The 71,808-nt window shown below is 39.2% G+C and overlaps 2 protein-coding genes across 5 annotated transcripts; one reads left to right on the top strand and one right to left on the bottom strand.

The window, feature by feature from the left end:
• Window positions 1-16,887: 16,887 nt before the first annotated feature.
• On the bottom strand, window positions 16,888-22,630 carry LOC133099160 (acrosomal protein SP-10-like). Of its 4 annotated transcripts, XM_061202643.1 has the most exons (6): window positions 22,579-22,630; window positions 20,214-20,402; window positions 19,936-20,108; window positions 19,824-19,905; window positions 17,784-17,903; window positions 16,888-17,012 (listed from the first exon to the last, which is right to left on the bottom strand). In XM_061202643.1, exons 1-6 carry the CDS (start codon window positions 22,628-22,630, stop codon window positions 16,888-16,890), a joined length of 741 nt encoding a protein of 246 aa, XP_061058626.1. The 4 variants fall into 4 exon arrangements, with proteins under 4 accessions (XP_061058626.1, XP_061058625.1, XP_061058627.1 ...); XM_061202642.1 differs by having other exon boundaries at window positions 19,782-20,108; XM_061202644.1 differs by having other exon boundaries at window positions 19,782-20,048; window positions 20,334-20,402.
• Window positions 22,631-31,935: 9,305 nt separating this feature from the next.
• Window positions 31,936-33,652, top strand: LOC133099113 (protein PIP-1-like). Its single transcript, XM_061202578.1, has 3 exons — window positions 31,936-32,002; window positions 32,708-32,821; window positions 33,528-33,652. The coding sequence occupies exons 1-3, from the start codon at window positions 31,936-31,938 to the stop codon at window positions 33,650-33,652; spliced, it is 306 nt and encodes a 101-aa protein (XP_061058561.1).
• The last annotated feature ends 38,156 nt before the right edge of the window (window positions 33,653-71,808 follow it).

Below are 71,808 nucleotides of genomic sequence, written 5' to 3'. Positions count from 1 at the left end.
TGCATGGGCTTCTCATTGTGGTGGCTTCTTTTGTTGAGGAGCACGGGCTCTAGGTGCGCGGGCTTCAGTAGTTGTGGCACGCAGGCTCAGTAGTTGTGGCTCACGGGCTCTAGAGTGCAGGCTCAGTAGTTGTGTTGCATGGGCTTAGTTGCTCCGTGGCATGTGGGGTCTTCCCGGACCAGGGATCAAACCCGTGTTCCCCGCATTGGCAGGTGGATTCTTAACCACTGTGCCACCAGGGAAGCCCTTAGGTGTAAATAAGTTTTAAATGTAAATGTGTGATTTTTTTAATCCTTTAAGTCATTATTGTTATTTTATCCATATAGTGTAGATTCAGCCATATATTTTTCTTTTAACTATTTTTTCCTATTCATTCCTTCTTAGGATCTTCTACCTGGGATCATTTTCCTTTCCTTTATCTTTTTAAATTTCCTTTTAGTGAGGATCTGCAGGTGCTTAGATTTTGCTTGTCTGAAAATGCCCTATTTGACCTTAATTCTTTTTTTTTAAATTAGTTTTATTTATTTATTTATTTTTGGCTGTGTTGGGTCTTTGTTGCTGTGTGCCGGCTTTCTCTAGTTGCGGCGAGTGGGGACTACTCTTTGTTGCAGTGGGCAGGCTTCTCATTGCGGTGGCTTCTCTTGTTGCGGAGCATGGGCTCTAGGCACGGGGGCTTCAGTAGTTGTGGCACGTGGGCTCAGTAGTTGTGGCTCGTGGGTTCTAGAGCACAGGCTCAGTAGTTGTGGTGTATGGGCTTAGTTGCTCTGCGGCATGTGGGATCTTCCTGGACCAAGGATCGAACCCATGTCCCCTGCATTGGTACGTGGATTCTTAACCACTGCACCACCAGGGAAGTCCTGACCTTAATTCTTAAAGAATATGCTTTGTCTGATAGAGAGTTCTATGCTGATAGTTATTTCAGTGATACTACCATTCCATCATTGTTGAGAAGTCAGCTGTAAGTTTAACCATTGTTCCTTTCTAGGGACTCTGTCTTTTCTCTCTGGTTGATGTGTTAGATTTTCTTTTTGTCTGAGGTGACTACAATTTCACTGTGCTATATATAGATGTAGATTTATTTTTATTTATCTTGCTTGGATTCATTGGGCATATTCAGTCTGTGAATTTTTGCCTTTAATTTATTCTGGAAAACTCTCAGTCATTATTTTATCAGATATTGCCTTTGGCCCATTTTTGTTCTCTTCTTTTCTTAAAATCCAGTTAAACTTGTTTAGATCTTCTGTCTTTCATGTCTCTTGATCTCTCACTTATTTTTGTTTCTGTGCTACATTCTAGTTGATTTCTTCTTCTTTTCTGGTTCTTGCACACAGTTTTGTGTGTTTGAAATTCCAATCTGAAGTCTTTGTGGATCTGTTTCTGTGTGTTGTTTCTACTGTTACTTGTGATTATTTCTTTGTCTGCTAGGTTATCTTTTAAAATGTGCTGCTCATTATCCTTAAATAATTATTCCTAGGAGTAAATTGAGCATGAAATGAAGAAAACTTCATCCAGAGAAGATGTGCATTTGCTTCTACTGGGCACTTTTGGGCACTAACACTTTGGAACCACTTTAAATAAAGTTCAATACTTGAGGTTTATTGTACTCTCCAGGAAATGGGAATTTGAGCTTCAGTTCTGAGAGGGCTGGTTTACTTCTGGTTCACCTCCACACTGGGGTATAGGCAGTAGAGGGTCTCTACCTTCTATGTGTGCTGTGGGTTTAAATTTCCTTCCCTTTGACCATCAAAATAAAAGTTCTAGTTCTAGAATTGTCAAATGCTCACAGGAAAAAAGTGGCTTCAGTTATTCACTTACTCTCTGGATTCTGTTTTCCGTTTAACTCTGCTGTGCTGGGAATTCCCTGGCGGTCCAGTGGTTAGGACTCTGTGCTCTCACTCACAAGGGCCTGGGTTCAACCCCTCTTCAGGGAACTAAGATCCTACAGGCCATTCATCATGCCCCCCCACCCCCACCACCCAAAAAAAACCCCAACCAAACCAAACCAAAACAAAACAAATAAACTCTGGTGTGTCAATTCCATACTATCTTGTTAGCCCTTTGGGTCTTTTAGGATATTTAAAATATTTTCCAGTTTTTTAGTTATTTTTTTCAATGTGAGTATTAGTCCAAATAATCTTTTCCACCATTAAGTCTCAGTTAGTGTTATTTTTTCCTTTGAATAATTTAATATGTATTTCCTAAAGATAAGGATTTTCTCATAGAAAACCTAGTTTAGTTTACATAAATCAGGAAATTTAACATTGTTCTAATACTAGCATACGGTTTACGGAGTATATTCAGATTTTGTCAATTGTCCCAATAATATTCTTTATAAAAATTTTTCCCCTTGAGTTATGTTTAAGTCAGGATCATCTATGGTTTTTATATCTCCTTATTCTACTTTAATTTGGAACAATTCTCTGTTTTTATGTTTCTTGACCTTGAGATTTTAAAAGATTATAGGCCAGTTATCTCATATAATTTGCCTAATTTCCTTTTTTAGGCATTTTGTTTTATTAAAAAAATTTTTTATTCCTTAATTTCTCTTTCAGATTTTTCATCATTAAGGTATAGGAATGCAAGAGATTTCAGTGCATTAATTTTGCATCCTGCAACTTTACCAAATTCATTGATTAACTCTAGTAGTTTTCTGGTGGCATCTTTAGGATTCTCTGTGTATAGCATCATGTCATCTGCAAACACTGACAGTTTTACTTCTTCTTTTCCAATTTGTATTCCTTTTATTTCTTTTTCTTCCCTGATTGCCATGGCTGGGACTTCCAAAACTATGTTGAATAATAGTGGTGAGAGTGGACATCCTTGTCTTGTTCCTAATCTTAGAGGAAATGCTTTCAGTTTTTCACCATTGAGAATGATGTTTGCTGTGGGTTTGTCATATATGGCCTTTATTATGTTGAGGTAGGTTCCGTCTATGCCCACTTTCTGGAGAGTTTTTATCATAAATGGGTGTTGAATTTTGTCAAAAGCTTTTTCTGCACCTACTGAGATGATCATATGGTTTTTATTCTTCAGTTTGTTAATATGGTGTATCACATTGATTGATTTGCGTATATTGAAGAATCCTTGCATCCCTGGGATAAATCCCACTTGATCATGGTGTATGATCCTCTCAATGTGCTGTTGGATTCTGTTTGCTAGTATTTTGTTGAGGATATTTGCATTTATATTCATCAGTGATATTTGTAATTTTCTTTTTTTGTAGTATCTTTGTCTGGTTTTTATATCAGGGTGATGGTGGCCTCATAGAATGAGTGTGGGAGTGTTCCTTCCTCTGCAATTGTTTGGAAGAGTAAGAAGGATGGGTGTTAGCTCCTCTCTAAATGTTTGATAGAATTCACCTGTGAAGCCATCTGGTCCTGGACTTTTGTTTGTTGGAAGATTTTTAATCACAGTTTCAATGTCATTACTTGTGATTGGTCTGTTCATATTTTCTACTTCTTCCTGGTTCAGTCTTGGAAGTTTATACCTTTCTAAGAATTTATCCATTTCTTCCAGGTTGTCCATTTTATTGGCATAGAGTTGCTTGTAGTAGTCTCTTAGGATGCTTTGTATTTCTGCAGTGTCTGTTGTAACTTCTCCTTTTTCATTTCTAATTTTATTGATTTGAGACCTCTCCCTCTTTTTCTTGATGAGTCTGGCTAATGGTTTATCAATTTTGTTTATCTTCTCAAAGAACCAGCTTTTAGTTTTATTGATCTTTGCTATTGTTTTCTTTGATTCTATTTCATTTATTTCTGCTCTGATCTTTATGATTTCTTTCCTTCTGCTAACTTTGGGTTTTCTTTGTTCTTGTTTCTCTAGTTCCTTTAGGTGTAAGGTTAAATTGTTTATTTGAGATTTTTCTTGTTTCTTGAGGTAGGCTTGTATAGCTATAAACTTCCCTCTTAGAACTGCTTTTGCTGCATCCCATAGGTTTTGAATCGTCATGTTTTCATTGTCATTTGTCTCTAGGTATTTTTTGATTTCCTCTTTGATTTCTTCAGTGATCTCTTGGTAATTTAGTAACGTATTGTTTAGCATCCATGTGTTTGTGTTTTTTACAATTTTTTCCCTGTAATTGATTTCTAATCTCATAGCGTTGTGGTCAGAAAAGATGCTTGATATGATTTCAATCTTCTTAAATTTACTGAGGCTTGATTTGTGACCCAAGATGTGATCTATCCTGGAGAATGTTCCGTGCGCACTTGAGAAGAAAGTGTAATCTGCAGTTTTCAGATGGAATGTCCTATAAATATCAATTAAATCTATCTGCTCTATTGTGTCATTTAAAGCTTCTGTTTCCTTATTAATTTTCTGTTTGGATGATCTGTCCATTGGTGTAATTGAGGTGTTAAAGTCCCCCACTATTATTGTGTTACTGTCGATTTCCTCTTTTAGAGCTGTTAGCAGTTGCCTTATGTATTGAGGTGCTCCTATGTTGGGTGCATATATATTTATAATTGTTATATCTTCTTCTTGGATTGATCCCTTGATCATTATGTATTGTCCTTCCTTGTCTCTTGTAACATTCTTTATTTTAAAGTCTATTTTATCTGATATGAGTATAGCTACTCCAGCTTTCTTTTGATTTCCATTTGCATGGAATATCTTTTTCCAACCCCTCACTTTCAGTCTGTATGTGTCCCTAGGTCTGAAGTGGGTCTCTTGTAGACAGCATATATACGGGTCTTGTTTTTGTATCCATTCAGCAAGCCTGTGTCTTTTGGTTGGAGCAATTAGTCCATTCATGTTTAAGGTAATTATTGATATGTATGTTCCTATTACCATTTTCTTAATTGTTTTGGGTTTGTTTTTGAAGGTCCTTTTCTTCTCTTGTGTTTCGCACTTAGAGAAGTTCCATTAGCATTTGTTGTAGAGCTGATTTGGTGGTGCTGAATTCTTTTAGCTTTTGCTTGTCTGCAAAGCTTTTGATTTCTCCATCGAATCTGAATGAGATCCTTGCTGGGTAGAGTAATCTTGGTTGTAGGTTCTTGCCTTTCATCACTTTAAGTATATCATGCCACTCCCTTCTGGCTTTTAGAGTTTCTGCTGCGAAATCAGCTGTTAACCTTTTGGGAGTTCCTTTGTATGTTATTTGTCGTTTTTCCCTTGCTGCTTTCAATAATTTTTCTTTGTCTAATTTTTACCAATTTGATTACTATGTGTCTCGGCATGTTTCTCCTTGGGTTTATCCTTTATGGGACTCTCTTCCTTTCCTGGACTTGGGTGGCTATTTCCTTTCCCATATTAGGGAAGTTTTCAATTATAATCTCTTCAAATATTTTCTCGTGTCCTTTCTCTCTTTCTTCTCCTTCTGAGACCCCTATAATGTGAACGTTGTTGCGTTCAATGTTGTCCCAGAGGTCTCTTAGGCTGTCTTCATTCCTTTCATTCTTTTTTCTTTATTCTGTTCCGCAGCAGTGAATTCCACTATTCTGTCTTCCAGGTCACTTATCCATTCTTCTGCCTCAGTTATTCTGCTATTGATTCCTTCTAGTGTAGCTTTCATTTCAGTTATTATATTGTTCATCTCTGTTTGTTTGTTCTTTAATTCTTCTAGATCTTTTTTAAACATTTCTTATGTCTTCTCGATCTTTGCCTCCATTCTTTTTTCAAGGTCCTGGATCATCTTCACTATCATTATTCTGAATTCTTTTTCTGGTAGTTTGCCTATCTCCATTTCATTTAGTTGTTTTTCTGGGGTTTTATCTTGTTCCTTCATCTGGTACATTGCCCTCTGCCTTTTCATCTTGTCTATTTTTCTGTGAATGTGGTTCTTGTACCACAGGCGGCAGGATTGTAGTTCTTCTTGCTTCTGCTGTCTGCCCTCTGGTGGATGAGGCTATCTAAGAGGATTGTATAAGTTTCCTGATGGGAGGGACTGGTGGTGGGTAGAGTTGACTGTTGCTCTGGTGGGCAGAGCTCAGTAAAACTTTAATCCACTTGTCTGCTGATGGGTGGGACTGGGTTCCCCCCCTGTTCGTTGTTTGGCCTGAGGCGACCCAACACTGGAGCCTACCTGGGCTCTTTGGTGAGGCTAATGGCGGACTCTGGGAGGACTCACGCCAAGGAGTACTTCCCAGAACTTCTGCTGCCAGTGTCCTTGTCCCTTGGTGAGCCACAGCTGCCCCCTGCTGCTGCAGGAGACCCTCCAACACTAGCAGATAAGTCTGGCTCAGTCTCCTATGGGGTCACTGCTCCTTCCCCTGGGTCCCGATGTACACACTACTTTGTGTGAGCCCTCCAAGAGTGGAGTCTCTGTTTCCCCCAGTCCTGCCAAAGTCCTGCAATCAAATCCCTCTAGCCTTCAAAGTCTGATTCTCTAGGAATTCCTCCTCCCATTGCCAGACCCCCAGGTTGGGAAGCCTGGCATGTGGCTCAGAACCTTCACTCCAGTTGGTGGACCTCTGTGGTATAAGTGTTCTCCAGTGTGTGAGTCACGCACCCAGCAGTTATAGGATTTGATTTTATTGTGATAGTGCCCCTCCTACCATCTCACTGTAGCTTCTTGTTTGTCTTTGCATGTGGGATATCTTTTTTGGTGAGTTCCAGTGTCTTTCTGTCGATGATTGTTCAGCAGTTAGCTGTGATTCCAGTGTTCTTGAAAGAGGGAGTCTAAAATTTTTTATTGAAGTATAGTTGCTTTACAATATTGTGTAAGTTTTAGGTGTACAGCACAGTGATCCAGTTATACATACCTAATTTCCTTTTGATAGGAAGACCACTGTAGTGATGATGTGTCCTTCTCGATTATTGATGTTTGGATTTTTATTTACAATTCGATACTTCTTTGTTTGTCTACCATTTTTCAATTTGACCCAACCAATTGTTGTTCTTTTGTTCTTCCTTTTCTGCCTTTATCTGAGTTAATCAAATATCTTAAATATTCCATTTTAATTTTCTATTGGCTTTTTAGCTGTACGTTTCTATATTTTTAAAATGATTTTTCTCTAAGGATTACTATATTTTATCACCGTTGAATTAACATTAATATTGAACTACTTCACTTAAAAATAAGAACTTTTGAAAAGCATTGTTCCAGTTACTTCCTCTGTTTTTTGTGCTGCTATTGTCAGATATATTAGATCTATTTACATTAAAAATAATTTTAGCTTTACTCAAGCATGGCTCTTAAAATTGGGAAAAGAAATAGTATGTATGTCTTAAATATTCCTACATATTTACTATGTCTGGTTCTCTACATTTCTTCTTTAGATCAAAGTTTCATCTGGTATCATTATCCTTTAGACTGAAGATAATTTGACTATGTTATGCCTGTTCTTCTTTATATTTATTCTACCTTCAGTTCACTGAGCTTCTTAGATGTGTAAGTTTATGTTTTTCACCCAGTTTGGGAAAATTTTGGCCATTATTTCTTTAAATGCTTCTTCTGTCTCATTATTTGTCTCCCATTCTGGGACTCCAGTTATTTATGTCTTATATTGATTGATATTGTCTCATATGTCATTGAGGTTTTGTTAATTTTCTTAGTATTTTTTTCTCTGTTTGGGATTGGGTAATTTCTATTGATCTCTCTTCAAATATGCTGGCTTTATGTGGTCTCCAATATGCTGTTAAAGACATGTAGTGATTTTTTTTTCAGTTATTGAACTTTTCAGTTCTAAAATTTCCATTTGGTTCTTTTGAATAGTTTCAGTTTCTATGTTGAGATTCCCTGTCTGTTTATTCGTATGACTCTACTTTCCTTTAGGTTCTTTTCCCCCCCTTTAATTAATTAATTTATTTATTTTAAAATTTTTAATTAATTTATCTTTAAGTATAATTGACTTGCTGTATTCTATTAGTTTCAGGTGTACAACATAGTGATTTGATATTTTTATACATTACAGAATGGTCACCACAATAAGTCTAGTTAACATCCATCACCATACAAAGTTATTAGAGTATTGTTTACTATATTTCCTATGCTGTACATTACATCCCCATGACTTCTTTGTCAGTGGAAGTTTGTACCTCTTAATTGTCTCCTTTAGGTTCTTGAACATACCTCAAATAGTTGTTTATTGCTTTTGTTCACTAATTTCAATGTCTGGTTCATCTTGGGGCCAATATCTTTTTTTTTTTTTTTTAATTTTATTGGCTGTGGGTTACATTTTCCTGTTATTTTCTATGTCTAATAATTTTTATTATATAGTGGATATAGTGAATGATGCATTTCAGAGATTCTGGACTCTGTATGTTCCTCTGAAGAATATTGACTTTTGTTCTAGTAGGTAGTTAACTTGGGTTGACTCGAACTCCAAACTCGGTCTTCTTTGAGGTAGACAACAGCTAAAATCTCTGCTCAGTTCTTTCTGCTTCCATGTGCTATTGCTGTTGAGCTTCTGGAGTCAGTGTCAGCCAAGAATTTGGTCACAGTTTATGCTCAAGGTTTGGAGTTTATCCCCTCTGTGGTTCCCTTCTTTCCAGGATTTCCCCCTAATTTTACAGCTGCTCTGCTAGCCCCAACCTATGTTCTTTGAACCCTCGAACCAGTAAACTGTGGATTTTTGCCACCCTATGATATGTGAATTGAGAAGTCCCCTGAGGCATAAAGCCACGGAACCGTCAATTTCACCCTGTCCTGGTCTTTTTAGAGGTGACTTCTCTCCAGTTCCTTTTGAGGAACTTTCCAATAGTTTTTAAATTTTTTATCCAGAGTTTATCATTGTTATCTGAAGGAAGGTTAGTTCAACCAAACAAATCCACCATTATTGGAAGCCAGAACTTCCCTACCCTTAAATTGTAACAACATACTTGAATTTATTTCCTCAACATATAATGCTAATAGATTTAGCTGTATTTAATATATTTAGTTAATATTTATCCCCCTCCCTCAAAAAAAGTGTCTACAATGTTAGTAGGATTTTATTTTTCTTCTTTTGTTTCTGGCACCAGGGATCCCCAACGTGCACTGATGTTGCTACCTTTTTAACATACAATCTGTCCATTCAGGTGTGTTATACACGATGTTTGCGGCCTCGGCTGACATGAAGCTGTTCTGGGAGGTTTGCTTATCAACTAATTTGACTTTGTGGTCAAACTGTGCAGTACTTTGTCCATTCTGGATTTTAAAATCTCTTAATTATGCATTATATCAAATTTACTGCTGTATGAGTGGAAATTAAGATGACGTAGTTTTTATATGTGGTAATATTTCTTCAAATAAATCTCTCCTATAAATCATAAAAAAAAAAACTTTGATTAAAAACCAGAGCAAAGGGCTTACCTGGTGGCGCAATGGTTGAGAATCTGCCTGCCAATGCAGGGGACACGGGTTCGGGCCCTGGTCTGGGAAGATCCCACATGCCGCAGAGCAACTGGGCCCGTGAGCCACAACTACTGAGCCTGCGCGTCTGGAACCTGTGCTCCGCAACAAGAGAGGCCGCGATAGTGAGAGGCCCACGCACCGCGATGAAGGGTGGCCCCCGCTTGCCACAACTAGAGAAAGCCCTCGCACAGAAACGAAGACCCAACACAGCCAAAAATAAATAAATTAAAAAAAAAAAAAAAGAATCTGGTGCTCTTTAAAAAAAAAAAAAAAAAAAACCAGAGCAAAAACATTGATAAATTGGATTTTATCACAATTAAAGACTTTTGCTCTGCAAAAGGCACCGTTAAGACTACCCAGTTGATTTCAAGGGCTTTTATCTATTTATTTTCTTCAGGGGCTTTTAAACAGAGGTGTGAAGAGCAACAGCTGATAGGAAATGGGCTTGTATAGGACAGAGGTTTGATTTTGGTCTTGAAAGAACCGTTTTGGCTAATATTCATAGTGTGGTGGAAACAGCTCAGATTGAGATCATGCAGATTTTTTTTTTGTTTTTTTGAAGACAAATTATGATGACGTTTTATAACACACAGAGGAATCTTCCTTTAAAATGTAAGATTTGCACAAACCCTTTAGAAAATCCATTGAAAAGGTCAACTTTTTGTAATCCAGTGATTTTCAGCTACAGAGCAGTGACAAATTGGTTGTGTTGTAATCAGTCATAGGGATGTGTTATAGGTAACTTGTTACAAACAATATTTAAGATATCACAGTTTGGGAATGATTCACTTTTTATGAATTACAGTCTGGTCAAGGTTATCCCCATAAATAACATCACTCTCCCTTAACATCTCAGACACCATCTACAGAAGGACTATGTCTTTCATGGGTATTTTATTCTTCATATGTGACATTGGGAAGGAATGTTAACGATAGAATTTTAGCACTGTTTAAAGATAAAAGATGTTAGGGAAGTAAGGAATCTAGTTTAAATGTTTTACTTTTTAGAAGTTAAAAGGGAGCAGAAATGTGCCAAAATGTGCCACTTTGTCCTGTGGATTATTTTGAGCTAAAGGCATTCAAAACCAAGCAGAATCAGGAAAAGCTTTCTACCTCCTCCTTAACTGCCTAAAAGAATTTAAAAAGGGGGTATATATCAGGAAGAGAACTATTACCAGAAATAATTTTCTGTATCTAGAAGACTTAGCAGATTTTTAAAAATAAATTTATTTTATTTTATTTATCTTATTTTTGGCTGCATTGGGTCTTTGTTGCTGCTCGCAGGCTTTCCTCTGGTTGCAGTGAGTGGGGACTACTCTTCATTGCGGTGCGCAGGCTTCTCATTGCAGTGACGTCTCTTGGTGGAGTACAGGCTATAGGCATGTGGGCTTCAGTAGTTGTGGCACACAGGCTCAGTAGTTGTGGCTCACGGGTTCTTGAGCACAGCCTCAGTAGTTGTGGTGCGTGGGCTTAGTTGCTCCGTGGCATGTGGGATCTTCCCGGATCAGGGCTTAAACCCATGTCCCCTGCATTGGCAGGCAGATTCTTAACCACTGTGCCACCAGGGAAGCCCCCAGATTTGGTTTTGAAATCTGGCCCTTACTCACTGTTGTTCTGTAAACATGGCAAGTTTGGAACAACATGGAGTATGAATAAATAAAACATTTCTATGTCAGACTTTCTTACTTATAAACTAAGGATGATGTTATCTTTCCTGACTACCTTTCTGGGCTCTTTTCTGCGGATCAGATGTGAAAACACTTTGAAGAACATAACACTAATACAAAGTGAGAGGGACTATTATACTATTTCCACCTGCCCCTCTATGCTGAGATGAACCAATAACACTGTGTGTGAGAAAAAGACTTTTATGATAATTATGACTTGTTCTGTTTATGAAGCAAATAAATTAAAAGGAGTCATTTTATTGTTATAATTATGTTAAGAGTAGACACTTCACTGAAAACTCTCAAGAGCCAAAGAAGGGGTGAGTTTTGAACACCGTGATAAGTAGAAGTGGGTATGGTTTCTACAGGGATGGAAAAGGTGGGGTCAGAGAGAAGGATCTGCAATATTGTTTTAAGCTCCTAAAAGCTTAACACCTACTTTGCATTCCTCTTCATGGTCCCTGCCCTGGGGAACCCCTTTACTTTGAGGAATATGGAATTGTTTAAAAATGCATCCATTTGATAGCCTCATTCACCAGAGGGCAGACAGCAGAAGCAAGAAGAACTACAATCCTGCAGCCTATGGAACAAAAACCACATTCACAACAAGATAGACAAGATGAAAAGGCAGAGGGCTATGTACCAGATGAAGGAACATGATAAAACCCCAGAAAAACAACTAAATGAAGTGGAGATAGACAACCTTCCAGAAAAATAATTCAGAGTAATGATAGTGAAGATGATCCAGGACCTCGGAAAAAGAATGGCGGCAAAGATCGAGAAGATGCAAGAAATGTTTAACAAAGACCTAGAAGAATTAAAGAACAAACAGAGATGAACAATACAATAACTGAAATGAAAACTACACTAGAAGGAATCAATAGCAGAATAACTGAGGCAGAACAATGGGTAAATGACCTGGAAGACAGAATAGTGGAATTCACTGCTGCAGAACAGAATAAAGAAAAAACAATGAAAAGAAAGGAGACAGCCTAATAGACCTCTGGGACAACACGAAACGCAACAACATTTGCATTATAGGGGTCCCAGAAGGAGAAGAGAGAAAGGACATGAGAAAATATTTTAAGAGATTATAGTCAAAAACTTCCCTAACATGGGAAAGGATATAGCCACCCAAGTCCAGGAAGCACAGAGAGTCCCATACAGGATAAACCCAAGATGAAGCACGCCAAGACACATAGTAATCAAATCGGCAAAAATTAAAGACAAAGAAAAATTATTGAAAGCAGCAAGGGAAAAATGACAACATACAAGGGAACTCCCATAAGGTTAACAGCTGATTTCTCAGCAGAAACTCTACAAGCCAGAAGGGAGTGGCATAATATACTTAAAGTGATGAAAGGGAAGAACCTACAGCCAAGATTACTCTACCCAGCAAGGATCTCATTCAGATTTGATGCAGAAATCAAAAGCTTCGCAGACAAGCAAAAGCTAAGAGAATTCAGCACCACCAAACCAGCTCTACAACAAATGCTAATGGAACTTCTCTAAGTGCGAAACACAAGAGAAGAAAAGGACCTTCAAAAACAAACCCAAAACAATTAAGAAAATGGTAATAGGAACATACATATCAATAATTACCTTAAACGTGAATGGACTAATTGCTCCAACCAAAAGACACAGGCTCGCTGAATGGATACAAAAACAAGACCCGTATATATGCTGTCTACAAGAGACCCACTTCAGACCTAGGGACACATACAGACTGAAAGTGAGGGGATGGAAAAAGATATTCCATGGAAATCAAAGAAAGCTGGAATAGCAATACCCATATCAGATAAAATAGACTTTAAAATAAAGAATGTTACAAGAGACAAGGAAGGACAATACATAATGATCAAGGGGTCAATCCAAGAAGAAGATATAACAATTATAAATATATATGCACCCAACATAGGAGCACCTCAATACATAAGGCAACTGCTAACAGCTCTAAAAGAGGAAATCGACAGTAACACAATAATAGTGGGGGACTTTAACACCTCACTTACACCAATGGACAGATCATCCAAAATGAAAATAAATAAGGAAACAGAAGCTTTAAATGACACAATAGACCAGATAGATTTAATTGATATTTATAGGACATTCCATCTGAAAACTGCAGATTACACTTTCTTCTCAAGTGTGCACGAAACATTCTCCAGGATAGATCACATCTTGGGTCACAAATCAAGCCTCAGTAAATTTAAGAAGATTGAAATCATATCAAGCATCTTTTCTGACCACATCGCTATGAGATTAGAAATCAATTGCAGGGAAAAAACCGTTAACAACACAAATACATGGAGGCTAAACAATACGTTACTAGATTACCAAGAGATCACTGAAGAAATCAAAGAGGAAATCAAAAAATACCTAGAGACAAATGACTATGAAAACACGATGATTCAACACCTATGGGATGCAGCAAAAGCAGTTCTAAGAGAGAAGTTTATAGCTATACAAGCCTACCTCAAGAAACAAGAAAAATCTCAAATAAACAATCTGACCTTACACCGAAAGGAACTAGAGAAAGAAGAACAAACAAAACCCAAAGTTTGCAGAAGGAAAGAAATCAACAAGATTAAAGCAGAAATAAATGAAATAGAAATAAAGGAAACAATATCAAAGATCAATAAAACTAAAAGCTGGTTCTCTGAGAAGATAAACAAACTTGATAAACCGTTAGCCAGACTCATCAAGAAAAAGAGAGAGAGATCTCAAATCAATAAAATTAGAAATGAAAAAGGAGAAGTTACAACAGACACCGCAGAAATACAAAGCATCCTCAGAGACTACTATAAGCAACTCTATGCCAATAAAATGGACAACCTGGAAGAAATGGATAAATTCTTAGAATGGTATAACCTTCCAAGACTGAATCAGGAAGAAATAGAAAATATGAACAGACAAGTCACAAGTAATGAAATTGAAACTGTGATTAAAAACCTTCCAACAAACAAAAGTCCAGGACCAGATGGCTTCACAGGTGAATTCTATCAAATATTTAGAGAAGAGCTAACACCCATCCTTCTCAAACTCCTCCAAAAAATTGCAGAGGAAGGAACACTCCCAAACTCATTCTATGAGGCCACCATCACCCCGATACCAAAACCAGACAAAGATATCACAAAAAAAGAAAACTACGGACCAATATCACTGATGAATATAGATGCAAAAGTCCTCAACAAAATACTAACAAACAGAATCCAACAACACATTAAAAGGATCATACACCACGATCAAGTGGGATTTATCCCAGGGATGCAAGGATTCTTCAATATACACAAATCAATCAATGTGATACACCATATTAACAAATTGAAGAATAAAAACCATATGATCATCTCAATAGATGCAGAAAAAAGCTTTTGACAAAATTCAACACCCATTTATGATAAAAACTCTCCAGAAAGTGGGCATGGAGGGTATCTACCTCAACATAATAAAGGCCATATACGACAAACCCACAGCAAACATCATTCTCAATGGTGAAAAACTGAAAGCATTTCCCTAAGATCAGGAACAAGACAAGCATGTCCACTCTCACCACTATTATTCAACATAGTTTTGTAAGTCCTAGCTGTGGCAATCAGAGAAGAAAAAGAAATAAAAGGAATACAAAGTGGAAAAGAAGAAGTAAAACTGTCAGTGTTTGCAGATGACATGATACTGTACATAGAGAATCCTAAAGATGCCACCAGAAAACTAGTAGAACTAATGAATGAATTTGGTAAAGTTGCAGGATACAAAATTAATACACAGAAATCTCTTGCATTCCTATACACTAATGATGAAAAATCTGAAAGAGAAATTAAGGAAACACTCCCATTTACCACTGCAACAAAAAGAATAAAATACCTAGGAATAAACCTACCTAAGGAGACAAAAGACCTGTATGCAGAAAACTATAAGACACTGATGAAAGAAATTAAAGATGATACCAACAGATGGAGAGATATACCATGTTCTTGGATTGGAAGAATCAGTATTGTGAAAAAGACTATACTACCCAAAGCAATCTACAGATTCAGTGCAATCCCTATCAAATTACCAATGGCATTTTTTACGGAGCTAGAACAAAAAATCTTAATATTTGTATGGAGACACAAAACAGCCCGAATAGCCAAAGCAGTCTTGAGGGGAAAAAACGGAGCTGGAGGAATCAGACTCCCTGACTTCAGACTATACTATGAAGCTACAGTAATCTAGAAAATATGGTACTGGCACAAAAACAGAAACATAGATCAATGGAACAAGTTAGAAACCCCAGAGATAAACCCACGCACCTATAGTCAAGTAATCTATGACAAAGGAGGCAAGGATATACAATGGAGAAAAAGTCTCTATAATAAGTGGTGTTGGGAAAACTGGACAGCTACATGTAAAAGAATGAAATTAGAACACTCCATAACACCATACAAAAAAATAAACTCAAAATGGATTAGAGACCTAAATGTAAGACTGGACACTATAAAACTCTTAGAGGAAAACATAGGAAGAACACTCTTTGACATAAGTCACAGCAAGATCTTTTTTGATCCACCTTCTAGAGTAATGGAAATAAAAACGAAAATAAACAAATGGGACCTAATGAAACTTCAAAGCTTTTGCACAGCAAAGGAAACCATAAACAAGACGAAAAGACAACCGTCAGAATGGGAGAAAATATTTGCAAACGAATCAACGGACAAAGGATTAATCTCCAAAATATATAAACAGCTCATGCAGCTCAATATTAAAAAAACAAGCAACCCAATCCAAAAATGGGCAGAAGACGTAAATAGACATTTCTCCAAAGAAGACTTACAGATGGCCAAGAAGCACATGAAAAGATGCTCAACATCACTAATTATTAGAGAAATGCAAATCGAAACTGCAATGAGGTATCACCTCACACCTGTTAGAATGGGCATCATCAGAAAATCTACAAACAGCAAATGCTGGAGAGGGTGTGGAGAAAAGGGAACCCTCTTGCACTGTTGGTGGGAATGTAAATTGATACAGCCACTATGGAGAACAGTATGGAGGTTCCTTAAAAAACTGAAAATAGAATTACCTTATGATCCAGCAATCCCACTAGTGGGCATATACCCAGAGAAAACCATAATTCAAAAAGACACATGCACCCCAATGTTCATTGCAGCACTGTTTATAATAGCCAGGTCATGGAAGCAACCTAAATGCCCATTGACAGACGAATTGTTAAAGAAGATGTGGTACATATATACAATGCAATATTACTCAGCCATAAAAAGGAATGAAATTGGGTCATTTGTTGAGATGTGAATGGATCTAGAGACTGTCATACAGAGTGAGTAAGTCAGAAAGAGAAGAACAAATATCATATATTAACGCATATATGTGGAACTTAGAAAAATGGTACAGATGCACTGGTTTGCAGGGCAGAAATTGAGACACAGATGTAGAGAACAAACATATGGACACCAAAGGGGGAAAGAGGCAGGGGGGGTGGTGGTGGTGGGATGAATTGGGCGATTGGGATTGACATGTATACACTGATGTGTATAAAATGGATGACTAATAAGAACCTGCTGTATAAAAAAATAAATAAAATAAAATTCAAAAAAAAAATGGATCTCCTTTACTGTGTGGAGCAGAAGGAAGCTCAGGGTGACCCTGCCCCTGGTTGATGGGAAAAGACTCTGTCTGGAGTCTATATTCTTTAATCATGTGGAATTTATTGAAAAAGAAAAGAATGTTGAGAGATGGGGTAAGGGGATAGGGAAGTTGGAGGCCAGAGAAGAAAGTGTAACAGGGCATGGATAGGAGAGGAAAGACATTTGAGCTTCCTGTCTGACACTCAGGCAGAGGAAGATGTGATTAGTTGTTGACTGGGGAAGAAACTAAATATAAATTGAGTCCAGTAGGGTGATGGAGGATTTTTGCTGCCTGAGTCAGAGCAGGAAGCAAGGGCACAGGCTTCTAGACCTTGTTGCAGAAAGGTTGATTCCGACAGCATATAATTTGCATCCTGGTTCCATGTGAGAAGAGGTTCATGGATGGGCACATGTTTTCACAGCCCTGCACGATGAATTGAAGTTTTCCACCTGAAAGAAGTAGAGACAGACTGTAATGAGCAGAAAGCTTCCTCCTCCAATCTTAGCTTTCATCCATGGTTCCTAGTGTCCCTATGTAGGCACGACCAAGTCCTCCAACTTGTATATTCTTTCTTTCCTCCCTTCCATCTGCTTCTTCTGGGCCCTTACCCCGATCAGTTGCCCACTCTCTCTAGTGAAGGACCAGACAAACCACAAGGGAAGTCAGGCAGTCAAGGGAAATTCATGGGATGGAAGTAACCAAGATCCCTTCCTTATTTTGGGGATGAGGACTGAGTGTAAGGGTAGAGAGGTGTAGGAAGACACACATACATGTCTGCCAACCTGTGAACACAGACTGGTGGACAACTGTTTATTACTTAACTCATTTATTCAATATTTACTAAATGCCTACCATGGGCTGGACATTGTGCTAAGTGCTAGGAATATATAGCCATGAACAAGATAGACACATTCCTGAGCTTACAGTCAATGTCTCATTGGCTCAAGGGGCAACCCACACATTTCTTTAATAGGAAGAGACAGCCAATCTCCCTGCCTCTTTTTAAGACATCGTAAGCCTGCTGGGAAGGGCCTCTCCATCAATAGCTGGAATTCTGCTCTTGATTCTTGAAAGGATAAGGTTCTCCTGAATCTCCAAGTTTCTGGGGAATCACAGCTTGTTCCCTCCTCAGGCCCCTGCCACCCTATCTCCTCCCCATCAGTACTCAAGCTGGTTGATGTGTTCTCTGGCAAAGACTGGCTCATGAAGTCCCCACATACCTTCAAAGATCTTCTTTAACATGCACTGCTGGGAATTCTGGGTGGAGCAGACTCCCTCTCCTCGAAGACATTTTCCTTGGTCATTCATATAAGAGCATGTGTGGCAATTTAATACTGGGCCTGAAAATTTAAGATCAGCCTGATGAAATAACCTTAGGATCCAGGTTGTGTAGCCTTGAGTCACACATCTGGAGAGGGATGATGGGCAACAAGTAGGTGGATACAACACATTTCATTTCCTGGTTCTTGTTGGGGATGTGAGGGCTCTGTGCCTGAAAGACCATATTTTCTCTTCTGTGCCAGAGGAAATGCCTTCATTCTTATTGCCTCATCTATGATTTTCATTGTTGATGAATCCCACATTTATCTCTCTAGTACTGACTTTTATTCTAATTCATCACCCAGTGGCTTCCCGGACATTTATCACTAGATGCCTTTCTGCCGCGTCTAACTTAATAGGAGCAATAGAACTCCTCATGTGACTGGCTCCCTTTCCTACTCCCCATCATACTCTCACTTATCCACAAGGTACAGACACTTGCAGTGAAATCTGACTGATTAATAAGCTGTGTTAGAATGCTGTAATGTTGCAAACATTACATCAATTCTCTATTCTCAAAGTGACCTTCAATCAGGTCAGTTTGTCACAAAGCGCAGTCTCTTTGAAGTGATTCCATATTGCCTCTCTACCTCCACTGCCAATTCCCTAATTAAGGAAGCATAAAGTGGAAAGAATATGGGCTTTGGAGTCAAACTTAAGTTTGAATCCAAGATTTGCTACTTTCTAGCCGGATGATGTAACTTCTCTCGTCTGAAAATTTGGAATACTGCTACTTATGTAATGGGGTGAGATATAAAGTGTCTATGTCTGGTAATAACTTGAGACATTAAACCTTGGATCCTGCTTTCCTTCCTTGAAGAACCCCTTTTGAGTAAGAGCCAAAGAATTGCAGTTGTCCTGGGAACTTATTTCTGGATCTAACAGACGAAAGTATCAGCATGCTTTACTTTCCATTGATGAAAGAAATGTTCACATATTGAGTGAGGTATGGAGAAGTCATTCTGGCTTATACATTAGTTAACTTGAATTTTATGCTAACTAAAACAGCCTCTTTATGGCCTATTGAACAACTGCTTTAATTATTAAAGAAAAGGTCACATTAACCAGAAGTAAAAAATGTCCATGTTAAAAATAAAGATTAAATATCCCTCTTCATGGGATGCCAGTTCCAGTACTCCACTGATGATAAAACTCCCTTCCCAGGTGCCAAGGCCATACTGTACATACTGTACATGTATGTGCTGGTCTTTTTTTTTTTTTTTTAAACCTTGAAGAAATGTATCCCTGACTTGTTTAATGTTCTTTGTTCTGACAAGATATAGAACTGTGCTGAAAACTCTGCTCCTCCAGAGCAGTTTCTCAGAGTAATCTGGGAAGCTGGCTTCCAGGCTATAGTCCTCACTTTGGCTCAAATAAAGCTCTTTTCTATTATTATTATTGATTGTTTATTATTTCCATTGACACCGTGTTCAAACATAAAAACCAAGAGCTACCAGCTCCACTGCTAGACATCTCTTTAGAGGGTTTGCAAAGCATTTTAACATAGTTTGTTAAGAGGCAGATTTAGCATGAAGCTCACCAAAGTTGTCTTCCATGAGTCCCTTCCAGGGGAGCTGTGGGCATCTGTATTCACAATTTCTTACATAGAGTGAAGTTGGAGGGACTGCTGGCACTTTTATATTTGTTTTGTTTTTCTTAAAGAGGGCCCTCTGAACGGTTTAACCTCCAAAGGGCCCCACAAAACCTGGATCTTGCCACCTGGGATTATTGTAAAGAAATGTAAGGAGATGTAAAATGTAAACAGCTCTCTTTGGGAGAGCTGTTTGTGAAGTGTATGAACTATTCTTTCTTCTAAACTCCTTAAAATTGGTTTTCTGTATGTGTTACCTACTTCCCACCTGAAGTCAAGGATGGGCACCCATCCAAATGTGGCTCACCTGAAATTGTGCTTGAAGGCGGGATGCCTGAAGGCTGTTCACCTGATGGCTGTTCGCCTGGTGATTTTTCACCTGAGACTTGTTCAGCTGAGACCTGTTCACCTGCAGGCTGTTCACCTGAAGGCTTCTCACTTGCAACCTCTTCACTTGCAACCTGTTCACCTGCAGGCTGTTCACCTGTAGGCTGTTCACCAGAAGGCTTTTCACCCGAAGGCTGTTCACCAGAAGGTTGTTCACTGGAAGCGTGCTCATCTGGAGCATGCTCACCTGCAGCGTGCTCACTTGATGCGTGTTCAACTGCAGCGTGCTCACTTGAAGCTTGTTCGACTGCAGCGTGCTCACTTGAAGCTTGTTCGACTGCAGCGTGCTCACTTGAAGCTTGTTCGACTGCAGCGTGCTCACTTGAAGCATGTTTGACTGCATCGTGCTCACCTGAAGCGTGTTCAACCGCAGTGTGCTCACTTGAACCATGCTCACTCAAAGTGCTCTCGCCTGAAGAAGTCTCATATAAAGCCTCACCATCTGAAGGGTTTGCAAGTGAAAAGTAGTCACCTGAATGTTGCTGAACTGAAGCTTGATGATCCATAGAGCCAGGAAGCTCAACAGGTTGACCTGATGCTCCTGGGATGGAGAAATAACAGAAGAGAGATGGTAAAGGTGAGAGAGGATAAAGAGTTCTTTCCTATGGAGCAAGGCTAATGTTGTGGGGTTCCTAGGTTTCTGGGGGCCTAGGTCAAGCACCTGAAGATACTGCAGATGTTGGATGCAGTAAACCAATTACCTGGGAGACCATGAAGGACAGGGTTGTTAAGGAAACACAGAGACCACCTCTGTGATTGAAAGGAAGAATTTTAAGATCCACAATATTTGTGTGGATCTGTGTACCCTGAGTGGGCACATGGGGGCCCCCTCACCCAGCACCAAAAGCACCTGTGCCTCCCTGACAGAGCCAACATCAGGAAATCAATGTCCCATCATTCATGTAATCAGAAGTCTACCACTAGCCTCCCTCCAGTTCCCCTGTGGGTGAAAGGTAAGAATGGAGTTACAAGAGGGAGAGAAAGCAAATTGTTTCAGTAGCTGAGTAATTCTAGCTGAAACTGAGGGTGGAAGATTTTAAACTTTGGACAAGATAACTTTTAAACTAGAGATGACAAATATCTAATGAACCCACAAAAATTACCAGAAGGGATTAAGACACCTTTACTTGGCAAGTTCATGTTCTTTCACACACTCAACCCCAATCCATGTGAGTTGGGGACCCAAAGCCAAGTTGCTGTTAATTATTAAGATAAAAACAATCTTTTCTTCTATATCCCTGAATTGAGATTCCTTGTGATGTACCATTTACACCTACTTTACGGAGTTGTCATGAGTATTCAATAAGATAAATTGTGAAGTGCCTAGTCCGTTGCTCAAGTGCTCAGCTAATTTTAGTTTTCCCTCCTCCTGACCTTGCATTTGGAATTACAAAACTCTTAGCTGGTCATTCTGTTCTGACCACTCTCTTCTACATTTAATCCAGCTTATTAGTGGCTGTCAGACAAATATCCTTAAGTACAACTTTCATTTTATTAAGTGTAGCACCAAGCAGACAATTTGATTATTACTTTTTTTAAAAATTATTACTCTTTGACTGAGTAACTGATTTAGACTGAGTAACCTAGAGAAGGGTGGTGAGTAGACTATAATGACTAAGTTATTAATCCTAACCAAAAGCTGAATTACAGGATCTTTGAGGCCTAAGTCCCCAAAATACTCTAGCTCTGTAAGAATCCTGCAAATATATATATATATATATTTGTGTGTGTGTGTGTGTGTGTGTCTGTATGTATGTATTCTGAGTGATTTGAAGACCTTACAATCAATAACTTTCAAAAGGCTAGCATTAGAATACGTTGATAAAGGAAAGGTAAGATTTACTAAGGCTTTAAGGAATTTTTAATTTTTAAAAGTTGTTACAGAAATATCATCTGCTTGACTGATCCTTCAAAAGTTAACAGAAGTTTTAATAAAGAAATTTCTGATATGGAAGGGAGGCTTGAAAAAGCACACTAATTTCTTCATCATGCTTATAGTTTATGACTCACTGCCCCACCAAGTGGCTAGCACATACTACCATCTGGTAGCTATGTAGCTACGTTTCTGAGGCAACTTTTGAAAGTCTAAGAAAGCAAAAGACAAAATCTCTGAGAACTGACGTTACAGAAAACACTTTGTCATTTAACAGACAGCTCAGAGCTCATAGCCTCTCACTTCTCCTGTAGGAGGAAGGAGGGAACAGAGCCCACCCTGAATGGGGGTCCTGAAAGAGGAAATACAGACCACTGGATGGATAGACCAATGAAAGAGGGGCTTGTAAGGTCTCTGGCCCAGAGCCATGCTGTGGTCTCGGATGACTTTCCAGGCATACCACACTCCCATCTCCTCATGTCTCTCCTTCTACATTAACTACACAAGGATCCCCTACACTCAGTTCATGGGGGCAAACCTTCACTGGACCTCTGCAGAACCCCTAGACCAATCTTCTCATTTCACAGAGCATCAGATAACAATGTCAAGTGGCTGAAAGTATTAGGAACGAGACTGTGCTAAGCTAGTCTCTGATGGTGAAGCCATAACTAGGAGGAACCCACCACAGGTTCAGTAGCTCTCAGAGTTGAACTTGTTCAGCTACTCCTAATTCTGAGTTAGATTGGTTTGGGTAACTAAGATACTGGCCTTCCTTCTTCAAGGGCTGAAATGCCTTAAAGGTGCCTCTTACATGTCCACCCAGAGCCAAGACAAGAGGACTTACCTCTGGCAGATCCAAGCAGATACAGACTCACTAGTAGAAGAAACTTCTTCATCTGGATTTTGGGAGAGAGGGCACCCTGGTGTGGGGTGCCCAAGAGCCTGAAAAAAACTGTGAGCAGAAGCTCCCAGTGCTGAGCCACAGTCTGGGATTCTAGAACCTCAGAAACAATCCATGATTCATCACAATGGGTTGTGCTCTGAGGTTCTCACTGTCGCCCGATCAGGCAGGTTGGACCTCTGGCAACCCATGGCAAATTGTACTGTGAAGGCTCATGCACCGTGGTATATTGGGGCTCTCTGCCCTACCTTAAAAACTCATATTACCAAAATAACATATACTTTATGTAATAAATTTTAAAATCTATCTACTCTCTTTTTAAAGTGTTCTTAACAGTGAGGTGTGATTAGCTGGTTATTTTTTGTTTGACTCTCTAAATCAGCCTTTTTTCCTTTTGGTCCTGGACCCCAGAAGGATGTTCTCTCTTGAGTTGATCACCTGAGTGCTGGTTGGGGTTGGCTTTAGATTGTGTTTAGCCAATGGAAGATTGGAGGAGAGAACACACACACACACACACACACACACACACACACACACACATACACACAGATTGAGATTGAAGTATTTATTCCTCCTATTACCTTCCTGCCACAGTTCTGACACTGGCTGGGTCTTGATGTGACAGTTTTTGAAGGGTGTCCTCTCTTCCATGGCTTCAGCTCTCCACCAGGCTATGGTTACATGTTTTCCTTCCCCTGCTCCCTCAGGCCTAGGAATGATGATGATTTCTTGCAGTTGCTAAATCTGGATGCCCCAACTTTATTTTTTTGTTTCCTTAACCCTGCTCACTTCTGTTAATAGTATTTTCATAATGGCCTATATCAATCATGGTTTTGGCAGGAAACAGATGGCAAACTCAAATGGGTAACAGGAGAATTTACGTGATATGGGCATTGAAAAGGGTATATATTTGAAAGCTGCGCCTTGAGCTGTAACTGCTGAGAAGATGGATGCAGTGAAGCATCCACTTGGTATTAAGCTAGAACTTTTGGGGGATTGGGTGGCAGAGCTACCATAGCCCCCATCTCCTCCCTCTTCCCTGCCCACCTCTCTTGGACCACTTTGTTACATGTACCACTGAATGCTGGATCTAGAATAGATGTATTTGTCACTCTTGTAATTATTTAATGCTTGTCTCCCCCATTAGACTTTTTCTTAATACATGTAGCAGGCAAGTGTGATGAGTTTCTTTTTTTTTTTTAATATTTATTTATTTTATGTATTTATTTTCCTTATTTTTTTTGGCTGCATCGGGTCTTAGTTGCAGCACACAGGATCTTTGTTGAGGCATGCGGGTTCTTTTCATTACAGCCCACCGTCTGCTTGGGTTTCTCTCTAGTTGCGGTGTGCAGGCTTCTCTCTAGTTGTGGCGTACGGGCTCCAGGGCATGTGGGCTCTGTAGTTTGTGGCACATGGGCTCTCTCATTGAGGCGTGCGAGCTCAGTAATTGTGGCGCGCGGGCTTAGTTGCCCCGCAGCATGTGGGATCTTAATTCCCCAACCAGGGATCGAACCCGCGTCCCCTGCATTGGAAGGTGGGTTCTTTACCACTGGACCACCAGGGAAGTCTCTTCCCCATTAGACTTTAAGCTCCTTGAAAATGGTGTTCCAGTCTGTCTTGATCACTGTTGTATCCTCACTACCTAACAGCATGCTTGACACATAACAGGTGCATTTTTCCTGCATGAAGGAATAAATGAATTATCTTTTCTGGACCTCGCTCTACTTCATGCAGGAAGATGTATAGACAGCCCCTAGAGTGGGCTGGCTGAAGATTCTGGGTCAGTGGGAGAAAGCAGGACCTCAGGGATCAGAAGTTGCAGAGGCCTACCCTACTTGGCTTGAGTTGGAGGACAAAACTAGGATTTCCAGGTCTGTGGCTCAACTCCTCTGGAGGAGAGAAAGGCATGACACAGAATGCTGTCAATAGTTCCTTTTTTTGATGTGGAGTGAGTTAGGAGAAAGAGCTGAGATCACATTCAGTCAGACTTTTGTTGATAGAAGCAGTGGAAATTAGTGGAAAGGAAGAGGTGCTATCTATACCACCTACCAGTTTAAAGTTTGCCAGCAGTTCTCTTTGTAATTATCAGAACTTTCTGGGACATCCCTGCCTCACGCCTCCCCGGGAGTGACAGTAGTAACAGATAAGACCTTAAAGCCTGAATGTTCTCTCCTTAAACCTCATCCTCCAACTTCTTCCTCCCTCTTCTTAAGGTTGGCTTTACAGGACTATACCTCAACGCCACCCAGGCTGGCTTTTACTGGGCTCTACTTTGGGAATCTTCTCCCTGTGTCCAGTAGTCTGGCACTTCAAAGTCCAACCTGTGAGTATCTGAGCTCATCATAGAGGAAGCCATGTGGTGATGGAGAATTCACTATGGAATTTGAACAGTTCTGGAGCTAAGACATCCAGAGGTATTCCAGTTCCTGCCTAGATGAGTTAATGCTCCAATTTCTAATGCCCCAAATGAACCAAAGAACTAGCCAACTCAGCCCCTGTAATGTTTGTGACCTGGTTAAAAAAGATGAACTTAGTCAGAGTCTTCTCCTAGAAATATGCAGTTGGAACACAGAAAGACAGAGAAAATTAGCTATGGGCAGCTGAATTGAAAGGTCATTTAGACTCATGTGCTGAGACCACTATTTGGGGCCAAATGGGGGATAAGAAGGCTGAGAAGTCCGGGAGAAAGTAGCAGAGAGAAAAGAGTACAGTGGAGATGAGAGATACCAGGCCTCATTCGGTTTACCTTAAACGATGGGGAATTAGATATACATGTCAGAATACACACCACCCAGACTGGGCCTCATGGAGACCTGAACACAGTCTGTGACCTGAAATAGTTCTGAATACACAGCTGTTCTAGTAATAGTTATCTGGTAGACCTTCTTTTCTTCTAATCTTCCTGCCTACGTTCTTACTGCTCTTGCTCTAAACTGACTTTCCTCTACTCTCTATGCTGTGACTTTCACTTACTTATAACTCCTACTGATTCATAACATTTTTCTTTTTTGAAGTATAGTTGATTTACAATGTTGTGTTAATTTGTGGTGTACAGCTAAGTGATTCAGTTATACACATGTACACACATATATATTCTTTTTCATGTTCTTTTCCATTAGGTTTATTACAAGCTATTGAATATAGTTCCCTGTGCTATACAGTAGGACCTTGTTCTTTATTTTATATATAGTAGTTTGTACCTGTTAATCCAAAACTCCTAATTTATCCCTCCATCCCCCCACCCCATTTCCCCTTTGGTTACCATTAAGTTTGTTTTCTATGTCTATGAGTCTGTTTCTGTTTTGTAAATAAGTTCATTTGTATCATATTTTAGATTCCACATATAAGGGATATCATGTAATATTTGTCTTTCTCTGTCTGACTTATTTCATTTAGTATGATATTCTCTAGGTCCATCCATGTTGCCGCAAATTGAAATATTTCATTATTTTTATGACTGAGCAGTAGTCCATTTATATATATATATATATATATATATATATATATATATATATATACGTATATATATATGTAAAACATCTTTATTCGTTTATCTGTCAATGGACATTTAGGTTGTTTCCATGTCTTGGCTATTGTGAATACTGCTGCTATGAGCATTGGGGTGCATGTGTCTCTTTTGGATTAGAGTTTTCTCTGGATATATGCCCAGGAGTGGGATTGCTGGATCATATGGTAACTCTATTTTTAGTTTTTTAAGGAACCTCCATACTGTTCTCCATAGTGGCTGCACCAATTTTCATTCCCACCAACAGTGTAGGAGTGTTCCCTTTTCTCCACACTCTCTCCATTTATTATTTTTAGACTTTTTAATGATGGCTATTCTGACCGGTGTGAGGTGATACCTCATTGTAGTTTTGATTTGCATTTCTCTAATAATTAGCGATGTTGAGCATCTTTTCATGTATCTATTGGCCATCTGTATGATTTATAACTTTTGCTCACTCAGAGTTTCTGAATGTTCATTACTTCTGCTTACTCATGACTTCTGTTTATTCACGGCTTATGCTTACCCCTGACTTCCCTGACATGTGCCTTTGTCTATTCTTTGGTCCTAATAGGCATTCTTGACTCTGACATTCAGTTTTCAAGAGAGAAAATCTCAATGGCTTAACCTCTCATTCTCATCCCTTTTGCACAAAATTCTAATGCCAGGCTACCACACAGGTCTTTCATGCAATTCACAGTGGCCAGGATGGAGGTCTATGTGATACCTAGCATGGTGATCTATGTTAAGAAACCTAGAAAGGGGTCAGAGCTGTGGTAACCATTCTGAAGTTTCCTGAAAGTCAGAGGGGGCACAGTAAAATGGAAGGCATGTTGCTTCACCTGTGCACTGCTACTGCCAGGGGAAGGCATCAAAACCTTGCACAATCTGTCCCCACATGTACTTTCTCTGTCTTGTCTTTCTGCTCCTCCCCTTCCCTTTCTCTACCTTCATCCCAAGCTCCATCACAGGCCACATCCATACACAACTTCTAATTATTCTCTGAATATGCAATGCCCTCTGCATTTTCATGGTTCCCCTCCCCCCTTCCTGAAACCGTACTTCTCCATCTAGTCTTCCTGATAAGCATTAATTCTTAACTCTTCACACACTCCCTGGGAAGTCTTAATCCATGTCAATCACCACCTACCAACTGAAGACTCCCCAAATCCACCAATCTGGCCCATAGCCTTCTCTCTTTTCAGTTTAGACCCATATATCCAACTACCAGCTGGACATTTCTATCTGGATATCCCAGAACATTTGAAACTCAACATTTGTGATACTGAATTCATCATCTGTACTCCAGCTCTGTTCCTGGGACTTTTAGCTTGGTACGGGCATACCTTGTTTTACTGTGCTTTACTTTATTGTGCTTCTCAGATACTGCATTTTTTACAAATTGAAGGTTTGTGGCAACCCTGCATCAAGCAAGTCTATTGGTGCCATTTTTCCAACAACGTCTGCTCACTTCATGCCTCTATGTCACATTTCGGCAATTCTTGTCTTATTTCAAACTTTTGCATTATTATTAACTTTGTTATGGTAATCTGTGATCAGCGATTTTTGTTACTCTTGCAAAAAATTACGACTCACTGAAGGCTCAGATGATGGTTAGCATTTTTTTAATCAAAGTATTTTTTTTTAATTAATTAATTATTTATTTATTTAGGCTGTGTTGGGTCTTCGTTTCTGTGCAAGGGCTTTCTCTAGTTGCGGCAAGCGGGGGCCACTCTTCACCGCGGTGCGGGGGCCTCTCACTATCGCGGCCTCTCCTGTTGCGGAGCACAGGCTCCAGACGCGCAGGCTCAGTAGTTGTGGCTCACGGGCCCAGTTGCTCCACGGCATGTGGGATCTTCCCAGACCAGGGCTCGAACCCGTGTCCCCTGCATTGGCAGGCAGATTCTCAACCACTGTGCCACCAGGGAAGCCCTAATCAAAGTATTTTAAAATTAAGAAATGTACATTATTTTTTAGACATTATGCTATTGCATGCCAGCTAGACTATAGTATAGTATAAACATAACTTTTTTATGCACTGGGAAAGCAAAAAAATGCATGTGACTCACTTTATTGCAATGTTTGCTTTATTATGGTAATCCAGAACCCAACCTCCAAGGTATGCCTGGGCGAGTCACATGATAAAAGTTATGTTTATACAGCAGAAACTAACACAACCTTGTAAATCAGCTATACGCCAATAAAAATTACTTTTAAAAAAAGCCTTCTCAATTAAAAAGAAGTGATGTTTACACTATACTGTGGTCTATTAAGCATGCAATAGCATTATGTCTAGAAAATGTACACACCTTAATTTAAACATACTTTATTGACAAAAAACGCCAACCATCATCTGAGCCTTCAGTGAGTCATAATCTTCTTGCTGGTGGAGGCTTTGAAATACTGTGAGAATTAGCAAAATGTGACACAAAAACATGAAGTGAGAACATGCTGTTGGAAAAAGTGGCACTGATAGACTTGCTCAACGCAGGGTTGCCGCCAACCTTCAATTTGTAAAAAGCAAAATATCTGCGAAGCGCAATAAAGGGTGGGAGTGTGGCACAATAAAACGAGGTGTGCCTGTAACTGACTTCCCCCTTGCCCTCACCTCCACATTATGTCAGTTTCACCTCAAACTAGTTTATCAGCTCCTCTTTATTCCCACCAGCATAACCCAAGTTCAGGCTCTCATCTCCTTTCCCCTAGACCACTGAAACAGCTTCCTCTCGGCCTCTGTTGCCCTCATCAGAACTTTCTTTTTTTCTGTTGCCAAAACTGACTTCTAAAACTAAAATCCTGAGTAGTAAAGTTCTGCAGAAACTCCAAATAAGGGTCTCTCAGATCAGAGCTTCTCTAGCTTCAGCTGCCATAGCCTTACATCCCCACAGGAGCTCAGCCTGCAAACAGATGGTTAGACACTTCTGCACCATCCTTTCGAGAAAACACCTTCTCCATCGTCAGGTTGCGTGAACCCAAAAGGAGCAGCTGTTCAAAGGTGGGGAAAGCTTCTGTTTGGCTGGCCATATAATATTTGTCCCTCCTGTAACAAATCAAGTCAGGGATGGGAGGAAGGATATTATCACTGGGAATTGTGTGAGTAAAAGGATACAGCAATTTCTACCTTTCACTTGACCGGCTTTTCATAATTGTGACTCAACCAGTGGTGTGCTGAGAGCTGGCTTCAACTGGCTTATGAGAGCTGATTGTTAGAGTTTCAGGAATTTTACAAATTGGTGGTTGAACACAGGTATTAATAAAAATTAACATATAAACTGACAAATTATATTAGAAACAAAGATAAATACTCAAAACCTCATCACTCATTTATTTTACTACATTTTACTATTAATCTGCACTGTTAAGGTTATATAGTTCTGTTATATCTGTGTGTTAGAAATACTGTATAATGGTGTGCACATCTCTTAACTTAATTCAGTGACGTCAGGATGGTAGCTTGAAATTGCCATTGACACCATGTAAATCTACAAATTCTACAAATCAGGACTCTCCCCACCCTCCTTCACCCCACAAGCCAGTTGTTAAACATTTACCAGCACACCAGTGGACTAAACCCGTGTACTTATAACCTAGGAAAGTTGACGATCGACTTCTCTTCAGAACACTGAAATCTTGCAAACTTATTTAGCATAGGAACTCATCTATGACAGGGCAACTGCTAAAAGCTTTTAAAACTAACAGCCTGGAATTCTGCTGTGACTGAAGCCAGATGGGGAATGATAATTGAAACTAACGGTGGAGACCAACGTATACAGTCTTCTGTGTTTCTTTTGTAAGAAACAGAGAAGTGTTTCTTAATCTTAAAAAAAAAAAATGCATACCATTTTTGGGTAAACATATAAAATCTTACTCTACCCTAAGGAGGCCCCCTTTAAACTTCCTTGATGGTGGCTGAGAAAGGGGTTAACTGCTTCCTGATACCTCTATGGGCTAAGATGATTTTGTCAAGCTTTGTACAGTTTGTACTAAGAAAGCAATTATGTTTTACTTTCTTTTATAAAGTGTATTATAGTAACTGTATTCATATATTTATTAAATGACATGTCCTCCCACCCTAAGGTTCAGACATTGTCTGTCCCCACCCCTAACTCATGCACCATACATCATGTTGAGTCCCTCAGTACTCCTCAGGCTAAAATGGGTCTCCTCTATCTTTCCCACAGCAGGAAAGACTGTGAACAGGAGCTGGGGTAGCCCCTGGCCTCGGTGAGGGGCTTGGACAGCTGGACTCTCTGGAAGGAGAGTCAGGGAGAAGCTTCAGGGAGTGGAGAGAAGAGAACCCCCGGGGACTGCGCTAGGCATCAGGGCCCACCCTCCTCCCCTTAGAATCCCAGAGCATTCTAGGACTAGGGCTAACTTGGAGTCCCAGAAAAAAACCACTAAGTAAAAACCTTATTCTTAGCAGATTACAAAAAATTATTTCTGAGGAAACACATCCATTCTTGTTCATGATGTGGAGCTGGTGCTAGGGACCTTCTGAGTCTAAAGGAGCCATATCTGGCAGCAGGAATCCAGTCCTCAGACACTAATTTGGTGGCTCTTGGGACCCAGAAGACTTGCCAGGTTTCCCTGGCAAAGTCCCAGGGTCAATGGAGTCTGCAGATCCGGGTTTCAATCTGCCAGTTATCCTCTTTGTCACCTGGGACTAACCGCTTCCTTTTAGTTTTCTCATCGATAAAATGGAGATATTAATAACTACCATATAGGCTGTTGTGTGAGAATCAAATCGAATAACATTGTTCAAATATTTAGCACTGTGTCTGGTACATAGCAAGCTCTCAGTCAATCATGCTGTTTTGGGCTGAAGCAGGTGACACAACCTCCTCAGACTTCAGAGCTGGGCTGGGGAATAATTATACCCCTATGGAATAAGCCCTCCGTTTTAGTGGGTTTCCTGTTCTTAAGCTGGGATTGAAGGTTAAAGCCAAGGGGGGGCGGTATATGTTCATTCTTGAAGTCCGATGTTTGTTTGGGTAAGGGGGGGACCCAGGATCTGGGGTGGGCCTAGGGCTGCAAGGGAGCCTGAAGCCAAAGGTACAAAACTTTTCCCTACAGATCAGTGTTTTTAAATTACATTCCTCAAGCAGTGTAAACAAACAAAAATCTCTAGTCTGTAATGCAGCCTGCCTGAAAGATAAACCCAAATCTGCTATTTTGTGTTTAGTGCTTTACTGAGCAACAGTCTAGGCAAGTATCCACTTCTTCTAATTTTTTTTTTTTTTTGTCATTTTATTTCATTTTTTGGCCGCGCTGCGCGTCATGCAGGATCTTAGTTCCCCGACCAGGGATCAAACCTGTGTCCCCTGCAGTGGAAGCGCGGACCGCCAGGGAAGTCCCCTAATTTCTCTGAAATCAAAAGATTTCAGTATCTGGACTTAAACCGTATTCAAGGAAATAGTCCCCGAAGTACGGAAGATCACGGTGTGAGCCCCACCCCTCCAGGGTTATTAGGTCACCTGGATCTCATAAATCCTTTGGCCGAGTAAGGCAGACATGATTCTCCCATTTAAAAGCTAGTTAAAATGGGAGCAAAAGAAGCCTTGAAAGAACGTGGCTCCCTCAGCAGGGCAGGTGGCGGTGAGCAGAGCCTGTGCAGCAGGAACGCGGGGCTCCCATCGGGCCCTTGGCTCACGCCGCATCCTCATCCTGGGGAAGCCCAGCCCCTCGCCTCGGCTCCCATTGGCTGCCGTGCCTGCCGGGGTTATAAAGCCAGATCCTCAAGGTCCGGGCGCCTGCAGCTGCCCTACCTCCTGCTGCTGCCTTGTCCTCGGTCGGAGATGGGGACGCGCCTCCTGCTGCTGCTGCTGCTGCTAGGGCTCTCCTTGCTGCTGGGCTTCCTGCAAGGTGAGCCCCTGCCGGGCATCTGGGAGGACCGTGGGGACTGGGTCTGGGTGAGGCAGACGCACAGGGGCTGTGGATTGAGGGGCATGGGGCAGTGGGGAGAAAGGCACAAGGACCTAACCCGAGCCTTGGAGGTGACCACAGCCTCACCCCACCCCTCTTTTTCCTCCTCCACCCTCTCTCCTTTGCGTCTTCCACTTTGGGTCCCACTCTGCTCCTCTTCCCTTTCTTCTTCCTCCTCCCTCCCCCATTTTACTTCAGCCTCTACCTCCCTCCCACCTCAGTTCTAATCCCTGATACTCCCCCATGCCTCAACCTTTCTTATTGAGAGCCCTACATTTGAATTGAAAGGGGACAAAGAAGGTTCTTTGTGGGTGGTGCATGTGGGCTGTTCCCAGAAGGAGGAGTGATCACGAGCCCTAGAAGCGGGGTCAGTGAAGGACTTGACCTCACTCCTCCAGCAGCACAGCCCATCCCTGGGAGGACAGGGAGGGCCCTCTGCGCTCCGGTACAGACCCTGTGCCTAGAGGCGCACACGCCTCCTCCCAGGTGTAAGCCAAGCGCGGAGAAACGACCTGCTTTCAGCACATTCGTCGGGCGCTGGGAGCCGGTCAGTGTCCAGGCGCACCTGGGTCACAGGTGTGCTCCCTCCTGAGCAGCCGGGACGCTGGGCCGGAAGGGCCTTATTATTCCTCTTTGACTTTCCAGCTCTAGAATGTTTCCAGTGTCACCGAGTCAACGCCAGCGGGGTTTGCGAGAGCGGGGAAAGCTTCTGCCAGACTCAAGGCAGCCAGCAGTGCTTCCTGAGGAAGGTCTACGAAGGTAGGTGGGGCCTGAGAAGTCTCCTGGGTGACCTTTAGCCTGATCTTGAGGGAGCTGGCTCTCTCAGGAGCCCTGGGGGCAAAAGCAGAGAGTGTGGGAGAGTTTGTTCGTTTGTTTTCCTAAAAAGTTGGAAAAGAGTCCTCTGGATCTGGTGCTGGACTGCCACGGGCCCTTGACTGTACCAGTAGACCTATCAGGAGAAAAAGTGCTTGCTGAGGGCTCCCTGGATCCTTGGGTAGTCCCCGTACATACTCAGGGAGGACAGGAATTGGACTCTAAATATTCCCCTGGAGCTTGCGTGGGGTAGCACTTTTGGCAACGGGAGGCCTTGGTGCCAACAGGATGAGAGGTTGGGAGAGGATGGCCCACTGGGGGTGCATGTCAATCACATGGCTCTGATGTCCTTTCCTACCTGGCTGCCTGACTCCTCAGGACAATGCGCTCTTTCTCCTCATTAGTTGAGGCGCTCATTCTTTTTTTTTTTTTTTTTTTGGCCGCGCTGCGACATGTGGGAACTTAATTTCCCGACCAGGGATCGAACCCGTGTCCCCTGCATTGGGAGTGTGGAGTCTTAACCACTGGACCGCCAGGGAGGTCCCGAAGGACTCATTCTTTCAACAAAGATTTATTGTTTACCTCTTATGTGGCAAACACTTGAACTTGGAGGCCACAAACCAGAGAGCCTCTTGTCTTTCTTCCTCTCCAGGTGACAGGTTCCTGTATGGATACCAGGGCTGTGGGGACCTGTGTCTCCCCATGTCTTTCTTCAGACAAAATGCTCGAGTGGATTTTGTGTGCTGCAGTGACTCATCTTTCTGTAACAAGCTTTAGAGACTTGGCCCTTCTTTGCCCTGTTCCATTGTTCATTCAGCCCTTTCCTAGACTCCGGCTGCCTCAAAAGACTGGGCCATCTTTCCCCAGCACTGTCCCAGCCCTGACACCTACTCAGCTACAGGTGTTGATGTTTCAACACCTTAACCCACCAGATAGATGCCTTCTCCTTCCCACCACCCTTGGTGCTCTTTCTTTCTCAGATTCCTATCTCCTTCCCTTTGTCTCGGCTTTCTCTTCCCTCCCCCCACACCCCCATCATTGGCTGGTATATAGCAAGCTCTGCCTTCCTGTCTTCAACAAGTATTTCCTGATTGCTAAACTCTCTAATTAGGTGCTGATGATACAACAGTGAATAAGGTAGACCTGACCCCTGCTCTCCATATGTCTTCAGTTTAGTGGTTCCTTTACTGCCAGTCTGACCAGGGTCACGAGAGCTGCAGCATCTTGCCCCCCTCTTATTCATGGAACTTAGGGTTGGGACGGATTCCTTCACCACCACCCTCATTTTACACAGACACACACACACACACACACACACACACGTGAGTGCTCTTTCTCAGTCTTTCCCCCTTTCCACTGTTTAGCTTTTTTCCTAATAAATCACATATGTTTTTAGGTTGGTCTTCGTTGGAATTTTTGTTTTTGCCTTTTAATTACATGAGTAAAAGCCATATTTAACTTAGAATAAGTATAAAATACTGGCAAAAGAAGACATTACTGGCAATCCCATCCTATCACGCAGAGATGTTATCTTGTTTACATTTTCAGGTATGTCTTTCCAGGCTTTTAAAAGCAGAAGTAGGTCATGATATCTGTGTGTGTTTAGATGTAAATATATATACATTTATATATATTAAAAATTATAATCTGCTTCTTTATATAAATTATGGATATCTTTCCAATGATACTTTTATGTTACCATCTTTTATTGATTACATATTAGTGCATCATATACCTACAACATTTATTTAACAAGTTCTGTACTGTTATTTTGATTACTTTCAACTTCTTAAAAGTCAGATTTATTAGGTTATCATTGACATGCAGTAAGTTCATGCTTTTTAGGTGTGCAGTTCCCTCAAATATGATCAATTATGTGTGGGTGTATGGTATTTTATTTTTGCATATGAATGTCCAATTGTTGTAGCACCATGTGTTGAAAAAATTACCCTTTCTCCTTTAAAAATTTTTAATTGAAGTATAGTGTGATACATAATCTATAAAAATATCCTTTTTTCTTTTAGTTACCTTGGCACATTTATCTAAGATCCATTGACCATATTGGTGTAAGTCCACTTCAGGACTCTTCCTTTTCTTCCATTGACCTGTATGTCTCTCCTTAGGCCAATACCATGTTGCCTTGATTACAATAGGTTTATTGTGAATCTTGATATTAGGTAGTGTGAGTCTTTCAACTTGTTCTTCCTCGAAGTTATTTTGAATATTCTAGGTTCTTTGCAGTCCCATGAAGATTTTCAAATCAGCTTAATGATTTCTTCAAAAAAAAATGTTTTCATTGGAATATAGTTGATTTACAATATTATATTTGTTTCAGGTTTACAGCATAGTGATTTAGTATTTTTGAAGATTATTCTCTATTATAGGTTATTACAAGATAATGGCTATAATTCCCTGAGCTATACATTATATCTTTGTTGCTTATCTATTTTATATATAGTAGTTTGTGCTTGTAAATCCCATACCCCTAATTTGTCCCTCCCCACTCCCTTCTCCCCGCTGGTATCCACTAGTTTGTTTTCTGTATCTGTGAGTCTGTTTCTGTTTTACATATACATTTATTTTTTTAAATTCCATGTATAAGTGATATCATACAGTATGTCTTTCTCTGTCTGACTTATTTCACTAAGCATAATATTCCTCTAGGTCCATCCACATTGGGGGAAATGGCAGAATTTCATTCTTTTCTATGGCTGAGTAATATTCCATTGAGTATGTGTGTGTGTGTGTGTGTGTGTGTATGTATATATATGTATATATGTGTGTGTGTATGTATGTATGTATAAAATACCACATCTTCTTAACCCAGTCATCTTTTGATGGTCACTTGGGTTGCTTCCATGTCTTGACTATTGTAAGTAGTGCTGCTGTGAACACTGGGGTGCATGTATCTTTTTGAGTTAGTGTTTATTTTTTCCAGATATATACCCAGGAGTGGAATTTCTGGGTCATATGATAGTTCTATTTTTAGTTTTTTGAGGAATCTCCATACAGTTTTCCTTAAGGGCTGCACCAATTTACATCCCCACCAACAGTGTACAAGTGTTCCCTTTCTCCACATCCTTTCTATCATTTGTTATTTGTAGACTTTTTGATGATAGCCATTCTGACAGATGTGAGGTGATATCTCATCATGGTTTTGATTTATATTTCTCTAATAATTAGTGATGTTGAGCCTCTTTTCATGTGCCTGTTAACCATCTATATGTCTTCTCTGAAAAAATGTCTACTTATGTCTTCCCCACTTTTTGATTGGGTTGTTTGTTTCTTTGATATTGGAGTTTTATGAGCTGTTTGTATATTTTGGAAATTAAGCCCTTGTTGGTCACATCATTTACAAATATTTTCTCCCAGTCCATAGGTTGTCTTTTCATTTTGTTTATGGTTTCCTTTGCTGTACAAAAGCTTATAAGTTTGATTAGGTCGCACTTGTTTATTTCTGCTTTTATTTCTATTGCCTTGGGAGAATAACCTAAGAAAACATTGGTATGATTTATGTCAGGGAAGGTTTTGCCTATGTTCTCTTCTAAGAGTATTATGGTGTCATGTCTTATATTTAAGTCTTTAAGTCATTTTGAGTTTATTTTTGTGTATGGTGTAAGAGTGTGTTCTAACTTCATTGATTTACGTCCAGCTTTCTGAATATGACTTGCTGAAGAGACTATCTTTTCTCCATTGTATATTCTTGCCTCCTTTGTTGAAGATTAACTGACCATAGGTGTGTGGGTTTATTTCTGGGCTCTCTATTCTCTTCCATTGATCCATATATCTGTTTTGTGCCTGTGCCACACTGTTTTGATTATTGTAGCTTTGTAGTATTGTCTGAAGTCTGGGAGGGTATGGCCTCCTGCTTTGTTCTTTTTCCTCAGGAATGCTTTGGCAATTCTGGGTCTTTTGTGGTTCCATATCAATTTTAGGATTATTTGTTCTAGTTCTGTGAAGAATGTCATGGGTAATTTGATAGGGATCACATTAAATCTGTATATTGCTTGGGGTAGTATAGCCATTTTAACAATATTAATTCCTCCAATCCAAGAGCATGGGATATCTGTCCATTTCTTTGAATCATCTTCAGTTTCCTTTATTAATGTTTTATAGTTCTCAGCATATAAGTCTTTCACCTCCTTGGTCAGATTTATTCCTAAGTATTTTATTTTTTTGATGTGATTTTAAAAGGGATTGTTTTTTTAGATTCCCTTTCCAATATTTCATTGTTATTATAAAGAAATGCAACTGATTTCTGTATGTTAATCTTGTATCCTGCTACCTTGCTGAATTAGTTTATCAGTTCTAGTAGTTTTTGTGTGGAGGTTTTAGGGTTTTCTGTATATAGTAACATCTTACTGAAAACCCGAATGAATTTTTTTGCCAACCCAATATCATGTCATCTGCATCTAATGACAATTTTACCTCTTCCCTTCCAATTTAGATACCTTTTATTTCTTTTTCTTCTCTGATTGCTGTGGCTAGGACTTCCAATACTATGTTGAATAGAAGTGGTGAGAGTGGGCATCCTTGTCTTGTTCCAGATTTTAGTGGGAAGGCTTTCTGCTTTCCACTGTTGTGTATTATATTGGCTGTGGGTTTGTCATAAAAGGTTTTTATTATGTTGAGATATGTTCCCTCTATACCTACTTTGGTAAGAGTTTTTATCATGAATGGATGTTGAATTTTATCAAATGCTTTTTCTGCATCTGTTGAGATGATCATATGGTTTTTGTCTTTTCTTTTGTTGATGTGGTGTATCACATTGATTTGCAAGTGTTGAACCATCCTTGTGACCCTGGGATGAATCCAACTTGATTGTGATGTATGATCTTTTTAATGTATTGTTGGATTCGGTTTGCTAATATTTTGTTGAGAATTTTTGCGTCTATATTCATTACAGGTATTGGCCCGTAATTTTCTTTTTTTTGGTAGTGTCTTTCTCTGGTTTTGGTATCAGGGTGATGCTGGCTTCATACTATGTCTTTGGGAGTGTTACCTCCTCTTCAATCTTTTGGAAGTGTTTGAGAAGGATCAGTATAATTTCTTCTTTATATGTTTGGTAGAATTCGCCTGTGAAACCATCTGCTCCTGGACTTTTGTTTCTAGGGAGGTTTTTAAATTAAAGCTTCTATTTCAGTTCCAGTAATTGGTCTGTTCAAATTATCTGTTTCTTCTTGATTCAGTTTGGTGGGCTGTATGTTTCTTGAAAGTTGTCCATTTCTTCTAGGTTGTCGATTTTTTTGGCATATAATTGTTCATAGTATTCTCTTATTACTATTTATTTATTTATTTTGTATTTCTGTGGTATCAGTTGTTATTTCTCTTGTTCATTTCTTCTTTTCTTGGTGAGTCTGGCCAGAGGTTTGTCAATTTTGTTTAAGCTTTCAAAGATCCAACTCTTGGTTTTATTGATTTTTTTTTTTCTATTTTTAAAATCTCTGTTTGTTTATTTCCTCTCTGATCTTTATTATTTCCTTCCTTCTGCTGACTTCTGGTTTTGTTTGTTCTTCTTTTGCTAATTATTTTAGGTGGTAGTTTAGGTTGTTTATTTGAGATTTTCTTTTCTATTTTTCTTATTTCTTTTCTTTCTTTTTTAATGAAGGCCTGTATCTCTATTAACTTCCCTCTAGTAACTTCTTTTGTTGCATCTCATAGATTTTGTATGATTGTGTTTATTTTTATTTATTTATTTTTAAAATTATTTATTTATTTGGCTGCGTTGGGTCTTCGTTGCTGTGCGCGGGCTTTCTCTAGTTGCTGTGAGCAGGGGCTACTCTTCATTGCAGTGTGCAGGCTTCTCATTGCGGTGGCTTGTCTTGTTGCGGAGCACGGGCTCTAGTTGTGTGGGCTTCAGTAGTTGTGGCTCGTGGGCTCTAGAGCACAGGCTCAGTAGTTGTGGCACACAGGCTTAGTTGCTCCACGGCATGTGGGATCTTCCTGGACCAGAGCTCGAATCCGTGTCCCTTGCATTGGCAGGCAGATTGTTAACCACTGCACCACCAGGGAAGTCCCTGATTGTGTTTATATTGTCATTTGTGTCAAGGTATTTTTAAATTTCCTCTTTGATTTCATCATTGGCCATTGGTTTTTTTTAGTAGCATGTTGCTTAGTCTCCATGTAATTTTTTTCTTTCTCATTTCTCTTTCTGCAGTTGATTTCTAGTTTCATGCCATTGTGGTGGCAAATATGCTTGAAATAATTTCTATACTCTTAAAGTTATTGAGGCTTTTATTCTGCCCTAGTATGTGGTCAGTCCTAGAGAATGCTCCATGTGCACTTCAAAGGAATGTGTATTCTGGTTTTTTTGGATGTAATGTCCTGAAAATATCAATTAATTTTAAGTGTTCTACCGTATCATTTAGGACTTGTTGCCTTATTGATTTTCTGTCTGGAAGGTCTGTCCATTGGTGTGAGTGGAGTGTTAAAGTCTTCTACTATTATTGTATATCTGTCAATTTTTCCCTTTAATTTTGTTAGTATTTGTTTTATGTATTTGGCTGCTTCTATATTGGGTACATATATGTTGATGAGTGTAAATCCTCCTCTTGTATTGATCCTCTTATCATTATATAGTGTCCTTCTTTTTATTTCTTTATGGCCTTTGTTTTAAAGTCTATTTTGTCTGACATGAGTATCATGACCCCCACTTTCTTGTCATTTCTGTTTGCATGAAATATCTTTTTCCATCACCTCACTTTCAATCTATGTGTATCCTTTGCCCTAAAGTGGATCTCCTGTAGACAGCATATTGTAGGCTCTTGTTTTTTATTTATCCAATCTGCCAGTCTATGTCTTTTGATTGGAGCATTTGGTCCATTGACATTTCAGGTAATTATTGATAGCTACGTATTTATTGCCACTCTAAACCTTGTTTTCCAGTTGATTTTGTATTTCTTATTTGTTCCTTTTTGTTTTTCCTTTTGTGGTTTGATGATTTTCTTTTGTATTATGCTTATGTTCTCTTCCTTTGTTTTTCATGAATCTATTGTTTGTTTTTGATTTGTGGTTACTGTTTTTCAAGTATGTTATTTAACCCATTACTATATCTATTTGCTTTAGACTGATAATCATATAGGCTCAAACATATTCTAAAAAAAAAAAAAAAACCCTACATTTTCTTACTTTCCTCCCCCACATTTTATGATTTTGATACCCTCTTTTACATCTTCATGTTTACCTTTTTGCATTTTGGTTATCATCACTTTCACAAAAATTTTTTGATTTTTTAATCTGTATACTGGCTTATTTAAGTGATTTACTTTCCAGATGTGATTTTCCCTTTTCTATAGATTCTTGCTTCTTTTCCATTTAGAGAAGACATTTCAATATTTCTTTTAGGACATGTTTAGTATTGCTGTATTCTTTTAGTTTTTCCTTATCTGAGAAATTTTTTCTCTCTCCTTCTATTCTAAATGATAATCTTGCTCGGTAGAGTATCCTAGGTTACAGATTTTTCCCTTTCAGGACTTTGAATATATCTTGCCACTCCCTTCTGGCCTCCAATGTTTCTGTAGAGAAATCAGCTGATAACCTTATGGGGATTCCCTTGTAACTAACTCTTTGTTTTTCTCTTGCTGCCTTTAGAATCCTCTATCTTTAAATTTTGCCATTTTAATTATGATAAGTCTTGGTGTAGGTCTGTTTGGGTTCATCTTGTTTAGGACCCTCTGTGCTTCCTCTACCTGGATATCTATTTCCTTCTTTTGGTTTCACAAGTTTTCAGCCATAATTTCTTCAAATACATTTTCAACCCCCTTTCCTCTTTCTTCACCTCTGGAATCCCTATTATGCATAGATTGGCACAATTTATATTATCCCACAGGTCTCTTATATTGTTTTCATTTTTTTCATTTTTCTGTCTGCTGTTCTGATTGGATGATTTCCATTATTCTACCTTCCAGATCACTTATTCATTCTTCTGCATTATTTAATCTGCTATTTATTGTTGCTAGCTCAGCTTTCATCTCAGCAATTGAGTTGTCTAATTTTTCTCGTCTCCTCTTTATAGTTTTTAGTTCCTTTTTACAGTAATCTGCATTTCTATTGTTAGCCTTTCTTAATTCCTTCAGTATTTTCATTATCTCCTTTTTGAACTCAGTGTTTATTAGACTGAAGAGGTTTGTTTCATTGTTCTTTCAGGGGAATTCTCTTGATCTATTAATTGGAAGTGGTTCCTCTGCTTCTTCATTTTACTTATATTTCTCTTACTCTATGAGTTTAGGAGAAACAATTATTTACTGTGGTCTTGGAGGGCTATTTTTATGTGGGAGTGTCCCTGTGTATCCTATGTGGGTTTAATATTTTTGGCTTGAAGGCTGTTTTTAGTAAAGATGCCTGCCACATCTTTCCTCAGTGTGTGATGGCCGTTATCCCCTTGACAGGGGATGTGACTGGTGTTGTGGTGTCCAGAGCCTGCACTGGATGTTGAGCAGGGCCTCCTCTTTGCTTTATGGTTGTCACAGCCCTTTAAGGGGGCAGAGTCTGCTCCCTGGTTGTTAGAGTAGGCGCCCCCAGATCTGCTTTTTTTTTTTTTTAACTTTTTTTTTTCTGGCCACGACTTGTGGCATGCAGGATCTTAGTTCCCTGACCAGGGATTGAATCCATGCCCCATGCAGTGGAAGCACAGAGTCCTAACCACTGGACCACCAGGGAATTTCCCCCCCAACCCCGATCTATTTCTGAGCTGTGGTGTGAGGTAGGTGGGATTGGAGCACTCCCACTGGGAGAAGAGACACTGAGTATTCCCTGCCAGAGCTGTCCACTAGGAAGTGCACTCTGTGGTGTCACATGAAACCTACTGTGTGGGCTCACAAAGTACACTGATGTTAGGACTGCCCTCGGCCCCTCGTCAACCATAGGAATGCAGTCAGTAGGCCTTGGTGTCCTTCAGGTGCTCTGTTTACAAAGCCACCAGCACAGATCTGCCAGCACAGATCCACTGAAGTCAGGTACCAGGAACGCAGTAGTCATGCACTTGGACCCACCTTGGGAGCTATGGAAGCAGCCCAGACCTGGCCCTGCCTCCATGTGTGCACACCCTCTAAGCCCAAAGCTGCTAAAGCCAGACCCATCTCAGCTGCAGGAGCACCCGTTGTCCACTAGGATGTCCTGCAGGTGCTGAGTTTACAAAGCTGGCAGTGATGGTGTAAATCTGCAGATTGCACAACCCTGGGGATCAGCTCTGATTTCAGTCCCGCCTCTGCTTGTGGGCAACCCGCTGGTGCTTGCACACTCCCAGAGCTTGTAAAGGTGGCACTGAGCCAGTTGAGAGCAGGTGGAGAAAGAGGCTGATATGGTGGGCCCCACCCCTCCCTTCATGCGCCCCTTAACCTTGGTGCTTCACTTCTATGGTGGGCCTGGGCTTTTTCTGCATACACCCCCTAGTTGCCACCATACCACACTCCAGCCCCTTCAGGCTGTCTCGATGCAGGATGAGTTTCAGGCTCTCCCTGGGTTTGTCCTCTAAAGCCTGAGTTTTAGCACCCAGCCCCCAAGTGTAGCAGCAGATACGTGTCTCAGGCTGGGGAGTGCAGGGTAGTGGCATGGACCGTCTGTGCAGGTCTCTCTCTGTTCTGCCTTCTGCAAACCAGCTGCTGTGCTCTCCTCCAAGCCTCTGAAGCTCCCTTTCTGTCCCAGTGATCTTCCCACCAGTGAGGGGTTTCCCAGGGTGTGGGAACCTTTCCTCTTGCAGAGCTTCCTCCCAGGGGTGCAGGTCTTGTCCTTCTTACTTTTTTTTTTTTTCCTGTCATCCTACCCCATTACATGGAGATCTTTCTTGCACTTTTAGGTTCTGAGATCTTCTGCCCGTGTTCAGTAGGAATTCTGTGAGAATAGTTCCACACATAGATGTATTTTTGGGAGGAGGTGAGCTCCATGTCCTTCTATTCTGCCATCGTGATTGGAGCCCCTTGAATTATCTATTTTGATTGGGTCTTTTTTATATTTTCTAGTTCCTTGTTAAAATGATCTGTGTTTAGATCACTTCTCTTTCCTAATTCAGTTAGCATTTTTATTACCAATGTTTTGAATTCTTTATCTGGAAAATTGTTTATTTGTTTCATTATTTTTTTAGGGTATTTCTCTTGCTCTTTCAATTGAGAGTAGTTCTGCCTTTTCATTTTACTTAACTTTCTCTGTCTCTGTGAATTTAGGTTAAATGATTATCTAATGCAGTCTGGAAGGGTGTTCTTATGTGGGCGTGTCCCTATGTAGACTGCATATGCCCATTGCCTCTGGTGGGGGGGCGCTGGATTTGATGTGGACACCAGTCACATCTTTCCTCAGGGTGTGCTGGCTGCTATTACCTTGGTAGGGTGTGTGGCTGGAGATGGAAGAGCGAGAGCCTGCATAGGGTGTGAGGCAGGACTTCCTCTCTGCTCAGTGGCCAGCACTGCCCTGTCAGGGCTGGAGTTAGCTCCTGTGTTGCTGGAGCAGAAGCCCTGAGGTTTGGGCTTGAGCTGTTCTGTTCCCTCCAAGAGTATGTTTTTTTTTTTGCCTCCTTGCACTGGGAGCTTTGCCCCAAAGGTGGGTAGTGCTGAAACAAGTGGGGCTCGTGTGCTTACAGAGACCCAGAGCTCTGCCTGTGCAGGTATCTGTGGCTCTGCTCAGATGGAGCCCATGGTTGTGTCTTTTCCCTGGTTGTGACAGCCCCAGGTCTAGTGCTGCCTTGTGCCATGGAGTGAGTTGGCCAGGATGGTTTGCTTGGCTTGGGCTGGGGTACACAGCAAGGTGGTTGCAGGAGTTCTAGCAGCTGCACTGCCATCAGAAGTCTGGACTGCTTCTGGGGCACTGCTTGGGTAAGTGCCATCAATGGCCACCACTGCCTCACCTGGGCTATACCCCAGGCCCCTGGGTCACCTCTGTGTTCCTAGGTCTAATCTTTTCCCTGGTCCCGGCCACCCTAGGTCCAGTGCCAGGGAGTTCGCTCAGCTCAGAGAGGGGAGCATAGCAAGGCGGCATCTGATAGGGCAGGACTGTCCCTGCCCTGCCTGGTGGCAAGCCAGCACCTGTGTGCTCCTCATGAGTGGAGTCTAGGCTTCTCCAGCCTATCTGTCCTAGTGGTTCTTCAAACAGCCAAGGGGGCTTGTCTCCTATCCATGGGACCCCTGGACTGGGATGCTCAGTCTGTAGCTCAGCTTGCTCACTCCCCAGGGTGAGTGTCCACCTGTGCGATTTTCCTTTCCCTCTGAGTCCCCTCCCTGGGCACAGGTCCTGACTCAATCACTTTTCTTCCTGTCCTACCCAATTACATGTGTATTTTTCTGACAGCCTTGGTTGCATAGGAGTCCTTCTACCAATTTCCAGTTAGTTTTGCATAAGAATTGTTCCACATGTAGATGTATTTTTGATGTATTTGGAGGGAAAGGGGAGCTCCATGTCCTCTTACTTGGACATCTTGATTCCTTCCCTGCTTATGATTTCTAAAAAGTGATTTCTAAAAAAAAAAAAATGATATTTCAATTAGGATTAATGTGGTAAATGTCCTCTAAGCATTCCTTTAGCTGTGTCCTACAAATTTTGATATATTGTGTTTTCATTTTCATTGAAAATATTTTCTATTTTTTACCTTTGGCTTCCTCCTTTTGTTTAGAGCTGTTTTAGAACTGTTGTTTAATTTCCAAAATTTGAACTTTTTCAGTTACCTTTCTGTTATTGATTACTATTTTAATTGTATTATAGTCAGGAAACATACTTTGTATGATTTATTTTAAAATTTGTCAAGGTTTTATGGTCCTGAGTATGGTCTATATTTGTGAATGTTCCATGTGCACATGAAAGCAATATTATTCTACTACTGTTGTATTGATAAATTCTACAAATGTCAGTTAGGACTTATTTGTTAATTGTACATTCAGATAATCCATGTAGTGATTTTGTGTCAACTGGTTCTATCAATTACTGAGACACGAGTTTCAAAATCTGTAACTATTAATGGACTATTACTCAGCCATCGAAAAGAATGAAATAATGCCATTTGTAGGAACATGAATGGACCTAGAGATGATCATACTAAATGAAGTAAGTCAGACAGAGAAAAACAAATACCATATGATGTCACTCATATTTGGAATCTAAAAAAAAAAGATACAAACGAACTTATTTACAAAGCAGAAACAGACTCACAGACTTAGAAAACAAACTATGGTTACCAAACAGGAAAAGTGGTGGGGAGGGATAAATTAGGAGTTTGGAATTAACATATACACACTACTATGTATAAAATAATCAACAAGGACCTACTGTATAGCACAGGGAACTCATCTCAATATTCTGTAATAACCTAAATGGGAAAAGAATCTGAAAAATAAAGAAATATGTATTGATATACGTATAATTGAATCACTTTGCTGTACATCTGAAACTAACACAACATGGTAAATTAACTATAATCCAATATAAAATAAAAATTAAAAAGGGACTTCCCTGGCAGTCCAGTGTTTAAGACTCTGTGCTTCCAATGCAGGGGGCACAGGTTCAATCCCTGGTCGGGGAACTAAGATCCTGCATGCTGCATGGTGTTGCCAAAAAAATAAAAAAACAAAATCTGTAACTTTCTTTTTGAATTTTATTTTTTTATACAGCAGGTTCTTATTAGTTATCTATTTTATACATATTAGTGTATATATGTCAATCCTAATCTCCCAATTCAACACACCACCACCACCACCACCACCCCCTACCACTTTCCCCCCTTGGTGTCCATACGTTTGTTCTCTACACCTGTGTCTCTATTTCTGCCCTGCAAACTGGTTCATCTGTACTATCTTTCTAGGTTCCACATATATACGTTAACATACTATATTTGCTTTTCTCTTTCTGACTTACTTCACTCTGTATGACAGTCTCTAGATGCATCCACGTCTCTACAAATGACCCAATTTCATTCCTTTTTATGGTTGAGTAATATTCCATTGTATATATGTACCACATTTCTTTATCCATTCGACTGTCGATGAGCATTTAGGTTGCTTCCATGACCTGGCAATTGTAAATAGTGCTGCAATGAACATTAGGGTGCATGTGTCTTTTTTTTTTTTTTTTTTAAACATCTTTATTGAAGTATAATTGCTTTACAATGGTGTGTTAGCTTCTGCTTTATAACAAAGTGAATCAGTTATACATATACATATGTTCCCATATCTCATCCCTCTTGCATCTCCCTCCCTCCCACCCTCCCTATCCCACCCCTCTAGGTGGTCACAAAGCACCGAGCTGATCTCCCTGTGCTATGCGGCTGCTTCCCACTAGCTATCTATTTCACATTTGGTAGTGTATATATGTCCATGACACTCTCTCACCCTGTCACATCTCACCCCTCCCCCTCCCCATATCCTCAAGTCCATTCTCTAGTAGGTCTGTGTCTTTATTCCCATCTTGCCACTAGGTTCTTCATGACCTCTTTTTTTTTTTTTTTTTTTCCCTTAGATTCCATATATATGTGTTAGCATACTGTATTTCTTTTTCTCTTTCTGACTTACTTCACTCTGTATGACAGACTCTAACTCCATCCACCTCATTACAAATACCTCCATTTCATTTCTTTTTATGGCTGAGTAATATTCCATTGTATATATGTGCCACATCTTCTTTATCCATTCATCCGATGATGGACACCTAGGTTGCTTCCATGTCCTGGCTATTGTAAACAGAGCTGCAATGAATATTTTGGTACATGACTCTTTCTGAATTATGGTTTTCTCAGGGTATATGCCCAGTAGTGGGATTGCTGGGTCATATGGTAGTTCTATTTTTAGTTTTTTAAGGAACCTCCATACTGTTCTCCATAGTGGCTGTATCAATTTACATTCCCACCAACAGTGCAAGAGTGTTCCCTTTTCTCCACACCCTCTCCAGCATTTATTGTTTCTAGATTTTTTGATGATGGCCATTCTGACCGGTGTGAGATGATACCTCATTGTAGTTTTGATTTGCATTTCTCTAATGATTAATGATGTTGAGCATTCTTTCATGTGTCTGTTGGCAATCTGTATCTCTTCTTTGGAGAAATGTCTATTTAGGTCTTCTGCCCATTTTTGGATTGGGTTGTTCGTTTTTTTGTTATTGAGCTGCATGAGCTGCTTGTAAATCTTGGAGATTAATCCTTTGTCAGTTGCTTCATTTGCAAATATTTTCTCCCATTCTGAGGGTTGTCTTTTGGTCTTGTTTATGGTTTCCTTTGCTGTGCAAAAGCTTTTAAGTTTCATTAGGTCCCATTTGTTTATTTGTGTTTTTATTTCCATTTCTCTAGGACCTGGGTCAAAAAGGATCTTGCTGTGATTTATGTCATAGAGTGTTCTGCCTATGTTTTCCTCTAAGAGTTTGATAGTGTCTGGCCTTACACTTAGGTCTTTAATCCATTTTGAGTTTATTTTTGTGTATGGTGTCAGGGAGTGTTCTAATTTCATACTTTTACATGTACCTGTCCAATTTTCCCAGCACCACTTATTGAAGAGGCTGTCTTTTCTCCACTGTATATGCTTGCCTCCTTTATCAAAGATAAGGTGACCATATGTGCGTGGGCTTATCTCTGGGCTTTCTATCCTGTTCCATTGATCTATATTTCTGTTTTTGTGCCAGTACCAAACTGTCTTGATTACTGTAGCTTTGTAATATAGTCTGAAGTCAGGGAGCCTGATTCCTCCAGCTCCATTTTTCATTCTCAAGATTGCTTTGGCTATTCGGGGTCTTTTGTGTTTCCATACAAATTGTGAAATTTTTTGTTCTAGTTCTGTGAAAAATGCCAGTGGTAGTTTGATAGGGATTGCATTGAATCTGTAGATTGCTTTGGGTAGCAGAGTCATTTTCACAATGTTGATTCTTCCAATCCAAGAACATGGTATATCTCTCCATCTATTTGTATCATCTTTAATTTCTTTCATCAGTGTCCTATAATTTTCTGCATACAGGTCTTTTGTCTCCTTAGGTAGGTTTATTCCTAGATATTTTATTCTTTTTGTTGCAATGGTAAACGGGAGTGTTTTCTTAATTTCACTTTCAGATTTTTCATCATTAGTATACAGGAATGCAAGAGATTTCTGTGCATTAATTTTGTATCCTGCTACTTTACCAAATTCATTGATTAGCTCTAGTAGTTTTCTGGTAGCATCTTTTGGATTCTCTATGTATAGTATCATGTCATCTGCAAACAGTGACAGCTTTACTTCTTTTCCGATTTGGATTCCTTTAATTTCTTTTTCTTCTCTGATTGCTGTGGCTAACACTTCCAAAACTATGTTGAATAATAGTGGTGAGAGTGGGCAACCTTGTCTTGTTCCTGATCTTAGTGGAAATGGTTTCAGTTTTTCACCATTGAGGGCAATGTTGGCTGTGGGTTTGTCATATACGGCCTTTATTATGTTGAGGAAAGTTCCCTCTATGCCTACTTTCTGCAGGACTTTTATCATAAATGGGTGTTGAATTTTGTCGAAAGCTTTCTCTGCATCTATTGAGATGATCATATGGTTTTTCTCCTTCAATTTGTTAATATGATGTATCACGTTGATTGATTTGCGTATATTGAAGAATCCTTGCATTCCTGGAATAAACCCCACTTGATCATGGTGTATAATCCTTTTAATGTGCTGTTGGATTCTGTTTGCTAGTATTTTGTTGAGGATTTTTGCATCTATGTTCATCAGTGATATTGGCCTGTAGTTTTCTTTCTTTGTGACATCTTTGTCTGGTTTTGGTATCAGGGTGATGGTGGCCTCGTAGAATGAGTTGGGGAGTGTTCCTCCCTCTGCAATATTTTGGAAGAGTTTGAGAAGGATAGGTGTTAGCTCTTCTCTAAATGTTTGATAGAATTCGCCTGTGAAGCCATCTGGTCCTGGGCTTTTGTGTGTTGGAAGATTTTTAATCACAGTTTCAATTTCAGTGCTTGTGATTGGTCTGTTCATATTTTCTGTTTCTTCCTGGTTCAGTCTTGGCAGGTTGTGCATTTCTAAGAATCTGTCCATTTCTTCCAGGTTGTCCATTTTATTGGCATAGAGTTGCTTGTAGTAATCTCTCATGATCGTTTGTATTTCTGCAGTGTCAGTCGTTACTTCTCCTTTTTCATTTCTAATTCTATTAATTTGAGTCTTCTCCCTTTTTCTTTTGATGAGTCTGGCTAATGGTTTATCAATTTTGTTTATCTTCTCAAAGAACCAGCTTTTAGTTTCATTGATTTTTGCTATTGTTTCCTTCATTTCTTTTTCATTTATTTCTGATCTGATCTTTATGATTTCTTTCCTTCTGCTAGCTTTGGGGTTTTTTTGTTCTTCTTTCTCTAATTGCTTTAGGTGCAAGGTTAGGTTATTTATTCGAGATGTTTCCTGTTTCTTGATGTAGGCTTGTATTGCTATAAACTTCCCTCTTAGCACTGCTTTTGCTGCGTCCCATAGGTTTTGGATCGTCGTGTCTCCATTGTCATTTGTTTCTAGGTATTTTTTGATTTCCCCTTTGATTTCTTCAGTGATCACTTCGTTATTAAGTAGTGTATTGTGTAGGCTCCATGTGTTTGTATTTTTTACAGATCTTTTCCTGTAATTGATATCTAGTCTCATAGCGTTGTGGTCGGAAAAGATACTTGATACGATTTCAATTTTCTTAAATTTACCAAGGCTTGATTTGTGACCCAAGATATGATCTATCCTGGAGAATGTTCCATGAGCACTTGAGAAAAATGTGTATTCTGTTGTTTTTGGGTGGAATGTCCTATAAATATCAATTAAGTCCATCTTGTTTAACGTATCATTTAAGGCTTGTGTTTCCTTATTTATTTTCATTTTGGATGATCTGTCCATTGGTGAAAGTGGGGTGTTAAAGTCCCCTACTATGATTGTGTTGCTGTTGATTTCCCCTTTTATGGCTGTTAGCATTTGCCTTATGTATTGTGGTGCTCCTATGTTGGGTGCATAAATATTTACAATTGTTATACCTTCCTCTTGGATCGATCCCTTGACCATTATATAGTGTCCTTCTTTGTCTCTTGTAATAGTCTTTATTTTAAAGTCTATTTTGTCTGATATGAGAATTGCTACTCCAGCTTTCTTTTGATTTCCATTTGCATGGAATATCTTTTTCCATCCCCTCACTTTCAGTCTGTATGTGTCCCTAGGTCTGAAGTGGGTCTCTTGTAGACAGCATATATATGGGTCTTGTTTTTGTATCCATTCAGCCAGTCTGTGTCTTTTGGTGGGAGCATTTAATCCATTTACGTTTAAGTTAATTATCGATATGTATATTCCTATTCCCATTTTCTTAAATGTTTTGGGTTTGTTATTGTAGGTGTTTTCCTTCTCTTGTGTTTCTTGCCTAGAGAAGTTCCTTTAGCATTTGTTGTAAAGCTGGTTTGGTGGTGCTGAACTCTCTCAGCTTTTGCTTGTCTGTAAAGGTTTTAATTTCTCCATCAAATCTGAATGAGATCCTTGCTGGGTAGAGTAACCTTGGTTGTAGGTTTTTCTCCTTCATCACTTTAAGTATATCCTGCCACTCCCTTCTGGCTTGCAGAGTTTCTGCTGAAAGATCAGCTGTTAACCTTATGGGGATGCCCTTGTGTGTTATTTGTTGTTTTTCCCTTGCTGCTTTTAATATGTTTTCTTTATATTTAATTTTTGATAGTTTGATTAATATGTGTCTTGGTGTGTTTCTCCTTGGATTTATCCTGTATGGGACTCTCTGTGCTTCCAGGACTTGATTAACTATTTCCTTTCCCATATTAGGGAAGTTTTCAACTATAATCTCTTCAAATATTTTCTCAGTCCCTTTCTTTTTCTCTTCTTCTTCTGGGACCCCTATAATTCGAATGTTGGTGCGTTTAATGTTGTCCCAGAGGTCTCTGAGACTGTCCTCAGTTCTTTTCATTCTTTTTTCTTTATTCTGCTCTGCAGTAGTTATTTCCACCATTTTATCTTCCAGGTCACTTATCCGTTCTTCTGCCTCAGTTATTCTGCTATTGATCCCATCTAGAGTATTTTTAATTTCATTTATTGTGGTTTTCATCGTTGCTTGGTTCCTCTTTAGTTCTTCTACGTCCTTGTTCAATGTTTCTTGCATTTTGTCTATTCTATTTCCAAGATTTTGGATCATCCTTACTATCATTATTCTGAATTCTTTTTCAGGTAGACTACCTATTTCCTCTTCATTTGTTAGGTCTGGTGTGTTTTGACCCTGCTCCTTCATCTGCTGTGTGTTTTTCTGTCTTCTCATTTTGCTTATCTTGCTGTGTTTGGGGTCTCCTTTTCACAGGCTGCAGGTTCGTGGTTCCCGTTGTTTTTGGTATCTGTCCCCAGTGGCTAAGGTTGGTTCAGTGGGTTGTGTAGGTTTCCTGGTGGAGGGAACTAGTGCCTGTGTTCTGGTGGATGAGGCTGGATGTTGTCTTTCTGGTGGGCTCATCCACGTCTGGTGGTGTGTTTTGGGGTGTCTGTGGCCTTATTATGATTTTAGGCAGTCTCTCTGTTAATGGATGGGGCTGTGTTCCTGTCTTGCTAGTTGTTTGGCATAGGGTGTCCCGCACTGTAGCTTGCTGGTTGTTGAGTGAAGCTGGGTCTTAATGTTGAGATGGAGATCTCTGAGAGATTTTTGCCATTTGGTATTACGTGGAGCTGGGAGGTCTCTTGTGGACCAGTGTCCTGAAGTTGGCTCTCCCACCTCAGAGGCACAGCCCTGATGCCTGGCTGGAGCACCAAGAGCCTTTCATCCACACGGCTCAGAATAAAAGGGAGAAAAAATGTAAAGAAAGAAAGAAAAAGGATAAAAGAAAATAAAATAAAGCAATTATAATAAAAAAATAAGAAAAAAATTATTAAGAATAAATTTATTAAGAAAAAATTTTTTTAATTTTTAAAAATAGATTTATTAATTTTTTATACTAAAAATAAGAAAAAATTTATTAAGAAAAAATTTATTAAGAAAAAAAATTTTTTAATTTTTTTAAAATAAAAAATATGAAAAAACTTATTAAAAAATGTGCATGTGTCTTTTTGAATTATGGTTTTCTCTGGGTATATGTCCAGTAGTGAGACTGCTGGGTCATATGGTAATTCTATTTTTAGTTTTTTAAGGAACCTCCATACTGTTCTCCATAGTGGCTGTATCAATTTACATTCCCACCAACAGTGTATGAGGGTTCCCTTTTCTCCACACCCTCTCCAGCATTTAATTTTTGTAGATTTTTTGATGTTGGCCATTCTGACCTGTGTGAGGTGATACCTCATTGTAGTTTTGATTTGCATTTCTCTAATGATTAGTGATGTTGAGCATCCTTTCATGTGTTTGTTGGCAATCTGTATATCTTCTGTGGAGAAATGTCTATTTAGGTCTTCTCCCCATTTTTGGATTAGGTTGTTTGTTTTTTTGATATTGAGCTGCATGAGCTACTTGTATATTTTGGAGATTAATCCTTTGTCCGTTGCTTTGTTTGCAAATATTTTCTCCCACTCTGAGGGCTGACTTTACGTCTTCTTTATAGTTTCCTTTGTTGTGCAAAAGCCTTTAAGTTTCATTACGTCCCATTTGTTTGTTTTTGTTTTTATTTCCATTACTGTAGGAGGTGGGTCAAAAAAGATCTTGCAGTGATTTATGTCAAAGTGTGTTCTTCCTATGTTTTGCTCTAAGAGTTTTATAGTGTCTGGTCTTACATTTAAGTCTCTAACCCATTTTGAGTTTACTTCTGTGTATGGTGTTAAGAAGTGTTTTAATGTCATTCTTTTACATGTAGCTGTCCAATTTTCCCAGCACCACTTATTGAAGAGGCTGCCTTTTCTCCATTGTATATCCTTGCCTCCTTTGTCATAGATTAGTTGACCATAGGTGCATGGGGTTATCTCTGGGCTTTCTATCCTGTTCCATTGATTTATACTTCTGTTTTTGTGCCAGTACCATATTGTCTTGATTACTGTAGCTTTGTAGTATAGTCCAAAGTCAGGGAGTCTGATTCTTCCAGCTACATTTTTTTCCCTCAAGATTGCTGTGGCTATTCAGGGTCTTTTGTGTCTCCATACAAATTTTAAGATTTTTTTGTTCTAGTTCCGTAAAAAATGCCATTGGTAATTTGATAGGGATTGCATTGAATCTGTAGATTGCTTTGGATAGTATAGTCATTTTCACAATATTGATTATTCCAACCCAAGAACATGGTATATCTTTCCATCTGTTTGTGTCACCTTTGATTTCTTTCATCAGTGTCTTATAGTTTTCTGAATACAGGTATTTTACCTCCTTAGGTAGATTTATTCCTAGGTATTTTATTCTTCTTGTTGCAATGGTGAATGAGATTTCCTTAATTTCTCTTTCTGATCTTTCATTGTTAGTGTATAGGAATGTGAGAGATTTCTGTGCGTTAATTTTGTATCCTGCAACTTTATCAAATTCATTGATTAGCTCTAGTAGTTTTCTGGTGGCATCTTTAGGATCCTATATGTATAGTATTATGTCATCTGCTAACAGTGACAGTTTCACTTCTTCTTTTCCAATTTGTATTCCTTTTATTTCTTTTCCTTCTCTGATTGCCGTGGCTAGGACTTCCAAAACTATGTTGAATAATAGTGGTGAGAGTGGACATCCTTGTCTTGTTCCTGATCTTAGAGGAAATGCTTTCAGTTTTTCACCATTGAGAATGATGTTTGCTGTGGGTTTGTCATATATGGCCTTTATTATGTTGAGGTAGGTTCCCTCTGTGCCCACTTTCTGGAGAGTTTTTATCATAAATGGGTGTTGAATTTTGTCAAAAACTTTTTTCTGAATCTATTGAGATGATCATATGGTTTTTCTTCTTCAATTTATTAGTATGGTGTATCACATTGATTGATTTGCGTATATTGAAGAATCCTTGCATCCCTGGAATAAATCTCACTTGATCATGGTGTATGATCCTTTTAATGTGTTGTTGGATTCTGTTTGCTAGTGTTTTGTTGAAGATTTTTGCTTCTATATTCATCAGTGATATTGGTCTGTAATTTTCTTTTTTTGTAGTATCTTTGGTTTTGGTATCAGGGTGATGGTGGCCTTGTAGAATGAGTTTGGGAGTGTTCCTTCCTCTGCAATTTTTGGAAGAGTTTGAGAAGGATGAGTGTTAACTCTTCTCTAAATGTTTGATAGAGTTCACCTGTGAAGCCATCTAGTCCTGGACTTTTGTTTGTTGGAAGATTTTAAATTACAGTTTCAATTTCATTAGTTGTGATTGGTCTGTTCATATTTTCTATTTCTTCCTGGTTCAGTCTTGGAAGGTTATACCTCTCTAAGAATTTGTCCATTTCTTCCAGGTTTTCCATTTATTTTGCATAGAGTTGCTTGTAGTAGTCTCTTATGATGTTTTGTATTTCTGAGGTGTCCGTTGTAACTTCTGCTTTTTCATGTCTAATTTTATTGATTTGAGTCCTCTCCCTCTTTTTCTTGATGAGTCTGACTAAAGGTTTATCAATTTTGTTTATCTTCTCAAAGAACCAGCTTTTAGTTTTATTGATCTTTGCTATTGTTTTCTTTGTTTCTATTTCATTTATTTCTGCTCTGATCTTGATGATTTCTTTCCTTCTACTAACTTTGGGTTTTGTTTGTTCTTCTTTCTCTAGTTCCTTTAGGTGTAAGTTTAGATTCTTTATTTGAGATGTTTCTTGTTTCTTGAGGTGGGATCGTATTGCTATAAACTTCTCTCTTAGAAATGATTTTGCTGCATCCCATAAGTTTTGGATCATCATGTTTTCACTGTCATTTGCCTCTAGGTATTTTTTGATTTCCTCTTTGATTTCTTCAGTGATCTTGGTTATTTAGTAGCGTATTGTTTAGCCTCCATGTGTTTGTGAATCTGTAACTATTATTATGAATCTATTTCTCTTTTCAATTATATTGGGTTTTGCTTTGTACATTTTGAAATTCTCTTGTTAGTGAAGAAAACATTTAGGATTTTAAAGTCTTGTTGGTGGATTGACCTTTTGAATAATTAACCTATTTTTCCATGGTAATATTCATTATCCTGAAATCTATTTTATCTGATAATAATACAGCCACTCCAGCTTTCTTTGGATTAATGATTGCATATATGTCTTCTCCCATCCCTTTACTTTTGATCTATTTATATCTTTTTGTGTTTTTTGAGTACATACAGCACATATTTGGTCTAGGTTCATAACGTAATTTGACAATCTCTGCTTTTAATTGAAGGGTGTTATTCTATTTATATTTAATGCAATTATTAATATGATTTGATTAAAATTTATCATACTGTTTGTTGTTTGCTATTTTCCCATAGAAGAATATAGGCATTTTTGTGCCTTATTTTGGATTATGTATTTTTTATGGTAAGGTTTTATTTCCATTATTGGCTTATTAGTTATGCCCCTTTTCTGGAATATTTTTAGTGGTTGTTCTTGGTCTTTTGGTATAACTCTTTAATTTATCACAGCTTACCTTAAAATAAGTAAGAATTAAAATACTTGAAAAGTTTCTTTTTCTCTTGATGTCAAGATTTTCTCTTTATCTTTGGTTTTAAGCAGTTAAAGTTTAAGATGATGAAGGTAGTGGTGTTTTCGGTATTCATTTTGTTTGAGATTCTTTCAGCTTCTTAGATCTGTGTTTTGACTTTTTTTAAATTATTTTGGGAAAATCTTGACTATTATGTCTTTTTAAAAATTAATTAATTAAGTAATTTATTTCCTTTTGGCTGCATTGGGTCTTCATTGCTGCGCACAGGCTTTCTCTAGTTGTGGAGAACGGGGGCTACTCTTCATTGTGGTGCATGTGCTTCTCATTGTGGTGGCTTCTCTTTGTTGCGGAGCATGGGCTTTAGGCATGTGGGCTTCAGTAGTTGTGGCACACGGGCTCAGTAGTTGTGGCTTGCAGGCTCTAGAGTGCCGGCTCAGTAGTTGTGGTGCATGGGCTTAGTTGCTCTGCGGCATGTGGGATCTTCCCAGACCGGGGCTCGAACCCATGTCCCCTGCCTTGGCAGGTAGATTCTTAACCACTGTGCCACGGGAAGTGCCAGCTATTATGTCTTTAAGTACATATTCTGTCTCATTTTCTCTTCTCCTTTTGGGTGCCAACTACAAATTGGAACTTGACATCTACCTCTACACAGATTAAATTATGAGTTGCTGCAGCTGCTGACCTTCAATATCTCTTGAAAGGATTTCAGGGTGGAGATCAGGAATGAGGCACTCTGTGCTCTGGGAAGAACTGACAGAACAGGTCTTCAGATAGATATTTTCGTGAGAAGATTTTATGAGCCCAATTCTTGCATCTCCTCGTATCTAGAAAAGCACTAAAATCCTTCATGGTGACATCTGCTCCTCATGACTAGCAGCAACCTCATGCAAAAAAATATGCACTTGATTGCATGTACTCCCCCTTCACCAAAATCACATAAATGCTCACCTCTCCCCTACTTCTTTGGAGCAGTTTCTCAGAGGTATCTGAAATGCTGTCTCCTGGGCTATAGTCTTCATTTTGTCCCAAATAAAACTAACACAAATAAAACTTAACTACTACTACTTCTCCTTCTCCTCCTCCTCCTTCTTCTTCTTAAGATGATGATGATGAAGATAATGTCTCTTCATGCATCAATCTGAATAATTTCTCTTTCTCAATCTTCAAGTTTACTGATTATTTCCTCAGCTGTATTGAGTCTATTTATGAGCCCATCACAGTAATTTTTAAAAAATATTTATTTATTATTTATTTATTTATTTATATTTTTGGCTGCATCAGGTCTTAGTTGCAGCATGCGGGCTCTTCGTTGTGGCATGCAGGCTTCTCTAGTTGTGTCACGTGGTTCTCTACTTGTGGCATGTGGGCTCTCTAGCTGTGGCATGCGGGCTTAATTGCCCCACGGCATGTGGGGTCTTAGTTCCCCAACCAGGGACTGAACCCACGTCCCCTGCATTGGAAGGCAGATTCTTAACCACTGGACCACCAGTGAAGTTCCTGAGCATATCACAGTAATTCTTTACCTCTGATATTGTGTAATTTTTTTTCTAGCATCTCCATTTGACTTAGATTTTATTTCTCCTTTCAAATTCTTCATCTATTCATGCATGTCGTCTAACTTTTCCACTCACTCATTTAACATATTAACTATAATTATTTTAATGTCCCTGGTTAATGGTTTCAATATCTAGGCCATCATTAATCAGTACTGATGATTATTTTGTTTCTTGACAGTGGGTTGTTTTCCTTTTCTGTTTTTGTAACTCTTTATCAAATGCTTGACATTTTAGTGTGAGTAGAGAATGAGATAAATAGTACTGAAACCTGGAAATGGACATGCTTCTTTTTTTGAGTCCATCTAGTCAGGAATTGTGACAGGTTACTTTTTATTGTTGCTACCATTACTTTCTATGTGCCACAGGCTTCAAATTCCTCCAGTGACGGGTTGCTGTATTCTCATGCTTAGGCGGGTGTCAGGGATGCTGGAGTTTTTCTTTGTGTTCATTCTCCCCACTCAGCGTTTACACTTCCTTGCATTCCTGCACAACAGATGAGGTCCCTCTCCAAGCTTATACTCCTGTGAGGAGGAAAAATAATTTTCCTTTTACCTTCTAGGTTCTTGGCTGAGACCCTCCTGTAATAAAAGACACATTAACAGGAGAAAAGCAAACAGAAGTTTAATAGCCTGCATACCTCCTATATACATGAGAGATATCCAGGAAAACTGAGTAATTCCCCAAAGTGACTCAAGTCACCACCATCTCCATGTAAATACCATCTCCAACTAAAGACAAAAGAAGATTCGGGGGTGGGGGAAAATGAGTTACAGGATGTTACCAGGAAAAAGCACAGTAAACAAGGGTAAGGTTGTTATGCAGATTTAAGTCATTGCCTTCTCCATTGACAAGAGTTGTTAGAGATTTAGTCACCCTTCTCTTCCTGGTACAGGGAGGGAGATGCCCTTACAAATGGAGGTTTCCCTTATAAATGTAAATGTCCCTTACAAAAGTGTAACTTCAATTCAGTTTTCTGAGCTTCTCCTTTGCCTGCTGTTTCTTAAAAATAACCACCCTAAAATAATCCTTACGCTAAAAAGGCATATTTGGGGGTGGTATATTCTGCTCCCCATCACTTCTCTCTCAGCATTATAATGCTGCTGCTTGTTATTTGGTGCTAAGCTTGTGCTTACAACCTAAGAAGTCTCTGTTACCCTGGTTCAGCTGCAATCTTAGGCTATCTTCTTATGCCTGGGCCTCAGAGGCAGGGCGTTTTTAGTATATTCCTGCCCCTGCTTTGTGCCTTGTTCTGTGGTTAGTCTTCGATGATAGTTTTTGACCATCTCAAAGATTTAAAGGTTTTTTGTTTTTTTCCTATTCTTATTCCAGCCACAATATGAATTCCTCTGTGCCCTTAAATCAATAGGATTTTCTGTCCCTCCTTCAGTAATTTAAGACATTTGCTTCAGAGCAAAAAGTGCCCAAGGAAAGTAAGTGAGGCTTACTGCTTTCAGAAGCTGCTGATGAGGTTTTGCAAGTCTACAAGGCTGTGGGGTGGAGGGTGAGGCCCCATGCTCTCTCTTGCTCTGCCCCCAATCTTTCTCATTAGCACTGGCTAGACATCTCTGGAATAGAGGTCGCAACTGTCAACAATAACAACAACAAAGGCAGAAGGCTGCAAATAAGAAAAGAGTTTATTTGGGGTCTTAAGAATTGCAATTCAGGAGACATAGATTCAGGTAAAACTGAAAGAGTGTTCCAGGGAAGAGAAAGACTCAGGGGCTTACAAAAGCAAAAGCCACGAGGCTATGCTCTGACACAGGAAGGAAATATTTGTCCTTGAAGGATGGCTGTCACAAGTTGTTTCAGATGAAGTGTCCATAAGTATATTGATGTTCTGGATGCCTTTGTCAGAACAATAAATGGTCAAAGAGTCAGATTCCACCCAGGCTGAGACGTGCAAAAGTCACACTTCCTCAGTGCCCTCCAGGCTCCATTTTGGAGAGCCCTCTTAGCAATACCAATTCCATTTTGATTTTCCTTGCACACAACTAAGTGCAAAATATACTTGGGTCTGAGGCCCTCATTCATTTCAAACTGACACTCAAGTTCTCACTTGTTTTTTAATACTCGTTAAAAACTTAGCTAATCCACTCTTATACTTTTATGCTTTAATCTGCTTTTATGGAGGCTACCTCTTTCCTTTGTGCTCTGCATAAGTGAGCTAGACTATATGTCTACTCATACCTACGACTACCACCCATTTAATCAACCTGTCCTTAAGTTGGAATTGGACCTTTAAAAAAAAGTTTTGGCCTTTCTAGAGGCCTATTTGGGGCCATATCCTGGCCTTCATAAACAAACTAAGAAGAAATGGTTTTCTTTTACTCAGATGATTCTTCTATTCTCCAATTGTGTGGTTCCTGAGGAGCTCATGTGGGAGGAGGGGGGTGGGCCCTGCCCCTTACCTCAGCCCTGAGGGATTCAGTCCCTTGGAACTTCTTCCTGCTTCTCTCTACAAAGAATCCAGAACAGAGGACCCTCCCAGCTCCCAGTTCATAGTGTTTAACACCCCCCACTTCCCCCTCCCCAGACCCCCAGATTTTGAGGGATTGCGGGCTGAACATCAAAGTCTGATTCTTTGGAAAAAGAAAATAAACATTGACTGCTATCATAACAGACTACAGAAGGTAAAACATGGCAAAGCCATGGCTGTAGGATGCAGGGAAAGACCATCACAGATTCTCACTGAGTAAGAGAGGTCTGTGAAAGGGAGCAGAATAAAACACCCCAAAATGTGCCACTCTGGCATACAGATTATTTTGAACTGAAGACAATCAAGGCCCAAAAGACTTAGGAAGAGCTTTTAAACTCCCCCTTAACCACCTAAAAGAATTTAGATAGAAGGCCTGGCTCAGGAAGACAGCTATCACCAGAGATAACTACAAAGAGCATGGGTAGGTTGTGGGCTGGGGTGAGTTTGGCAGGGTCTATTTGTTCAGATGCCTCTCTGTGTGCTGTTGTCCCTGATTGTCATAAAAAACATTTGTCTACCAAACATTTGTTCTTCCCCTCTTCCTGAGAATTGTCTTCCTTCCCTTTGAAGCTCCAGATTGTTATCCCTTCTCTTTAGCTCATGATGGCATATAGGCCTCAATTGGCTGGGAGTATTGGAACCTCTTATGTCTATGTGAGGCTTTGTACATATAAAATCAAATTTGTTTTTCTCGTGTTAATCTGTCTTATGTTTATTTAATTAATAGATCAGCCAAAAGAAGTTAGAAGGGTAGAGGAACTCCTCCCCTCCCCCCATATATTTAGTGACCTTGACGGGATTCACTTCCCTGGCTGGACACTGCTCCCTTTGAGGCTGCTGCAGCTGAGAGATCCTGGGACCTCTGACAAAAAAGCCAGCACAAGGAATAAATTCTTACCATGTCAGTCTCCCAGATCTCTGCCTGAAAAGGCCAGTGGGAGCAAGGGTGGTGAGAGTCCTTTTTCTTACTTCCCTTTCCTAAATTTAGATTAACAGGAGAAAATATTTGTGGAAATAGTTCCTTGGGTATAGTGAGTTTGGTAAAGATTTGTTACTCTTGGGTTTTATTGATCTTTTCCCTCCCAGAGATGATCACTGTTTTTCTTTGTCTCTGTTTGTTGTATCATTTGTCATAAGGAGGAAAACCATAGGTTAGAATGCAGGCATAGACCCTAGAAGACTGCTATTTGAGCAGGTCTCGCAGACTGCTGAGTTCACGGTTCTCACCAGATTGGCATCTGTCTAGACAAACTTTACTGTGGGTTAATGTGGTTGAGGTAAAGGCTGTTAATAAGGGACATCTTGGAAGCTACAAAATTGGTGAGCATGGGTTGAGCACTTAAAAGCACTTTAAAGTGCTCACTTCCTAACTCAAAGACTCCCATATTAGAATAAGTTGGTCATAGAATGGGTTAGATTGACACTAGATCACCCACCAACCTCAAGAAAATTTTCATGCAGTGAGGTACTCTGTAAAACATCACATAATCCTCAACTCAGTGGCACATTCCTTTCAGGAATTGCTTTGGCTCCAAGAGACCCAAGGCTTACCTAAACCTGTTCATGTGCATATATATATTAAAAAAAAAAAAACAAAAAAGAATGAGGATTTCCTTTCATACTTTTATCTTAAAATTTTTTTAAATTTATTTTTTATTGAAGTATAGTTGATGTACAATATTATATGTTACAGATGTACAATATACTGGTTCACAATTTTTAAAGGTTATATTCCATTTATAGTTATAAAATATTGGCTATATTCCCCATGTTGTACAGTATATCCTTGTAGCTTATTTTATACATAATAGTTTGTACTTCTTAACCCCCTACATTGCTCCTGTCCCCTTCCCTCTCCCCACTGGTAACCACTAGTTCCTTCTCTATATCTGTGAGTCTCTTCTGTTTTATTCACTAGTTCACTGTATTTTTTAGATTCCACATATAAGTTATGTCATACAGTATTTGTCTTTCTCCAACTTATTTTACTAAGCATAATACCCTCCAAGTCCATGTTGCTGCAAATGGAAAATTTTTATTCTTTTTTATCACTGAGTAGTATTCCACTGTATACTTATACCATATCTTCTTTACCCATTCATCTGCTGATGTACCCTTAGGTTGCTTCCATATCTTGGCAATTGTAAATAATGCAGCTATGAACATTATGGTGCATGTATCTTTTAGAATTAGTGTTTTATTTTTCTTCAGATATATGTATGTATATATATTCAGGAGTGGAATAGCTGGGTCTTATGGTAGTTCTATTTTTAGCTTTTTGAGGAAACTCCTTACTGTTTTCCACAGGGGCTGCACCAATTTGTATTCCCATCAACAGTGCATGAGGGTTCCCTTTTCCCCATATCCTCACAAACATTTGTTACTTGTTTTTTTTTCTTAGGTTTTTTTTTTTTTTGAATTTTAGAATTTTATTTATTTTTTACACAGCAGGTTCTTATTAGTTATCTATTTTATACATATTAGTGTAGACATGTCAATCCCAATCTCCCAATTCAGCCCACCACCACCACCCCTGCCACTTTCCCCCTTGGTGTCCATACGTTTGTTCTCTACATCTGTGTCTCTATTTCTGCCCTGCAAACCAGTTCATCTGTACCATTTTTCTAGGTTCCACATATATACGTTAATATACTATATTTGTTTATCTCTTTCTGATTTACTTCACTCTGTGTGACAATCTCTAAGTCCATCCATGTCTCTACAAATGACCCAATTTCATTCCTTTTTATGGCTGATTAATATTCCATTGTATATATGTACCACTTCTTCTTTATCCATTTGTCTGTTGATGGGCATTTAGGTTGCTTCCATGACATGGCTATTGTAAATAGTGCTGCAATGAATATTGGGGTGCATGTGTCTTTTTGCATTATGGTTTTCTCTGGGTATATGCCCAGTAGTGAGATTGCTGGGTCATATGGTAATTCTATTTTTAGTTTTTGAAGGAACCTCCATACTGTTCTCCATAGTGGCTGTATCAATTTACATTCCCACCAACAGTGCAAGAGGGTTCCCTTTTCTCCACACCCTCTCCAGCATTTGCTGTTTGTAGATTTTCTGATGATGCCCATTCTAACTGGTGTGAGGTGATACCTCATTGTAGTTTTGATTTGCATTTCTCTAATAATTACTGATGTTGAGCAACTTTTCATGTGCTTCTTGGCCATCTGTATGTCTTCCTTGGAGAAATGTCTATTTAGGTCTTCTGCCCATTTTTGGATTGGGTTGTTTGTTTCTTTAATATTGAGCTGCATGAGCTGTTTATATATTTTGGAGATTAATCCTTTGTCTGTTGATTCAGTTCAACAGAATCAACAGACAAAGGATATTTTCTCTTATTCTGAGGGCTGTCTTTTCGTCTTGTTTATGGTTTCCTTTGCTGTGCAAAAGCTTTGAAGTTTCATTAAGTCCCATTTGTTTATTTTTGTTTTTATTTCCATTACTCTAGGAGGTGGATCAAAACAGATCTTGCTGTGATTTATGTCAGAGTGTTCTTCCTATGTTTTCCTCTAAGAGTTTTATAGTGTCCAGTCTTACATTTAGGTCTCGAATCCATCTTGAGTTTATTTTTGTGTATGGTGATAGGGAGTGTTCTAACTTCATTCTTTTACATTTAGCTGTCCAGTTTTCCCAGCACCACTTATTATAGAGACTGTCTTTTCTCCATTGTATATCCTTGCCTCCTTTGTCATAGATTAGTTGACCATAGGTGCGTGGGTTTATCCCTGGGCTTTCTATCCTGTTCCATTGATCTATATTTCTGTTTTTGTGCCAGTACCATATTGTCTTGATTACTGTAGCTTTGTAGTATAGTCTGAAGTCAGGGAGTCTGATTCCTCCAGCTCTGTTTTTTTCCCTCAAGATCGCTTTGGCTACTCAGGGTCTTTTGTGTCTCCATACAAATTTTAAGATTTTTTTGTTCTAGTTCTGTAAAAAATGCCATTGGTAATTTGATAGGAATTGCATTGAATCTGTAGATTGCTTTGGATAGTATAGTCATTTTCACAATATTGATTATTCCAACCCAAGAACATGGTATATCTTTCCATCTGTTTGTGTCACCTTTGATTTCTTTCATCAGTGTCTTATAGTTTTCTGAATACAGGTCTTTTACCTTGTTAGGTAGATTTATTCCTAGGTATTTTATTCTCCTTATTGCAATGGTGAATGAGATTTCCTTAATTTCTCTTTCTGATCTTTCATTGTTAGTGTATAGGAATGTAAGAGATTTCTGTGCATTAATTTTGTATCCTGCAACGTTACCAAATTCGTTGATTAGCTCTAGTAGTTTCTGGTGGCATCTTTAGGATTCTCTATGTATAGTATCATGTCATCTGCAAACAGTGACAGTTTTACTTCTTCTTTTCCAACTTGTATTGCTTTTATTTCTTTTTCTTCTCTGATTGCTGTGGCTAGGACTTCCAAAACTATGTTGAATAATAGTGGTGAGAGTGGACATCCTTATCTTGTTCCTGATCTTAGAGGAAGTGCTTTCAGTTTTTCACCATTGAGAATGATGTTTGCTGTGGGACTGTAGTAAATGGCCTTTAAGATGTTGAGGCAGGTTCCCTCTATGCCCACTTTCTGGAGAGTTTTTATCATAAATGGGTGTTGAATTTTGTCAAAAGCTTTTTCTGCATCTATTGAGATGATCATATGGTTTTTCTTCTTCAGTTTGTCAGTATGGTGTATGTATCACATTGATTGATTTGCGTATATTGAAGAATCCTTGCATCCCTTGGATAAATCCCACTTGATCGTAGTGTATGATCCTTTTAATGTATTGTTGGATTTTGTTTGCTAGTATTTTGTTGACGATTTTTGCATCAATATTCATCAGTGATGTTGGTCTGTAATTTTCTTATTTTGTAGTATCTTTGTCTGGTTTTGGTATTAGGGTGATGTGGCCTCATAGAATGAGTTTGGGAGTGTTCCTTCCTCTGCAATTGTTTGGAAGGGTTTGAGAAGGATGGGTGTTAGCTCTTCTCTAAATGTTTGATAGAATTCACCTGTGAAGCCATCTGGTCCTGGACTTTTGTTTGTTGGAAGATTTTTAATCACAGTTTCAATTTCATTACTTGTGACTGGTCTGTTCATATTTTGTATTTCTTCCTGGTTCAGTCTTGGAAGGTTATACGTTTCTAAGAATTTGTCCATTTCTTCCCATTGTCCATTTTATTGAAATAGAGTTGCTTGTAGTAGTCTCTTAGGATGTTTTGTATTTCTGTGGTGTCTGTTGTAACTTCTCCTTTTTCATTTCTAATTTTATTGATTTGAGTCCTCTCCCTCTTTTTCTTGATGAGTCTGGCTAATGGTTTATCAATTTTGTTTATCTTCTCAAAGAACCAGCTTTTAGTTTTATTGATATTTGCTATTGTTTTGTTTCTATTTCATTTATTTCTGCTCTGATCTTGATGATTTCTTTCCTTCTACTAACTTTGGGTTTTGTTTGTTCTTCTTTCTCTAGTTCCTTTAGGTGTAAGTTTAGATTGTTTATTTGAGATCTTGAGATAGGATTGTATTCCTATAAACTTCCGTTTTAGAACTGCTTTTGCTGCATCCATAGGTTTTGGGTCATTGTGTTTTCGTTGTCATTTGTCTCTAGGTATTTTTTGATTTCCTCTTTGATTTCTTCAGTAAACTCTGGTTATTTAGTAACGTATTGTTTAGCTTCCATGTGTTTGTGTTTTTTAGGTTTTTTTCCATGTAATTGATTTCTAATCTCATAGCACTGTGGTCAGAAAAGATGCTTGATATGATTTCAATTTTCTTAAATTTACTGAGGCTTGATTTGTGACCCAAGATGTGATCTATTCTGGAGAATGTTCCATGTGCACGTGAGAAGAAAGTGTAATCTGCTGTTTTTGGATGGAATGTCCTATAAATATCAATTAAATCTATCTGGTCTATTTTGTCATTTAAAGCTTGTGTTTGCTTATTAATTTTCTGTTTGGATTATCTTTCCAATGGTGTTAAGTGAGGTGTTAAAGTCCCCCACTATTATTGTGTTACTATCGATTTCTTCTTTTGTAGCTGTTCGCAGTTTCCTTATGTATTGAGGTGCTCCTATGTTGGGTGCATATATATTTATAATTGTTTTATCTTCTTCTTGGATTGATCCCTTGATCATTATGTAGTGTCCTTCCTTGTCTCTTGTAACATTCTTTATGTTAAAGTCTAGTTTGTCTGATATGGGTATAGCTACTCCAGCTTTCTTTTGATTTCCATTTGCATGGAGTATCTTTTTCCATCCCCTCACTTTCAGTCTGTATGTGTCCCTAGGTCTGAAGTGGGTCTCTTGTAGACAGCATATATACGGGTCTTGTTTTTGTATCCATTCAGCGAGCCTGTGTCTTTTGGTTGAAGCATTTAATCCATTCAAATTTAAGGTAATTATCGATATGTACATTCCTATTACCATTTTCTTAATTGTTATGGGTTTGTTTTTGTAGGTCCTTGTCTTCTCTTGTGTTTACCACTTAGAGAAGTTCCTTTAGCATTTGTTGTAGAGCTGGTTTGCTGGTGCTGAATTCTCTTAGCTTTTGCTTGTGTGTAAAGTTTTTGATTTCTCCATTGAATCTGAATGAGATCCTGCTGGGTAGAGTAATCTTGGTTGTAGGTTCTTCCCTTTCATCACTTTAAGTATATCATGCCACTCCCTTCTGGCTTGTAGAGCTTCTGCTGAGAAATCAGCTGTTAATTTGTCGTTTTTCCTTTGTACTTTCAATAATTTTTCTTTGTCTTTAATTTTTGTCAATTTCATTACTATGTGTCTCGGCATGTTTCTTCTTGGGTTTATCCTGCCTGCGACTCTCTGCACTTCCTGGACTTGGGTGGCTATTTCGTCTCCCATGTTAGGGAAGTTTTTGACTAAAATCTCTTCAAATATTTTCTCAGGTTCTTTCTCTCTCTCTTCTCCTTCTTGGACCCCTATAATGTGAATGTTGTTATGTTTAATGTTGTTCCAGAGGTCCCTTAGGCTGTCTTCATTTCTTTTCATTCTTTTTTCTTTCTTCTGTTCCACGGCAGTGAATTCCACCATTCTGTCCTCCAGGTCACTTATCCGTTCTTCTGCCTCAGTTATTCTGCTATTGTTTCCTTCTAGTGTATTTTTCATTTCAGTTATTGTATTGTTCATCTATGTTTGTTTGTTCTGTAATTCTTTTAGGCTTTTGTTCTTTAATTCTTCTAAGTCTTTGTTAAACATTTCTTGCATCTTCTCAATCTTTGCCTCCATTCTTTTTCCAGTGTCCTGGATCATCTTCACTATCATTATTCTGAATTCTTTTTCTGGAAGGTTTCCTATCTCCACTTCATTTAGTTGTTTTTCTGGGGTTTTACTTTGTTCCTTCATCTGGTAGATAGCCCTCTGCCTTTTCATCTTGTCTATCTTTCTGTGAATTTGGTTTTTGTTCCACAGGCTGTAGGATTGTAGTTCTTCTTGCTTCCTCTGTCTGCCCTCTGTGGATGAGGCTATCTAAGAGGCTTGTGTAGGTTTCTGATGGGAGGGACTAGTGGTGTGCAGATCTCAGTAAAACTTTAATCCACTTGTCTGCTGCTGGGTGGGGCTGAGTCCCCTCCCTGTTGATTGTTTAGCCTGAGGCGACCCAACATTGGAGCCTACCCAGCTCTTTGGTGGGGCTACTGGCAGACTCTGGGAGGGCTCACGCCCAGGAGTACTTCCCAGAACTTCTGCTGCCAGTGTCCTTGTTCTCATGGTGAGCCACAGCCACTCCTGCCTCTGCAGGAGACCCTGAACACTAGCAGGTATGTCTGGTTCAGTCTCCTATGGTGTCACTGCTCCTTTCCCTGGGTCCCAATGTGCACACTACTTTGTGTGTGCCCTCCAAGAGTGTAGTCTCTCTTTCCCCCAGTCTTGTCAAAGTCCTGCAATCAAATCCCAGTAGCTTTCAAAGTCTGATTCTCTAGGAATTCCTCCTCCCATTGCCGGACCCCATGTTGGGAAGTCTGATGTGAAGCTCAGAACCTTCACTCCAGTGGGTGGACTTCTGTGGTATAAGTGTCCTCGTTTGTGAGTCCTCCACCCAGCAGTTATGGGAATTGATTTTATTATGATTGCACCCCTCCTACCGTCTCATTGTGGCTTCTCCTTTGTCTTTGGATGTGGGGTATCTTTTTTGGTTAATTCCAGTGCCTTTCTGTCGATGATTGTTCAGCAGTTAGCTGTGATTGTGGTGCTCTTGCAAGAGGGAGTGAGCGCACATCCTTCTACTCCACCATCTTGAACCAGAAAAAAATGTTATTTGTATTCTTTTTGATGATAGCCATTCTGACAGGTGTGAGATGATATCTCATTGTGATTTTGATTTCCATTTCCCTGTTGATTAGTGATATTTAGTATCTTTTCATGTGCCTGTTGGCCATCTGAATTTCCTCTTTGGAAAAATATCTATTCAGTTCTTCTGCCCATTTTTTACATTAATTTTTTTTTTAATTAATTATTTATTTTTGGCTGTGTTGGGTCTTCGTTTCTGTGCAAGGGCTTTCTCTAGTTGCGGCGAGCAGGGGCCACTCTTCATCGCAGTGCGCGGGCCTCTCACTGTCACGGCCTCTCTTGTTGCGGAGCACAGGCTCCAGACGCACAGGCTCAGTAGTTGTGGCTTACGGGCCCAGTTGCTCCGTGGCATGTGGGATCTTCCCAGACCAGGGCTCGAACCCGTGTCCCCCGCACTGGCAGGTGGATTCTCAACCACTGCACCACCAGGGAAGCCCCTTCTGCCCATTTTTTAAACTTTAAAAAAAAAAGTTGACATATGAGCTGTTTATAAATGTTGAATTTTAACCCCTTAATGGTCATATCATTTGAAAAAGTTTCCATAATTCAGTAGCTTTTATTATTGTTTTGTCAATGGTTTCATTTGCCATACAAAAACTTTCAATTAGGTCCATTTGTTTATTTTTGCTTTTATTTCCCCTCCTTGAAGAGACAGATCCAAAAATATTGCTACAATTTATGTCAATGATTGTTCTGCCTATGTTCTCTTATAAGAGTTTTATGGTTTCTGGTCTTACATTTAGGTCTTTAATCCATTTTGAGTTTATTTTTGTATGTGGTGTTGGAGAATGTTCTAATTACATCATTTACATGCAGCTCTCCAATTTTCCCAACACCACTTATTGAAGAGACTGCTTTTCTCCATTGTTTATTCTTGTTTCCTTTGTCATAGATTAATTGACCATAAGTATGTGGGTTTATTTCTGAGCTCTCTATCCTGTTTCATTGATATATGGGTCTGTTTTTTGAGCCAGTACCATACTGTTTTGATTACTGTAGTTTTGTAGTATAGTCTGAAGCCTGGAACTGTGATTCTTCAGCTTTGTTCTTCTTTATCAAGACTGTTTTAGCTAATTGGGGTCTTTTGTGTTTCCATACAAATTTTAAAATTGTTTTAGTTCTGTGAAAAATGTCATTGGTAATTTGATGGGGATTGCATTGAATCTGTAGATTGCCTTAGGTGGTACAGTCATTTTGACAATATTGATTCTTCGAATTCAAGAACACAGTATATCTCTCCATCTGTTTGTGTTGTCTTCAACTTCTTTTGTTAGTGTCTTACAGTGCTCTGACTACAGGTCTTTTACATCCTTGGGTAGATGTATCCCTAGGTATTTTATTCTTTTTAATGTGATAGTAAATGGGATTATTTCCTTAATTTTTCCTTAATTTCTCTTTGTTCATTGTTAGTGTACAGTTCATTGTTAGTGTACAGAAATGCAACAGATTTTAATTAATTTGTATATTAATTTTGTATCCTGAAAGTTTACCAAATTCATTAAGGAGTTCTAGTAGAGTTTTGTGTCTTCTTTAGAATTTTCTGTGCATGATATCATGTCATCTAGAAACTGTGACAGTTTTTCTACATCCTCGCCAATTTGGATACCCTTTATTACCGTTTCTGGTATGATTTATGTGGCTAGGATTCTAATATGTATTGAATAAAAGGTGAGAGTGGACATCCTTGTCTTGTTCCTGATCTTAGAGGAAATGCTTTCATCTTTTTGTCATTGAGTATTATGTTAGTTGTGGGCTTTTCATACATAGCCTTCATTATGGTGAGGTATGTTCCCTCTATACCCACTTTCTGGAGAGTTTTTATGTAAATAGATGTAGGATTTTGTCAAAAGCTTTTTCTGTATCTATTGATATGATCATATGGTTTTTATTTTTCAATTTTTGAATGTGGTGTATCACATTGATTAATTTGCAGATATTGAAAAATCCTTGCATTCCTCAGATAAACCCCACTTGATCATGGTGTATGATTCTTTTAGTGTATTGTTGGGTTTGGTTTGCTATCTCATGGAGGATATTTGCATCTATGTTCATCAGAGATTTTGGCCTGTAATTTTCTTTTTGTGTGTGTGTGTGATATTTTTGTCTGGTTTTGGTATCAGGGTGATGGTGGCCTCATAGAACGAATTTAGAAGTATTTCTTCCTCTGCAGTTCTTGGAATAGTTTGAGAAGGATACGTGTTAACTCTTCTCTAAATATTTGGTAGAATTCAGCTGCGAAGGCATCTGGTCCTGGACTTTTGTTTGTTGGGAGTTTTTAAATTACTGATTCAATTTCATTACTGGTAATTGGTCTGTTCATATTTTCTATTTCTTCCTGGTTCATTATTGGGAAATTGTACTTTTCTAAAAATTTGTTCATTTCTTCTAAGTTGTCCATTTTATTGGCATATGGTTGTTCATAGTAGTCCATTATGATCATTTGCATTTCCATGGTGTTGGTTTTAACTTCTCCTTTATAATTTCTGATTTTATTGATTTGGGCCTTCTCCCTTTGCTTTATGTGTCTTGCTAAAAGTTTATCAATTTTGTTTACCTTTTCAAAGAACCAGCTTTTGTTTGATATTTTCCATTTTTAAAAGTCATTTATTTCTGCTGTGTTAGTTATGATTTCTTTTCTTCCACTAACTTTGGGTTTTGTTTGTTCTTCTTTTTCTAGTTCCTTTAGGTGTAAGGTTGGGTTGTTTGTGATTTTTGTTTCCTGAGGTAAGCTGTATGACTATAATCTTCCCTCTTAGAACTGCTTTTGCTGCATCCCGTAGATTTTGGATTGGGATGTTCTGATTTTCATTTGTCCCTAGTTAGTTTTTGATTTCTTCTTTGATTTCCTCAGTGATAACATATTGTTTAGCCCCCACGTTTGTGGGTTTTTTTCCTTGTAGTTTATTTCTAACCTCACAGTGTTGTGGTGAGAAAAGATGCTTGATATCATTTCAGTTTTCTTAAATTTACTGAGGCTTGTTTTGTGGCCTAGCATGTGCTCTATCCTGGAGGTTATTCCATGTGCACTTGAAAAGAATGTGTATTCTGCTTTCAGATGGAATGCTCTATATATATCAATTAAGTTCATCTCGTCTAATGTGTTGTTTCCTTATTGATTTTCTGTATGATCTGTCCATTGATGTAGAGGGGGTGATAAATTACACTACTGTTATTGTGTTACTGTCAGTTTCTCCTTTTATGTTTGTTAATATGTGCCTTATGTATTTAGGTGCTCCTATGTTGGGTGCATATATATTCACAATTGTTATATCAATTTCTTGGATTGATCCCGTGATCATTATGTAGTGTCCTTTGTCTCTTGTAACAGTCTTTATTTTTTATTTGATTTACTTTTTAAAATATTTATTTATTTATTTGGCTGCGCCAGGTCTTAGTTACAGCATGCGGGATCTTTGATCTTCATTGTGGCATGCAGGATCTTTTTTAGTTGCGGCATGCGAACTCTTAGTTGTGGTATGTGGGATCAGTTTGCACCCTCCTCTGGGACAATTGCTGCATCTTACCTCCTTTGTGACACCTTTTGCATCTTTGTTTAAGCCATAAAAAAGGCTTATTGGTTTGAGTCACTATTGAGATTAATGTAAGATCCTACTTGTCAATGGCCAGATCATAGATGCTTTGTGTTCTACTTTTTTGGCTGCGCCACACATCTTGCAGGATCTTGGTTCCCCAAACAGGATCGAATGTGGGCCCTGGCAGTGAAAGCGCCGAGTCCTAACTACTGGACCACCAGGGAATTCCCATGGATACTTTGAATTGGCTATATTTGAATAAAATATTTTTTTAGCTCTCATTCTAAAAAATTTTCTTATTTGGTACCTATGGAAAGACCAAATTTTTAAAAGACACAAAGGAATATATTGGCTAGCCTTAGAGACTCCCTTAATAAGATGAAGGAAAAGAAATTAGACTTAGAACCAAAAACTAAATTCCTCTTCTTGAAGTCCAGCCCCATCACCTCAGCAAAATCCCTTAACTCCCAAATTCCCCCTCCTTCCACAGAAAATCCCTCAAACACCCAGCTGCCTATTTTGACTTCCCTTTCTTTACAAGATTTATGAGAGTGCTCTGGCCTAATCTCCAGGCCTGGGGTATATAGGTTACTCATGTAAATACTAAAATTCAGGAATTTAATTTAGCAGAAGCAGCCAAGATGGGC

The sequence above is a fragment of the Eubalaena glacialis genome, chromosome 10, assembly GCF_028564815.1.
Source record: "Eubalaena glacialis isolate mEubGla1 chromosome 10, mEubGla1.1.hap2.+ XY, whole genome shotgun sequence".
Classification (NCBI taxonomy): domain Eukaryota; kingdom Metazoa; phylum Chordata; class Mammalia; order Artiodactyla; family Balaenidae; genus Eubalaena; species Eubalaena glacialis.
This window is presented reverse-complemented; position numbering and strand designations above follow the sequence as displayed.

Coding starts and splice junctions, on each gene's coding strand:
- LOC133099160 (XM_061202642.1), bottom strand. CDS start 22,630: ATGAAGAAGTTTCTTCTACTAGTGAGTCTGTATCTGCTTGGATCTGCC. Junction 20,109..20,213: donor TGCGGTTGAACACGCTTCAG/GTGAGCACGATG, acceptor AGCACGCTGCAG/TCGAACAAGCTTCAAGTGAG. Junction 17,013..17,783: donor GTTAAAGAAGATCTTTGAAG/GTATGTGGGGAC, acceptor TACTTCTTTCAG/GTGGAAAACTTCAATTCATC.
- LOC133099113 (XM_061202578.1), top strand. CDS start 31,936: ATGGGGACGCGCCTCCTGCTGCTGCTGCTGCTGCTAGGGCTCTCCTTG. Junction 32,003..32,707: donor GCTGCTGGGCTTCCTGCAAG/GTGAGCCCCTGC, acceptor TTGACTTTCCAG/CTCTAGAATGTTTCCAGTGT. Junction 32,822..33,527: donor CCTGAGGAAGGTCTACGAAG/GTAGGTGGGGCC, acceptor CTTCCTCTCCAG/GTGACAGGTTCCTGTATGGA.